This window comes from Engystomops pustulosus, chromosome 6 (genome assembly GCF_040894005.1).
Source record: "Engystomops pustulosus chromosome 6, aEngPut4.maternal, whole genome shotgun sequence".
Lineage (NCBI taxonomy): Eukaryota > Metazoa > Chordata > Amphibia > Anura > Leptodactylidae > Engystomops > Engystomops pustulosus.
Window position 1 is genome coordinate 52,023,242 of NC_092416.1, and position 71,455 is coordinate 52,094,696.

The 71,455-nt window shown below is 44.0% G+C and overlaps 3 protein-coding genes across 9 annotated transcripts in view; 2 read left to right on the top strand and 1 right to left on the bottom strand.

Moving 5' to 3' along the window:
- Positions 1 to 12,391: 12,391 nt before the first annotated feature.
- On the top strand, positions 12,392 to 48,254 carry LOC140135070 (L-amino-acid oxidase-like). Its single transcript, XM_072156088.1, has 7 exons — positions 12,392 to 12,466; positions 17,537 to 17,757; positions 18,025 to 18,134; positions 21,568 to 21,769; positions 22,283 to 22,348; positions 25,495 to 25,622; positions 47,166 to 48,254. Exons 1-7 carry the CDS (start codon positions 12,454 to 12,456, stop codon positions 47,947 to 47,949), a joined length of 1,524 nt encoding a protein of 507 aa, XP_072012189.1. The 5' UTR covers positions 12,392 to 12,453; the 3' UTR covers positions 47,950 to 48,254.
- An 11,524-nt stretch (positions 48,255 to 59,778) lies between these two features.
- Positions 59,779 to 60,540, bottom strand: LOC140065898 (olfactory receptor 4Q3-like). Its single transcript, XM_072113459.1, has one exon. The coding sequence runs from the start codon at positions 60,538 to 60,540 to the stop codon at positions 59,779 to 59,781; it is 762 nt and encodes a 253-aa protein (XP_071969560.1).
- Positions 60,541 to 68,226: 7,686 nt separating this feature from the next.
- Positions 68,227 to 71,455, top strand: part of LOC140135072 (uncharacterized) — a 14,682-nt gene continuing 11,453 nt past the window's right edge. For 2 of the 7 annotated variants that reach the window (XM_072156089.1, XM_072156094.1), the window contains exons 1-3: positions 68,227 to 68,351; positions 69,190 to 69,439; positions 70,133 to 70,259. In XM_072156089.1, the coding sequence (XP_072012190.1) occupies positions 69,383 to 69,439; positions 70,133 to 70,259 (184 nt within the window). In that variant the 5' untranslated portion in view covers positions 68,227 to 68,351; positions 69,190 to 69,382. Of the gene's footprint in view, positions 68,352 to 68,398; positions 68,979 to 69,135; positions 69,440 to 70,132; positions 70,260 to 71,455 lie in introns of those variants that run through there. The other 5 variants (XM_072156092.1, XM_072156090.1, XM_072156091.1 and 2 more) reach the window with 5 other exon arrangements.

A 71,455-nucleotide genomic window follows, 5' to 3' on the forward strand; every position in this document is an offset into this window, starting at 1 on the left:
TTCACCGAATTCCCTGTAGTAAGGGAAGATAATATTTTCTCCTCAATTTGCATCTGATTATCATTATCATCTTCATTACAATTTGGTTTTAGCTCTACATACATAGTCTTAGTGATAGAGGTATCAATCAACCGTAGTAACACTCCTCTGACGCATGGGATAAAACAACAACCACATGTGATGAGAATTGCAGCAACTACTGCCAGTGAAATGAAAAGACTTGACACTAGGTGGTTCCATTTGCCCAGCCATGTTTCCAACCAATTCAAAAAGGTGTTATCGATACCCAAATTTTCTGCCAATTCTTCCAATCATGTCTGATGAAGGCTCTTGTACAGAGCCAAAATGCATAGCATCTTATCCTTTTATATATTTTTAATCATCATTTTAAAAGTTTTTGTGTTTGGAACTTTTCACGCTGGTTCCTTGAAGATACGCTAAGCGCCAGGGTCACCTCGTGTCCTCTCCTTTGGGTTTCTCCACTATTAACTCTGGACCAGGATTTGTTGATTCCAGGAGACCATCGGTTGCAGCGACTGTGTTATACATGCGTTTCCACTCGTGTAATAAGGTGAGCAGCTACACTAACAATTCCTAACTTTCTCACGTTTGATAAACATATTTCAAGAGGTCAGCGCCTCCTGTTTTATTCTCTTCTTGCTATTTTCCAAAGACTGGATCAATCGGCAAACATCTGATGAGTTCAACCTAGCAAGTCCTTCTGCCAGATTTCAATATCATTCCAATAGTGACGTCAGTCTTTCCAAAGTTTTACTGATTGATCCGTCGGGCGATGTATGATTCGGTATAAATGTACAACAATATGTGCCAGACATTTTACAGACCCCTCTCCTTTCTGCAAACAACATGTCTAATACCATCCTATTCTGCCATGTCATCAATGAGGTAGCTGCAAGTTGTTCAGCTATCCCTTAAATTGTACTCCTTGTGTAATTTATAAACCTTTGCTGATTACAGTAAATAGAATTTTTCCAATCTACATTTTTATTTACCGTAACCCACCAGAAGAGAGCTAACTTTAACCCTGCAGCTATTTGATTTCTTGATTTTAAACTCATCAGGAACCCCTCTAGGAATTCTGATACTATCAATGTCTTTGTCTACGTAAATGGTCTACATTCAACTGACCTTTCTGTATTTCTTCTTAGGAGATTATCTGGAAGGGTATTAGCATCTGTCCAAACCCAATTTATCGGTAATGTAGGTCAAATCTTCATATCTCCACAGATCCACCATACATCTGTCCTGGCCATAGTTTTATTGATGAACCACTTAGCTTCATACCCATCTTAATCTTCATTTGCTGATATAGCTTGTCTACAAAAATCATTTGACAAGTCACCTACTTGTTTTCCTTTTCCCGTCCTCTGGAAACATGTGTAATCCCCTGGATATGCTATTACTAGTGGGGGTACCTGATCTGCTCTGGCTGGTGGGTATAATTTTGATAAAATAATACATAATTCATCAGTAGGCTCATATGTAGCCTGATAAAAAACTATGATACACTGCCATCCCTTCCGATCTCCTTCTGAGAGCTTGAATGGAACTATCCCTAAGTTTGGCCTAGCTGTGGCACAAACTATACAGTTAGATCTATTGTTTTGATCTGCCATATACTTCATCCAATTAAGCCATTCATTTCTTTCAGTATATCCTGTTTCTATAGCTATCTTTTCCTCATAGTTGACATCCTCCAACACTCCAAAGTTTGCATCAACTACTACGGATTCCTGGAGGATCTCCTTGACAACCACACTATCTGGAATAACTTTTAACCAGAAGGCCCCTTGTTGGACTCTCTTTCCAGGGATGTACAACCCTAAAATTTAGAGGCCTTCGTCCTCCTATAGAGGGCTGGTATATATTTACTACATGGGTGTCACATGAAAAGTAGGCCGGGCTACAATCCCACTTAGGGTTGGTTCTAGTGATTGTCATTCTATTAAGTAGGGGGTCTACATTAGGACTAACACAAGTCAAGGCCTCAGTGGGGGTATATCCCCATGAAACCCCAGTGTTCCAGGCTGCATCTTTCCAAGAATCACAATTCTCAGACCCAGGTCTAGTTACACAAATGTAACATACAGCCCCTCTGGACCCTGTAAGATGTTTTTGATTTATTTAACCCCTAGCTTTAGCAAATCTAACATTGTGATTACAACACACTATACCACAAAAATCAAAGTAAAAAGTAACTACTGGTGCTGAGGTTTTCAACCACATAACTGTTGTGGTCTCCTCCTGCTGGAACAGCAAGCTCAAAATCATTAATATCACTTGTAGTGAGATTATCCTCCTTCTTGGACACCACAGTTTTACAATGCCTGGCATGGATCTAGTTGGGCTTTCCTTCAAGTTTCACTGATGTGGCGGTGGTGAGAAGAACTTGGAAGGGTCCGTCGAACCTTGGTTCTAGTGGCTTTCTGGTATGTCTTTTGACCATCATCCAATCTCCTGGCTAAAGGGAATGGGTTCCCTCTAGGTTCTCTGGATCTGGACTAGAATCATACACTTGTTTATGCACAGATATAAGCTTATTCTGAAGACTCTGAACATAGCTGGTAAGAGTATCACATTGTAGTTGAAGAGTCTGCAGAAAGTACAGGCCTAGTCTTGGTGCTGAACTAAACAACACATGAAATGTTCAAATGGGGACAATTGTGTTTTCCTATTTGGCGTGTACCTGAGAACAAAGCTAAGGGAAGACACTCTGTCCGGGGTTTCTCTATCTCTGAGCTTGCTTTTTGGATTTTCAACTAGAGTGTGCCATTCAACCTTTCTACCTTTCCACTTGCTTGTGGGCTGTATGCAGGGGTGAACCAAGCCTTTCTGCTGCCTGAGGCGAGCCATAGAGAGACACCCCCCCCTTCACCCCATATATGTAATATATCTGGGAGTGTCAGGACAAGATCCATCATATTGATTTGGTGTTAAAATAAAGCAACGCAAAATGCATACAATGCATGTAGTATAAAATGCATACAGCGTGTCACCATGTAGTATAAAATGCATACAGCATATCACCATGTAATATAAAATGCAAACAGCGTCCCCCCATGTAGTATAAAATGTATACAGCGTACCCGCCATGTAGTATAAAATGCATTCAGCATAGCGCCATGTAGTATAAAATGCATACAGCGTACCGCCATGTAGTCTAAAATGCATACAACATACCGTCATGTAGTATAGAATGCATACAGCGTGCCGCCATGTAGTATAAAATGCATACGACGTACCGCCATGTAGTATAAAATGCATACACACACACACACACACACATATATATATATATATATATATATATATATACACATACACAAACACACATATGTATGCACAAATAAAGTTACTTTACCTTCTTTATGGTGCTGACAGGTATGCAGGGAGTGGGGGAGCCCGGTGGCCGGGCGCTCGGTGCTGGCCAGCGGGCAGTCCCATGGTGCCGGCCAGTGTGCAGACGGGAGCTCGGTGCCGGGCGGCCTGAAGATCGCCGCGTGCTGGCCAGGAGCTCGGTGCCAGGCGGGCGCTTGGGAGTTCGGTCCCAGCCGGAGCACGGGCAGGAGAATGGTGGCGGCCTGCAGGCGGTCACATGGGCGGCCTGGCGGCTCGGTTCCGGCAGGTAGGGGGGGTGGGCAGCCAGAGAGCGGTTAGAGCGTGGGCGGGAGAAGCTGGGGGGGGCGTGGAGACGTGAGCTCGGTGAGTGTCGGCCAGAAACTCGGTATCGGCCGACAGAAGGGGCGGGTGGCAGCTCGGTGCCATATAACATTTTGCATCACTTCTCCTGAAAAGTGTGTGCCTCTGTCTGATTCGATTACCTCTGGTAGGCCAAACCTGCAGAAGACTTCAGACATCAGTTTCTTTGCTGTGGCTCATGCAGTGGCCTTGGGCATGTGAAAGGCTTCCAGCCATCCTGAGAAGAGATACACACAAGGACATAGTCATACATACCAACATTTGGCAGTTGTATGAAATCAATCTGCAGTCGGTGAAACGGATAGAGAGGTCTCGGGGTGCGCTTCTGCGGGACTTTTACTATACTGCCTGGATTGTAAATCCAAAACAAAAAAAGTTTTCTACTATACAGATGGTAGAAAAGGTCATGTACTCATATACATTAACACATAAAGTGCCAGAGAGCTCAAGGTAATCTTCTCAAATATGAATACATAACAACACACAAAAACTAGAACAGAGGGGGATGAAATACAACATACAATCCATTGGAAATGAAATGAAGCTTTATTGGTTACAAAGTGTTTTAAAAAGTATAAAAGTTTCCAGGAGAGACAACAAATGAACAGACCAGGTAAAGGGTACACAGAGGAAAAGTAATATAATGTTATGTATGAGAAAGCACAGCATGAACAATAGTAGTATATGCTTTAGTATATGCAGGGCCGGATTATAGAAGGGGCTCCCTTTAAGGGCCCCCACCACTTTGCCCTTAATGGGGCCCCCACCAAATGTGGGCAATTTGGGTGGTTGCATGACCACCCAAATTGCCCACTGTGTATTTGGGACCGGGCTGTGTTTTTGCCGTTACGAGCGGTCGGCACGCATGGGGCATGCCCTGATTTCAGCTTATGGCAGAGACAGGGAACAATACATTCCCTGCTCTGCCATTAGACGGTGTGGGGAAACTCAAGATGGCGGCGCCCTTCTGCTTGCCATTCTGCTGGCGCCGGCGCAATGTCTGACGTCGCTGCACCGGTTTAGAGTGTGACGTCACTGCGCTTCCTGTCGGCTGGGCGCCGCCATCTTGGTACACCTCTGAGGGACAATTTGAGGGAAGACGATGAGATCGGCGCGCATGGGGGTAACGGAGGAAGGTGAAGTATAATTTCATTATTTTACCTTGGACTGTATATAGGTTTTATAGGGCAATTGTATATATTTAGTTAGTAGGATGTGTATATAATAATAATAGGGGGACTGTATATAGCTAGTTATTATATGGGGGGTGAATGGTTATTATGGGGGTATATAGTTATAATAGGGGACTGTATATAGCTAGTTATTATAGGGAGGTGTATATAGTTATTATGGGGGGTATCTAGTTATAATAGGGGGACTGTATATAGTTAGTTATTATAGGGGGTGTATATAATTATTATGGGTGTCTGTATATAGTTATTACAGGGAGTGTAAATAGTCATTATGGTTGTCTGTATATAATTATTGTAGGGGGTGTATATAGTTTTTATGGGTGTATGTATATAGTTATTATAGGAGGTTGTATATAGTTGTTATAGTGGAACTGTATATAGGTAATGTTGGGGGGGACTGTATATAGGTAATGTTGGGGGGACTGTAAATAGTTAATGCTGGGGGGACATATAGTGATTACTGGGGGGATGTATACAGTGAATACTGGGAAGCTGTATATAGTGATTTCTGGGGGGCTGTATATGGTGATTACTGGTGGGCTGTATATAGTGATTGCTGGGAGGCTGTATATAGTGATTGCTGGGAGGCTGTATATAGTCAATGCTGGGGGGCTGTATATAGTGAATGCTGGGGGGCTGTATATAGCGATTACTTGGGGCTGTATACAGTGATTGCTGGGGGTTGTAATAGTGATCACTTGGGGCTGTATACAGTGATTGCTGGGGGGTTGTATATAGTGATTACTTGGGGCTGTATACAGCGCTGCTGGGGGTTGTAAATAGTGATTACTTGGGGCTGTATACAGTGATTGCTGGGGGGCTGTATATAGTGATTACTGGGGCTGTATATAGTTATTGTTGGGGGGCTGTATATAGTGAATACTGGGAGCTGTATATAGTTATTACTGGAAAGGTTGTATATAGCGATTGCTCTACCCTGTCTAAACTACATTCAATGGGGGCCCCCAACAGATTTTGCACCCATTGGCCCCCACCAGCCTTAATCTGGCCCTAAGTATATTTAATCTAAATCCCAGACACAATAATCAAACGTGTACCAACACTTAATGGTGGAAAGTATAGTAATAGCATATGTACAATGCTATAAATAGATACCTGTGAAGGGGATGTGTTTCAGCCCCGGCGCGCAACCTGCTGGTCTTTCTCAAGGGGTGAGGTGTGCAGTGCGCATACCAGACACGGCGTTTAGAAAAAGGGGTTTTCCAACGGTCATCTTCTCCCTCAATTCCCCCATTTGAATCCACAAAATCAATTGGGATTAGTGTAGCTGGATTAAAAATTGTACATCTTTTCAGAGTGACATTTGGTGGCATCAATAAGGCACATTGCAATCTTAGCTGGTTAGCCATGGACAAGTGTTTTGGCTGAACTTGGTTGAGAATGCTATGCAAGTCATGTGGGGTGTAGATGGTGACTGGTTATCCAGTGTTATTTCAGATGCCTTGTTGAGTAATAGTGCAACTGCTGCTACTGCTCGTATGCATGGTGTCTACCGTCTGGCTACCGGATCTAGTCTGGCTGAATAGTAGACCACTGGCCAGTTTCGTTGCCCATGCTTTTGTGTTAGGACTCCTCTGGCATGTCCTTCCATTTCAGGACATTAAACAAAAACATTTTTGCATAATCGGTGGTACCCAGAGCAGGGGCTAACACAATCTCTAATCTGAGTGAGTAGTTGGAAAGACTGTGTAACCAAACAACTATACAGTGGCTGCATGAAGATGGAAGCAGAGCGAATCCAAGGTCTGCAATACGATACCAAACCCAGAAAAGTGCAGAGTTGTTGGACCCCTGCAGGTGGATTCAGTAATTCGATTGCTTTCTTTCTTTCATCAGTCAGATGGAGAGCTCCGGCTGAAATACAATGACCCAGAAATATGACTTTTTGTGGGGAAAACTGTAGTTTCTCTTTGGATGCTTTGCAACCTTTGCTTGCGAGATGTTTCAGCAACAAGACCATAGCTTAACAGCATACAGGCCTCGTTGGGGCACGAAGAAGTAGATCATCAACATATTGAAGTAGGACCACCTCAATATGTGGAGGACTCCAATCTTGCAAAATGAGTTGCAAGGCCGCAGTATACAGGGTGGGAGAGTTGTGAACTTCTTGTGGGAGCACCGACCAAGGATACTGTCGCCCCTCAAAGGTGAAAGCAAACAAATATGGACAATCTGGGTGCAAAGGTACTGAGAAAAATGCATTTTCAAGGTCAATCACTGTAAACCATTTGGTACGTAACTAGTTCCCCCTTTTTCTTTACTGGGAACAATGGGTTGTTGGCAACTGACTTAGGCCCCTTCCACACTAGCGAGTGTGATGCGATGAACTCGCATCACACTCGCAACGCAAGCTGCCGGGAACGCACGGCCCGAACCCTGCACCGCGGGAGTGAACTCAGCATGTCAGTTCACTCCCGCGGTGCAGGGTTCGGGCCGTGCGTTCCCGGCAGCTTGCGTTGCGAGTGTGATGCGAGTTCATCGCATCACACTCGCTAGTGTGGAAGGGGCCTTAGTGGGTTTTATTTCCCCAGAGGCAATGAGATCTTTACTATTTTCCCTTTCTCTTCCACCTGTGCTGCACTTAGTGGATATTGCTTAATCTGTGGGGGTTATGCACCTGATTTTAATTGGATCATTACTGGGGTTACTGACATATGGCATTTTGACAATAGTTCATCCTGTAATGTCTCATTGTCAGATATGGGGATATTGGGGTCAGGCATATGTAAAAATACTAGAACTGTACACAGTTGGTTATCTGGTATTCCAGCTTCTAAGCCCACTGTTCCATTAGGTTTGAGAACAATGGGGCACATTTACTAAGGGTCTGCACGACACATTTTCGTTGGGTTTCCCGACTATTTCCGATTTGCGCCGCATTTAAGTGGGGTTTTTGGCGCACGCAATCGGATTTTGGCACCGACTTGCATGCGACACAAATCAGGGGGCGTGGCCGTCGGACAGCCCGACTGATTCGGACTAAACACGAATTCAAACACGAATTTACAATTCAAATTGCGTTGCAAGATAATGCACTCACTAAATCGGGAAGAAGAAGGTGAACTCCGGTGGACCTCAGTGGGGAAGCAGGAAAATGGACGCATGATCTTGAAGAATCGTGCCGGACTTCATCCTCGTCGGAGAACGCACCTTGGGGATCTCGTCAGGACCGGGTAAGTAAATTTTCCCCAATGCGTGCCTGAATGGCCTGCAATAAATCCGAACCTAGAAAGTTAACTGGTGAATTTTCCCTGACTATCAGTCTGGTAAGGCAGGTTTGGTCTGCTAGTTTAAGGGACAATGGCTTGGATAAATTACATTCTTTGATTAATCCCTCAAATCCCTGGGTAAACATGGTATCATCAGAAATGTCAATGTGGGTTTAATGCCTGGATGTCATACCTGGAATGGCTGCATCACCTGGATTTCCTATTATATCTAGAGTTTGGTAACGGTGGCGGGAAGGGTAAGACCCTGTATCCCCCTCATCCTCCTATTGTAACCCTGGATCCCTCCTTTTTATCCTAGAGTTCCCTCAAATGGTAGGTGATCGGGTGACTTCCTGCTCAAGGGTGGAGGGTGGAGGGTGCAGGCTCAATACAGGGTCTTACCCTTCCGGTCACCATTAGTTTTTTCACTTCCATTTTTTACTCCCCACCTTCAAAAATCTATAACTTTTTTATTTTTCCACATAAAGAGCTGTGTGACAGCTTATTTTTTGCGTAACAAATTGCACTTCAAATTTAATATTCCATTCCGTTTTCTGGGAAGTGGGAAAAAAATTCCAAATGAAGTGAAAATAGTGAAAAACACATTTGCGACGTTTTCTTGTGGGTTTGAATTTTACAGCTTTCACTGTGCGCCACAAATGATATGTCTACTTTATTCTTTGGGTCGTTGCGATCATGGTAATAACAAATTTGTATAACTTTTTCATACTTCGGTTTACAGAGCTGTGAGTGGTGTCATTTTTTGCGACTTTTGATGGCGTTTTCATTGCTATAATTTTTTGGACTGTGCGATCTTTTGATCACTTTTTATTGATTTTTTAATATTTTTCAAAATGGCAAAAAAGTTGCATTTTCGACTTTGGGTTCTATTTTCCGCTACGGGGTAAAACGCAGTGAAAAACCGTTATTACATTTTGATAGATCGGACGATACCTAATGTGTTTATGATTTTTACTGTTTATTAATATCAGTTTTAGGGAAAGGGGGTGATTTGAATTTTTAGGTTTTTTATTGTAATTTTGTTTTTAAAACTTTTTTTATTTTTACTTTTACTATCTTTCAGACTTCCTAGAGTACTTTAACCCAAGGTTGTCTGATTGATCCCATCATATGCTGCCATACCACAGTATGGCAGTATATGGGGATTTTCCTAGTCATTTATCACAATGGGGCTCATTTACTAAGGATCCGAAATGCGCACTTTCCTTGGGTTTTCCGACCATTTCCGATTTGCGCCTAATTGCCCAGGCGCACACGATCGATTTTTGGCGCCGGCCGCAACAGAAATGGGGGGGGGGTGCCCGTCGGACAATGCACCGAGGAGAAGAAGGTGAACTCCAGCGGACCTCAGCGCAGCAGCGACACCTGGTGGATATCGGGCGCACGGACCTTAGTGAATCCCGGCAGACACAAATCAGCGTCGGACAATGCGCCGCGGGATCGTGACTGGACCGGGTAAGTAAATGTGCCCCAATGTGCTGATAGCATATTGTAATGAATGGGTTAAAACAAGACAGCCTCAGGCTTTGGAAGACCCAAGGCTGTCATGGCGACCGATCGCCGCTCCCCGATGACGTCGCCGGCAGCATTGTTACCGGCAATATGCAGCAAAGACTTACCGGCTATGGAGAGGGCTCGGCCCTGCAAGCCCTCTCCTCGCACCGGGACCCGGCTTGCGCCATACTAGTACGGCGCAAGTCGGAAGGGGTTATAGAGATGCTCGAGCAAATGATGTAAAGAATGATTCTGGGTAATAAGCACACCTTTATTCAGCCGCCCCAAGATATTTATACTTTTCAAAACAGCCGTGATTATTTGACTAATTCATTGTTCATAAAATATATGTGTACAGATCACACGCTTATTACGATACATACTGTATATACTGGCGTATAAGACTACTTTTTAACCCCTTAAAATAATGGCTACAGTGGGGGGTCGTCTTATACGCCGGATATACGGGGGCCGCACTGTGTGAGGTGTTTTTTTTCCCCGTCAGCGCGCAGAGAGCCGCTTCCTGGGACCGCCGCGCATGCGCGGCAGTCCGCCTCTCAGTCATTATAAGAGGCTTAGTACGCGCTGACGGGGCGGCGCGCTGTATGCTAATGCAGCCGCCCTGTCACAGCGGTCGGCGTCACAGAGCTGGGGGTCACAGGCGGCACTTACAGAAGCATGTCGGATCTTCATTAATATCGCAGCTTACATGATCACAGGCACTTGCTCTCTTGTTTGTTTTGCAAAGTTTTAAGCAGACTTTTTTTTCATTTGGGAGAGGGGTAGTCTTATACAGTGAGTATATACCAAATTCTATATTTTTAGGGCAGAAGTTGGGGGTCGTCTTATACGCCCAGTCGTCTTATACGCCGGCATATACGGTATGTGTTGACATTTGGTGTAACGATGTATTTCCGGGTTTTTGGCAGGCATTGGGGCTTATTTAGTAAGGGCGGCGGATAGTACTTTCGTCGGACTGTTCACGGTTTTTCGGGATTTGCGCAGCTAAGACAAGTATTTAACAGGGGGTCGAATTTTGGCGCAGCCGCACTGGCTTTCATGCGACAGAAATCGGGGGGCGGGACGATCCGACTGATTCGGACTAAGCGCAGGATTGAAGATTCAATTTGTGTCGCTAGACAATGCACTTACATACACCGGGAAGAAGAAGGTGAATTCTGTCGGACCTGAGTGGGGAAGCGACACATGCAGGATATCGGCACACGATCTTAGTGAATCGCACCACAGTGCATGATCGTCGGACACTCCGTACTTCCTGAACTCCGGCGGCCAGGTAAGTAAATGTGCTACATTATGTCTAATTATTTAATGCTACCTAAACCTTTATTGTTGACTTTAGAGGAATAGCTTGTCTTTGGCAAGCGTTACGTTTATCTATTTAATGTTACCCTAATCTTACCTTAATAACTTATTGTTATCTTTCAGTGCAGCAGTTCATCTTTATTGATACTGCCTAATCTGCCTAATACCATCTAATCTTTTACTGTTGGTTCTGCATGTTGATATTTCTAGGTGTGGTACACATTAAAAATCAGAATATGTAAGAGCGAAAAATTATATTTTTGATTTAAACTTCATTAACCCTATGTTATCCCTATTTTGGTATTTTATTACAAAAATGTGTATATCTTATAAACAATTCAGCTATGTAACATAAACCATGAACTATGGGTTTCGTCTACAGACACAACCGTGAGTGGGCAAAACTCATGGTTGGACCCAGACTCAATAATGCATTTATGTTGGGATTTCAAGAGGACAAATATTTCTGCCTTGACGAGAATGATCTATTCATCAGTATCATGCCAAGGTCTCAGGTTATGAACTATTCTTGTAGATAGGGGGCAGTATTATAGTTAAGAGGTGTTTGGACAAATATTTCTCGCTTGACAAGAATCATCTTTTCATCAGGATCATTCCAAGATCTCACTCAGTTTATGAACTATTCTTGTAGATAGGGGGCAGTATTATAGTTAAAGGGAACCTACCACCACAAATCTACCTTTTAAGGGCTAATCCTCACGTCCCCGCACTTTTTTGTTAACTTTTATTAGACTTGTATGCAAATTTTCTTATGAGGCTAATGGGGCGTGGAGTAGCCCCATCTGAGGTTACATGGCGCGGCTACTCCACGCCCCGGTAGCCTCTTTTCCCCTCCTCACCATCTTCGGCGCGCAGCTCCTCGTAGCTGCGCGCCCTCGTCCGACGATCCTGCCGTCTGCGCATGCAGCATCGTCGCCGAAGATGGTGAGTAGGAGGGGAAAAGAGGCTACCGGGGCGTGGAGTAGCCGCGCCATGTAACCTCAGATGCGGCTACTCCACACCCCAGTAGCCGCATAAGAAAATTTGCATACAAGTTTAATAAAAGTTAACAAAAAAGTGCGGGGATGTGAGGATTAGCCCTTAAAAGGGCTATCCTCACGTCCCATTGATCCACCTACCACCCGATCTACCTTTATAGGTAGATTTGTAGTGGTAGTTTCCCTTTAAGAAGTGTTTGGACAAATATTTCTGGCTTGACAAGAATGATCTCTTCTTCAGGATAATCCCAAAATGTTAGTTTAAACTAAAATGTAAACTAAGAATTTGTACCTGAGGCAATCTGTGTGATGCAACCCTTGATAAAATTGTGTGTCACTTCATAACTAGATGCATAGTACCTGGAACTAATTATTCAAAACAGCCGAGGTCCCTCCCACCTTCCTGAATTGCTGACTATATAAGAATCATTACCCAATGGACACTCACATTGGAACCCTACAGTAGAGGAAGAGATGGACATGTTTGGTATGTGGTATCTTTTCCTTTGTTACTTCTCTTTTGTATATCGCTAAATATCTTATAGGAGGGCAGGTAAGAAGAAAGAAACAATAGGCACTTGACCAATGACAAGAAAGTTTTGGATTGGGGTTGAAAAATTGGCAGTCATGTTTTATCCCAGGTAGCTACTTCTTATGGACGCCTCAGTGAACATAAAGAGGAATCATAAAGGGATTTTACTTCTCCAAGCGTTTAAAAAGTTAGACAGCAGAAAGAGTCTAAAAGAGGAGGCTGAAAATTTGTGCAACATGTAATTGTAGGTGAGCCCCTATATACGTGACGTTTTTCATCCGTATGCAGCACGTATGTAACCCATATTTTATACGTCCCCATAGACTTCTAGGGCATACAGAACTGAAATACGGGAAAAAATAGGACATGCTCTATATTTTTATATGGCCAGTATACGGTATGGTACGGAACTGTGTTAACAACGGCAATATAAATACAGAATTCACTGTTTTATGTGAAATCTCATTTGTTTACTTAAACAACTACATCCAAAGTCCTATGCAAGAAGAGCCACTTTTTGTCTGAGATAAGTTATTCTTAGAGGCTGCAGGGAGAGTGTCAATTCAGATTCCTCTATATATTCCTCTATAGAACTATAGAACTATCTGACATTGGATGAAGATCTCATTGTTTAAATCACAACCTACTCTGAGTTCCAAACTGGAGAAATAGGTAGTTAAATACTGCACATAAAAGGGAATAGCACCATTATCTGAAGCTCAAATTCAACCGAGTTTCATGTTTTTTTTAACTAGCTCAACAAACCACAAATTTAATGTGCTTTAAAAGGTTATAATCTCATAAACGAGCCCAACATAGGGTTGTCTGAAGTGATACTTTCACTACAGCCACCAAAAATGAATTATCTCAGGTGAATGGTCACTCTTCTCAGCTCATTTGCACATGACTTAAAGAAAATCTACCATTTGATTTGATGCATTATGAACCAAACATACCTTGAGAATGCTATAGCTACATAGATGCAGAATCATATATTGTTTAATCCCTTTGCTGAGCGGTTTTGATGAAAAAACTCAGGACCGTGGGAAAGCTGGATCCACATTACACACAAGCTTACTGAACACCCAAGACAGGATTAATCAACCTGAGCTGGATCATTCATACACAGGAACTGGGGGATGGTATAGCAATTGATTATTCTGCCTGGCAGGGGGAACAGTGATTGCATTATCCTCTGGTGCAGTGCATAACTAATGTGAGAGGAAAAGGCGAGCCCATGACAGAGCTTCAATATTATAATTTTATAATTGTTTTTTTAGCAAAACCACTCAGCACAGGGATTATCGGCTTTTTACGGTGGCCATTAAGGGTACTTCTTCTGACGCGTACGCCTTTCTTTTGCAGCGCGTCAGAAGAAGATTTCGGGACACCGGGTCTCGCTGGTGCCGGTGTCGGGCTGTGATCTTACAGCCCAGACCCGGCACTAACACCCGGGATCGGAGCATGACCGCGGCGTGCAAGTGTGTCCCCCGTGGATCGGACCCCCCGGTGTGCTTACCGGGGGATCCGTTCCCTCCTGCCGCAGCCCCGGGTTCCGACGAGTGACCCTGGGCTTCCTGCTCCTCTTCTCGCTGGGTTCTGCCTTCCTGGCAGCATGCTCAGTTACTTTCACTATACACTGCAATTACTTTCACTATACACTGCAATACAAGTGTATTGCAGTGTAAAGGCTTGAGCAAGCGATTGGACGATCGCTTGTTGAAGCCAAGAAGTAGAAAATGTGAAAAAGTTAAAAAAAAAAGATGAAATCATTTAATTACATAATTAAATAAAATAAAAGTCCCATAATCTCCCCAGTTACACATGAAATGCAAATAAAGTATATAAAACACAAATACACGTACATATTTGGTATCACCGCGTCCGTATCAATCTTTACAATAAATCTAAATCAATATTAAACCTGCTCGGTGAACGACGTAAAAAAGAAACTCGAAAAACTTCCCGTAATATATAATTTTTCATCAAACACCATCACAAAAAATGTTGGGCAAAAAATAAGCCCTCAACGAGGTCTGATAACAGAAAATTACAGAAGTTATAGCCCTAAAAATTTGTCAATAGTAAAAACAATGTGATATTCTCCAATATTGGTTTTGCTCAGGAAAATTGAGCAAAGATAAGAAAAACTATATAAATGATATAAATGAGGTATCACAGCAATCGTAGTGAACCAGAGAATAAAGATAAAATATTATTTTTATGTTACGGTGAGCGGGGGAAAAAAATGCTAACAATCCAAAATAAAAATTGATGATTTTGTTTGTGTCCCCCTTGAAATAGTTAATAAAATCTCATGAATAAGCTATAGACCCCCAAAATGAATTATCTATACATTGTATCTAATCCCATAAAAAATAAGCCCTCATATGTTTGCATTAACAAAAAAAATTAAAATGTATAGGTAGTACAATGTGACAATACAAATCTGTTGTGAATGGCGCCTCCATTCATTCTATACTCGTCCGTGCACCCGTACAGAAGTTTACCACCACATATGGGGTATCAGTAAACTCGGGAGGAATTGGGCATCAAACGTTGCAGTGCGTTTCATCATTTAATTTATTCTGAAACTGTCAGTTTGGCCTAAATGAATGTATTTTCCAAAAAAATTCCATCATTTCTAAATCGCAGGTCCATATTGTTTTAACCCGTGTGAAACACTTAAAGGGTTAATGGACTTAATAGAAATTGTTTTACATACGTTGAGGGGTGAACTTTCTATAGTGATTTATGTGGTTTTACTATTATTTATGCCTCTCAAAGTCACTTGAAAGCTGAGTTGTCCCTCAAAATGTGAGTTTTGGCAACTTTCATGAAAATGAGAAAAATCGCACCTAAAGTTCTGCACCTCATAACATCCTAGAAAAATGACCGGAAGCATAAAATATCATCCCAACATAAAGCAGATATTCTGTAAAAGTTAATTATCAAGCTTTTTGGGTAGTTTTACTTCCTGTCTGGAAAGCAAAACATTTCAAACTTGGAAAATGAAGAATTTCTACAAACTTTTGCCAAATTTTCACTTTTTTTCAGAACGAATCGCAAAACTTAGCACTTAAATTTTATAACTAACATGAAGTACAAAGTATCACGAGAAAACATTCTCAAAATCACCAGGAAATGTTAAAACGTTCCGAAGTTATAACCAATTATTGTGAGACATGTCAGATTTGAAAAATCAAGTCTGGTCATTGAGCTGAAAACTAGTGTTGGTGATAAGGGGTTAAACAAGATATGATCCTGCATCAGTGTAGCTACAGCATTCTCAAGGTATGATGTCTGGTTCATACTGCATCAAATCAAATGGTAGGTTTCCTTTAGGAGAGGATTTTTTTATACGTTAATGGGTGAGTTTTATCGTACCAGGAATACTGGAAAGGATATCTCTTACCCTACTTGAGGGTTCTGGTAGTTTAGTGGGGAAAAATCTGGTAATAAAGCCCCTTGAAGCTGGACAAATATATATTCAATGGCTTTAAAGTGAACCTGTCAACAGGAATGCAATTTTTTAGGTGATAGATTCCAAGACCTATGCTTTGTTGATTCAAAAATAAAATACCTTGGTCAGCATTCTAAAGCATTTCAGTACTTTATAAAACTTTATTTCAGATTTGCCTGGCTGCCTGCCAGCAGTGTGTAGTGAGTCCAGGTACTGAGGGTAGGGGCATAGCCTGTGCGTGCCTTTGTATCAGTCTCCTCAATTGAAAACCTGTGAAAACTGCTGATCTTGTAGTATTACTCAATCCCCAGCAAAGGAGAAACTAAAAAGTGAGAGGAAAGCGAGGGCTCGAGTGCAGCAATAGGCACTAGTGTTTGTTAGAACATATTGGAGACTCTCACTTTGGGGGTTATTTATAATTTGTTTTTCTAGGCTATTTTGGAGTAAAGAAAGTCTCAAAGGTTGAGGTTTTTTACTGTTAAAAAGTCTCACAGGGCTATTTCCACCTTTACATTAATCTGGTGTAAACACAGAACTGCTGCTAGTGCAACACCGTGCAATTCATGACTTTTGCAAGAAGTCTCATAGTTACTCCAGTGCTGCTGGTGTCTGTGCTGGGACTTGTCCATGCTCTGACATGCATGGCTCACATCTGGAACTAAACTGGGAGGAAAAAAAAAGCTATTGTCAAAATCACCTGGCAGCAGCTTATCTCTTAGACCCATAGTAGTGAAAAACTGAAATTCATGTTTCAAGGTCTTCATACACATTAAAGGGAACCTGTCACCAGGAGACCCATTTTTGGCACTCCTCCAGTCCCCGCAGAGCATAGTACATACACTGCCAAAGTGTTTTTGTATAAAAAAATAGGTTTAACAGAAAAAAAGATGTTATATTGTACCTTTCATTAGCATCTGCTGTGTGACTAGGCAGTTGCCTAATGGGAGGGGCTGGAAAGGAGCAGTTCCCCCCACCCTTGGGAAACATGTAACCTTTTCAAATATATGAATAACTCCCCACACTCTGGATTGGCTGTAGAGGAGCAGGGGGCGTCGCTAAGCCAAGTGATGGGTTTTTTCATATATTTGAAAAGGTCACATGGAGTAGCTGTTCCCCAAGGGGGGGGGGGCTGCTCCTTTCCAGACCATCCCACTTGGCAACTGCCTAGTCAAACAGCAGATGCTAATAAAAGGTACAATATAACATATCTTTTTTCCTGTAAAACCAATTTATACAAAAACACTTTGACAGTGTATGTACTATGCTTGTGGGGACTGGGGAGTGCTAAAAATGGGTCTCCTTGTGACAGGTTCCCTTTAAATGGAAGGCAAGTCCTGTCAACATCATTGGGTATTACCAATGCACTAAACAGCAGTTGTTATATAATATGGTTTATATTAAAAAATGTGTAGCCTTTTTATAAATATAATAGGAAAAAAATAAAAAAGTTGGTAAAGGTGTGCATAGCCTTTAAAACAAATGAACCAAACAAGTGACTACCCACATCATATGATACCATATGTGATAACCTGCATTATTGTGATGATATCCTTTTACCACAGTATTTCTTCCCCTGATACTTTGGATATCGGCTGCTAGCGCAAAGACTGAATTGAGCACTTTAGAAGAATGCCTTATGGACCCGGAATATGATGAGTTATTGAATATTGTCAAAAATGGATTACCCTCATCCAAGACACATAAACACTATCACATTGTGATTGTTGGTGCTGGAATTTCTGGACTCTCCGCAGCTAAAACATTGCGAGATGCTGGGTACATGGTAAGATGCCTATGAATAAACTCTCATAAACTGAATATTTAGGATTACATTTCTTACACTCCTCACTGACAGGTTATATTACCTAAATGATGTTGTGCCACAAAAAGTCATACTATGCGAAAAGGCCTTACAGTGTGCAGGAGCTAATAAAAGCTACTTTGAGACCAAGTCATGGCCCTCTGCTGTATACACTGGTCCCTATTATATACTATGTAATTGCTCTACAAAGCCAAAATGGTGCCAATATCATATGCATTGTGCTTTTAGGTAACTGTGCTGGAAGCTGACAACTGTCCTGGAGGTCGTATAAGGACTCATAGAGATCCAGAGGGCTGGTATGGAGAACTTGGACCCATGCGTATACCACTACCTCATAGGTAACAGAGTTGCAGATTCATTTGGAGATCAGTTATTAATAGTAACCTCTCCGTTGGTTTTTAATCTGAAAACGGCCATCTGCATGTGAAGTGCAAAGTGTCCCCTATGTGCTTCCCTGCATAGGACAAATCAAAAGAGTCCTTAGTAAACCATCTCAAGTCTATTGCAGCCCATTGCCATAAAATTACAGGAAGGTACAGAGCCGTCTACTTGGTAGACCATCTTATTAGAAAGTGTTTTCTTCCTATGATCTGTGGGGAACCTGGCAGAAGATGTTCAGATTTCCTGCAGCGCCTCCACAGGGGAAACTAAGCATTACACAGTGCCCATTCAAGACAGCAGCCCAGATTTATTAAAGCCCCTGCGCCAGTTTTCTGTCTTTGAACATTCTCTTCAGTGCAAACTGCTTGCACAGGTATTTAAGAAGAGTCCGCAACACATATGTGTCGCATGCATTCTGGTGCACAGTCAGACCATGCGCCAAATTTATCATGCAGAATCCGAAAGAAGTGTGTTGAACGCCCTATGTTAAAGGTGCACCAAAAAAAAGTTAGTGCAGTCAGAGCACTGTAGGGGGCTCCAGATTCAAAAAGAACGGTCGCCACAAATCCCGAATCTGGCGCCCTCTGCACACTATACACCTAGCAAAGTTTACACTGTTTTTGATAAATGTGGGGTAGATAGTATGTTGCCTGTGTAATTCAGGGAAGGATTTACTATTAGTGAGGAAAACTGAACTATGTGACACATTCACGAAGAACGGATCGCGGTCTTCATGAATGTATCGCACACTGCAAGTGCCCAAAGTGCATGAACTGTGTGCACCAGAATTTTTCCAAAAAATGTGCCATGCTCCACATTTCCGTCGGGCTTGCCGACATAAATATGACGGCTGATGCGAAAACACACTGCAATGCCCCTTTCTGTGCACGGTATTGTGTTGCAGCGTGTACACTGCAGCTGTGTCACAATACTAACACAATTACTTCATACATACAAGTGCAAGCACTTTGCACAAGTAATTACAGTTAGGGCCAGAAATATTTGGACAGTGACACAAGTTTTGTTATTTTAGCTGTTTACAAAAACATGTTCAGAAATACAATTATATATATAATATGGGCTGAAAGTGCACACTCCCAGCTGCAATATGAGAGTTTCCACATCCAAATCGGAGAAAGGGTTTAGGAATCATAGCTCTGTAATACATAGCCTCCTCTTTTTCAAGGGACCAAAAATAATTGGACAATGGACTTTAAGGGTGCAGTCACACGTTGCAGTAAAAACTGCATTGCAATTAGTTATTAGGTGGTTTTAGGTGCAGTTTTGTCAATTTCACAGGTGAAAGACATGAACTGAACGGGTGAATTTGATTTTGAGTGTGCGGTCACATGTCGCGTTTACCGCATGCGTTAAAAAACGCATTGCAATAGCTGGAGAGTGATTTGCCTAATTAAACAGCTGCTAACACCTCTGTTTACAAAATGCAACCGTTAACACATTGTTAACGCATGCGTTAACATCGCGGTTAACGCATGCGGTTGTTAACGCATTGTTAACGCATGCGTTAACATCGCGGTTAACGCATGCGTTTTGTAAACACAAGTGTTAAGAGGTGTTTAATTAGGCAAATCACTCTCCAGCTATTCCAATGCGTTTTTTAACGCATGCGGTAAACGCGACGTGTGACCGCACCCTGAAGGAGAAAGCTGTTCCACAAATGTCATTCACCTGTTGATTTGATGTCTTTTACATTTAATTGCGATGCAGTTTTAACTGCAACGTGTGACCGCACCCTAAGGGCTGCAATTAACTCTGAAGGCGTCTCCCTCGTTAACCTGTAATCAATGAAGTAGTTAAAAGGCCTGGGGTTGATTCCAGGTGTGTGGTTTTGCATTTGGAAGCTGTTGCTGTGACCAGACAACATGTGGTCAAAGGAACTCTCAATTGAGGTGAAGCAGAACATCCTGAAGCTGAAAAAAAAGATAAAATCCATCAGAGAGATAGCAGAAATGCTTGGAGTAGCAAAATCAACAGTCGGGTACATTCTGAGAAAAAAGGAATTGACTGGTGAGCTTGGGAACTCAAAAAGGCCTGGGCGTCCACGGATGACAACAGTGGTGGATGATCGCCGCATACTTTCTTTGGTGAAGAAGAACCCGTTCACAACATCAACTGAAGTCCAGAACACTCTCAGTGAAGTAGGTGTATCTGTCTCTAAGTCAACAGTAAAGAGAAGACTGCATGAAAGTAAATACAAAGGGTTCACATCTAGATGCAAACCATTCATCAATTCCAAAAATAGACAGGCCAGAGTTAAATTTGCCAAAAAACACCTCAAGAAGCCAGCTCCCTTCTGGAAAGTATTCTATGGACAGATGAGACAAAGACCAACCTGTACCAAAATGATGGGAAGAAAAAAGTTTGGAGGCACTTCAAGGCACACCACATCCTCTATAAAACATGGTGGAGGCAATGTGATGGCATGGGCATGCATGGCTTTCAATGGCACTGGGTCACTTGTGTTTATTGATGACATAACAGCAGACAAGAGTAGCCGGATGAATTCTGAAGTGTACCAGGATATACTTTCAGCCCAGATTCAGCTAAATGCTGCAAAGTTGATCGGACGGCGCTTCATAGTACAGATGGACAATGACCCCAAGCAGACAGCCAAAGCTACCCAGGAGTTCATGAGTGCAAAAAAGTGGAACATTCTGCAATGGCCAAGTCAATCACCAGATCTTAACCCAATTGAGCATGCATTTCACTTGCTCAAATCCAGACTTAAGACGGAAAGACCCACAAACAAGCAAGACCTGAAGGCTGCGGCTGTAAAGGCCTGGCAAAGCATTAAGAAGGAGGAAACCCAGCGTTTGGTGATGTTCATGGGTTCCAGACTTAAGGCAGTGATTGCCTCCAAAGGATTCGCAACAAAATATTGAAAATAAAAATATTTTGTTTGGGTTATGTTTATTTGTCCAATTACTTTTGAGCTCCTAAAATGCGGAGTGTTTGTAAAGAAATGTGTACAATTCCTACATTTTCTACCAGATATTTTTGTTCAACCCTTCAAATTAAACGTTACAATCTGCACTTGAATTCTGTTGTAGAGGTTTCATTTCAAATCCAATGTGGTGGCATGTAGAGCCCGACTCGCGAAAATTGTGTCACTGTCCAAATATTTCTGGCCCTAACTGTATGTGCAGTCTATGCCAGAATTCTGGTGCAGACTACATAGTATATCTGGGTCACTTCTAAATTGCTTTGACCAAGGAGCCATTTCCTAATAGGGTTTTTTAAAAAATCTTTTTCTGAACTCCACAATTACACATAGTCAGATTGGACAATGTTTGTTAGAGAACACCCATATACAGTAGTCCCAAGCTGTAAGGGCTCAACATGATGATGTTCTGTTCTTCCCCCTTTCAGGATTTTACGTGAATACATTAGACAGTTCGGTCTGAAGCTCAACCCTTTTATTTCATCAGATGATGACAATATTTTTTTTTACAACAATATCAGACAAGTGCAAAAGGATGTCGCGAAGAATCCAAATCTGTTTGGATTTAAGCTAACACCAGAAGAAGAAGGGAAATCTATAAATGAACTGTATTACCAGCTGTTAAACAAGGTATATACACCTTTTCTAATTGCGTTGCCCAATATGACAACATGTTCCCATTCATGGATCCATTTAGAGGTGCAATCAAGAGGTTTTCTAGACAAAAACTGTAGAACACACATCCATAGTATAGATCTTTGATATTTAATTGGTGTGGCATAACTACCAACAACCCTAGAGATCAGCGATTCTTAGCAACTGATAGTATAATGCAGCCCATTTCCTGAAAAAACGGTTTGGGACCCTCAGACTCCATCCTGTGGGTGTTTAGCAGCATGGTGGTGTCAAACACCTGTTAAAAAGGCGGATATTTTACTTTTGCTATGGGTTCTACTACCCTATATGCCCACCACTGTATTTATATATCCATCCTAGTCATGGTTGAAGACCTGCCTGCCCCTTTAATGCTCTTCTTAGTGATGTGCAGATCAATCAAGCCCCATATCCTCCATTGTATGCCACCAGCTTTAATAAGGGACACATCAGAAATGTTCCCAAACAAATACATTTTTTTCTTTTCAGGTTGTTGCAAGAGCAAATGGAAATTGTTCTGCATTGCTGGATGAATTTGATCAAGCCTCCAAACAGGTATCACAGTACAAGTCATTTATCACATGTATAGACACACTCCCATCATCTACCCAGTGTCTATGCAGACACATGTACTTCATGTGGGATCTGTGGATCCTCTGGACCACCACGGGAGGTGGTACTAGCCGACACCTGGGGCAGGAAAATAAAGGGGCACCTGGTCTCCACCAGAGCCCGCCGCAAAGCTGGATGGTCTTGCTGCAGCGGGATGCCACCAAGTCCTTCCACAGGTGCAACTAGCCTGCGATGGCAGCCAAGTTCGAGGTACCTTTGCAGGAGACAGTCTCGTTGTAAGGTTCAGGCACAGGGTCAGAGCAGGCGGCAGAGATGCAATGGCAAGTCCAATCTGGGGTCAGAAACAGGAGGTCCTGGCAGACAGTGCACGGCTGGCTGCCGGAGCAGGAATGGAGACAGGTAAAGTATTGAGGGGAGCCGGGGCCGCGGGGATGCACGGGTGGGCAGACAGCAGACCTGGCAGCGGGACAAAATAAGACATTTTTGAGAACCCGTCAGTTACCACCCAGATGACGGTATTCCCAGAGGAAGATCGAAGGTCCTTGACAAAGTCTATGGCCACGTGACTCCACGGGCAGCTGGGTCTGGAGACCAGCGGGTTTGAGGCGTGATGGCTTATTACAAGCACAGGAGGTGCAGGAACCCCCAAAATCCTGCACGTCTTGGACCAGACCACCAATAGTAACGGAAAATGAGGGCTACAGAGCGCTGCACCACCAGGATGCCCAGCCACACGAGAGCTAAGTCCCCAAGACAAAGTCTTCTTCCGAAGGGCAGGTGGGACATAAGTATTGCCCGGTAGGAGCTGCCGGAGGTCCACTGGAGAGGCCACAACCAGCCATTCAGGAGGGATGATATGCCGAGGAGCCGGTTCTTCCCCACTAACATCAGAGGCCCAAGAGAGAGCATCTGCCTTGATATTCTTCTCCACAGGACAAAAGTGGATCAATAGGACGAAGCGTGAGAAGAAAAGCGACCAACAGGCTTGCCTAGGGTTAAGATGTTGGGCTGTCTGGAGATACCAGAGGTTCTTATGATCCGTATACACGCAGACCAAGTATACCAGTTGAGAACAGGTGCATGAAGATGCAGCCACAAAAGACCCAGAAGGAGGGACGAGGTAGAGTGTGGCAGCACGTAGAAGGACAACCTCTCCTTATGCAGAGCACTGACTTGCAGGGAAATTAGCTCAGTGCGGTACTTGACCAGAAGATGACCAGAGGCTTCTCGAGAAGGACCACAGGGAGGTGGTGCCGGGAGACAAGAGCGGAATCCACAAAGTTCTCCACAGAACCGGAGTCCAAGAAAGCAGAGACCTGGATCTGGGTGCAGGTGCCAACGCTAAGGGGCACAGGAATAGTCAGGCGTGGAGCTTTGCTTACACCTAGGGACGCTTCTCCCAATAACCTTAGTCCCGATGAAGTGCTCTGGGCTGGCACAATACAGGAAGAGGTTCCCCAGACGTCGTCTGGAGCGCTCCTGGAGGGAGAGTCGGTTCTGTCCAGCTGCATATGTTCCTCGGCAGAAGATACAGGCGGAGGCTGGATCGACTTTTGGAAGGCAGGTGCCAAGCGAGGAAAACATCTAACCCTGAGTTGTGGGTGCTCGTAGCGTACTTCCTCAGTGCGCTCCTTAAACCGCACGTCAATCCGAGTGGCAAGTGTGATGAGACCACTCAGAGTAGACGGCAGGTCAGGAGCACCCAAAGCAGCTTTGACCTGAGCTGAGAGTCCTTTTTTAAAGGTGGCGATCAGGCCTGCATCGTTCCAGGCAAGTTCAGAGGCCATGGTGTGGAACTGAACTGCATACTCTCCCACAGACAAGTCGCCTTGACGCAGGTTCAGCAACGCAGAGGAGGCCCGTGTAGGTTCTTCGAACACAGACCGGAATTCCGCCAGAAATGCCGTCTGAGTAGCCATGACCGAATCGTCTGTGTCCCAAAGAGGGGTAGCCCAGGCCAGGGCCTTTCCGGAGAGGAGACTGATGATAAACGCCACCTTGTATCACTCCGTGATGAACTAAGTCGGCATGAGTTCAATGTGCAGATAACACTGGGTAACTAAGCCCCTGCACAACTTGGGGTCCCGCACACTGAGGGGCACAGGTCCACCCGCAACCCTGAACGTGGGTCGCAGGGGCACCCGTGACAGTACTGAGGTAAATTCAGAGTTGCTGAGGTAAAGCCTATACTGCAAAAGACCCAAATTGTCATGTTAACACCTATTCTATAATATTTTGGAAATAGTTTAACTTCCCTCTAGACAACCCAACTTGGGCTGGGTTCACATCACGTTTTTTGTAGAAGCTAAGCAGATACGTCGGGAACTCAACCAAAGTGTACGCTAAGAGTATACATTGACAAATAGCGGCAGACGGAGGCATGGTTGGGGCTCTGTCTGGCCACTAAACTGTGGGGCAGATTTATCAAGCAGTCTGAAAGTCAGAATATTTCCAATTGCCCATGACAACCAATCACAGCTCCCCTTTAAAATATTCATGAGCACTGGTGAAATGAAAGCTGAGCTGTGATTGGTTGCCATGGACAACTGGAAATATTCTGACTTTCAGACTGCTTGATAAATCTGCCCCATTATGTTTGCCATAAAAAAACAGGATGGAAAGACGTAGTAAGCTACATCTTTCCATCCTGCAGCCTCCCCCTGAGCGATATATATTGCGCAGGCAAAGGATGGCAATGGAGAGTGGATGCAGCATATTGCATCTCTCCCCGCAGCCTCTATACAAATGTGTCACTCAGCAGTAGGTAGGACCCGGTCACGTCACTGTCCATATTAGAACTGTGACATCACTGGGGGAACAATTGAAGGCTGCAGCCGATGTACACACCACCCCCTGCATTCAGAAGGGGGTCCGCAGGCGACATATACCACATGTCCTTATGACGTATGGTACAAAACGTGATGTGAACCCAGCCTTAGGCGAAAAGTTTTGTAGGACAACATTAGGTGCACAAGAACACTGGCACCACATAAGTTTCTTGAAGTGGCTATATGGCAGTGTCATGGGGTTATTTTTGGGTACTTCCCCTTGCTGGATGAAAGATTTCAGGTAATGTTATTCTGGATGGTATAGCAGTAACTTATTTGTTTTATGCTTCATTTACACAGTCTTTCCTGGTGGATGAAGGGCATCTAAGTGCAGAAGCTATAAGAATGGTGGGGCACTCATTGAATGATAATGGAAACTTCTTTACATCTTTCCTGGAATCAGGATTGACTCTCCTTACTAACACTGGGTAAAGTTAATAAGTTTGTTCATCAATGTTAGTAGACTCATGATTGTATTCCTCCAACCATGACCATATTGTTACCACTGTCAGGGTTGCCCATGCAAGATTTAATAAGTACTAGCTGTAGGTAGACGTTACCCGGGATAGTAAATAACTGCTCTTAGCTGTAACAAAATAGAATGGGATAATAAAAGACTGTCTCTGTCACTAACCATCTCGATCACTGTCTATGGCAATCCCTTTCAGTGACTGTCTGATTCTGGCAGTCCCTTTCAGTGCCTGTCTGTCTCTGGCAGTCCCTTTCAGTGCCTGTCTGTCTCTGGAAGTCCCTTTCAGAGACTGTCTGTCTCTGGCAGTCCCTTTCAGAGACTGTCTGTCTCTAGCAGTCCCTTTCAGTTACTGTCTGTCTATGGCACTCTCATTCCAGTGTTTGTTGGTCTCGGGGTACTCTCATTCCAGTGACTATCGGTCTCAGGCACTCTCATTCCAGTGGCTGTTGGTCTCTGGCACTCTCACTCTCATTCCCCATTACTCTACACCAACACAGAATAGTTCCCCTTATTGTGGTCCCACCAACAGGTTCCCTCTATACTGTCCCCCGCCAGCAACTCCATAGTGTGTTCACCCAGAAGCTCAACTTAATACTGTGCCCCCCAGCTGTTCCTTTTATATTGTGCCCGCCAGCTGCTCCCCTTCTCACTGTGCCCCCAGCAGCTCCCTTTCACACTGTGCCCCCTAGCAGCTCCCCATCATACTTCATACTGTCCCCTTCAAGCAGATCCCCTTCTCACTGTGCCCCCAAGCAGCTCCCCTTCATATTCCATACTGTGCCCCATCCAGGATCTCCTCTTTTTTACTGTGCACCCTCCAGCAACCCAACCCTTTTTATTGTGCCACTTTCAGATGCTCCCTCTTCTTACTGTGCCCCCTCCAGCAGTTACCTTTTCTTACTGTGCCCCCTCCAGTAGTTCCATTTTCCTACTGTAACTCCTCCAGCAGCTCTCCCTTCTGCCTGTGCCCCTTTCACAAGTTCCCCTTCTTACTGTGCCCCCTCCAGAAGTTCCTCCTTCATACTTACTGCTGGAAGACATTGTTCCACAGCCCAGCTGTGTCTCTGGACACTCGGAGAGGACTTTCTATACAGGAATAATGTGGTATATAGTCCATAACAACATAGTGGGTGCTCGATCCCCAGAAGAAACGTCATCCAAATTGTACGCAGCTGAAAAAAGTAGGAAGAGCACTGACCCCAAATTCTGTTTTATATTCTCTTCTGAATTCTGCTGAAGATTCTGCTGAATCTTAGGCCCAGGGGGGAATGACCGTCTTGACTTAAGTGAATTCTTGTAACTAAGTGTTTTACTTTCCTTTTGGTCAGTAGCTGATAAGATTCAGAAGAATTCAGAAGAGAATATACAACATAATTTTGGGTTAGTGCTCGTCCCACTTCTTTCAGCTGCATCCTACTACACCTATCCTAATGTAGATCAGAGCACATCACTACTACACCTATCCTACACTACAGTATAGAACATCACTACTACACCTATCTTACACTAGGCTATAGCACAGCAATACTACACATATCTTAAACTGGATTATAACACAACAATATTACACCTATCCAGTATATAAGGATAAAGCATACAACTATGCCTATTTTGTATATATATCTACAGCACAGTATTAATACTCTTGTCTTGTATATATGGGATACAGCCCTATCCTGTATATATGTACTACTATTAATGTATAGTAATACTACTATTACTATGCTGTATATACAGACACAGCATAGTACACTTACTCATATTCTGTATATGTGAGCTCAGTACTCCTACTCCTATCCTGTATATATGGATACAGCATAGTACTACTACTTTTATCCAGTATACCACAGCTACTACTCCTATCTTGTGTATAAATATTATCGAAATTTGCTCACCGAAATTTTGGTTTCCTGTAGTCCGTAGGCAGCACTGAATGGGTTAAGTCTCACGTCCTCCTATTGGACAGAAGATAACAATTGATTAGCAATAGAGATTGGCAGGCTGACTCCCTATAAAATACCCCTGAGCCAATGAACACACGTGTTTTTTTATGCAGCAATAAGTATTTTTTATTGGGGGGGGATCTTTGTGCTGCCTACGGACTACAGGAAACCAAAATTTCGGTGAGCAAATTTCGATATTCCTGGTCGTCCTACGGCAGCACTGAATGGGACTTGAAAAGCAGTAGAACATAAGGGGTGGGTTACTTCGAGGCAGCCGAACAAATTACACTCTTGCCGAAGGCCGAGCCTACCCCGGGCCCACATTGAGCCTATAGTGCCTGACGAAGGTTAAAGGACCCGACCATACTGCCGCCTTGCATATTTGATCCAAGGATATATGGGATATTTCCGCCCATGAAGCAGCCGTTGACCTCGTTGAATGTGCTTTCAAATTAAGAGGAGATGGAAGGCCTTCTAGATCATAACACATGGAAATTGAATCTTTAATCCATCTGGCTAGGGTAGACTTACTAGCCCGTTTTCCCTTATTAGGACCTCTGAACTGTAAGAACAGGGCTTCAGATTCCCTAAAAGCTTCTGCCCTCTGGAGATAGGCGAGAACTGATCTTTTTACGTCCAGGGTTTGAAGCTTCCCTTGCTCTTCTTCCGGGGCATCTGTACCCAGGACAGGAAGGAAGATCTCTTGATTTAAAGCCAATTGAGAAGGTATTTTTGGCAGAAAACCCGGCATTGTACGAAGAATTATGCAGTCTTCCATGACTCTCAGATACGGTTCCTTACAGGAGAAGGCTTGGATTTCACTAATCCTCCTTGCAGAACAAATGGCCACCAGAAAAACAGTCTTCCAGGAGAGAAGATGCAGAGGGATATCTGAGATTGGTTCGAATGGTTCTTGACATAAATGTTTTAAAACAATGGAAAGATCCCAAGACGGTAGAGGTGACATAACTGTAGGCTTTAACTTCTTCAGACCCCTGAAGAATCTCCTGACCAACAGGTTCTCAGAGAAGATTCCGCCTAAGGAAGAATTAATGGCGGTAAAATGGACTTTCAGTGTATTAAACTTCAGGCCCTTCTTTAAGCCATCCTGCAGAAATTGAAGGAGGGAAGGAACATGAGTAGAAGAAGCTCTTCTTGATAAGCACCATTGCTTATAGATTCCCCAGACACGTTGGTAGACTTTTAACGTCTTCGGTTTCCTAGAGGCCGCCAATGTGTCAATAACCTCATCCGAAAACCCCGACCTTCTTAGATTCCCCCTTTCAGCTTCCAGGCCACCAGATGGAGAGGTGCTGGGTTGGGGTGAATCAACCCGTTCTGGAGTAGCAAGTCCTTTCGGGGAGGGAGAAACCAGAATTCCCCTTTTGACAATGACAGGAGAAGAGGGAACCAGGTCCTTCTCGGCCAAAACGGAATCACGGCTATAACTGTCGTTTTCTCTCTCCTGATCTTCTGTAACACTCTCGGAATGAGAGGGAACGGTGGGAATATGTAAAGAAATTGGTCTGTCCAGTCGAATGAGAGTGCATCCACCACTACTGGGTTCTCCTGCTTGTACAGGGAGCAAAACTGGGGAAGCTGAGAGTTTGACCTCGACGCCATCAGGTCTATCTGAGGAAGACCCATTTTCTGGACAATTTGTTGGAACACTTGTTTGTTCAGAGACCACTCCGAAGGTCTGACTGGATTGCGGCTCAGCCAATCCGCCTGCACATTCAAAACTCCCCTGATATGAATCGCTGAGATGTTGTGAACCGTCTGCTCGGCCCAGGTCATCAGGAGGGAACACTCTCTGGCAAGGGACCGGCTCTTCGTGCCCCCCTGCTTGTTGATATAGAAGACAACTGCCAGGTTGTCTGATCGGACCAAAACTTCTTGCCCGAGTAGGAGACTGGAGAAGTGAAGAAGTGCCAGACGTACAGCTCTCATTTCTTTGAGGTTCGAAGGCAATTTGGACTCGGACCGTGTCCACCTCTTTTGAACCCACTGGCCTTCCAGAAGGGCGCCCCAGCCCCAATTGGATGCGTCTGACGTAAGGATCACTGGCTGAAGGAATTGGATGGATCTGCCTAATAGTGGGTTTCGGAACCACCAGATTAAGTCCTTGATAGCTTGGACTGAGACCGTCATTGGTTTGTCCAAGGACCGCAGACTCCTTGACCATTGGGAGAGAATGGACGCCTGGAGACCCCTCATATGGGTTTTTGCCCACGGGACTGCTTCTATAGCCGAGGTTATTCGACCTAGGACTGCCATGGCTTTCCTGATTGTTGTCCTGGGGTGCAGAATCAGATGCTTGATCGCTTTCTTCAGAGCGGTAATTCTGGCTGATGACAAAGAGAGCGTCATGTTGGAAGAGTTTATTATAAAACCTAGAAATTTCTGAGAGGTTGCAGGAACCAGAGACGACTTCTTTTTGTTGACCACAAACCCATGAACCTCCAGAGTCTTCAGGACTACTGCTAGATCGTGGTACATCAAGTGCTCCGTTTGAGCTATCAGAAGCCAGTCGTCTAGATCACCTGGATGCCTTGTAACCTGAGGGCTGCCGATAACACCACGGCGACCTTCGTAAAAACTCTGGGTGCTGAACTCAGACCGAAGGGTAGACACGTGAACTGGTAATGCAGTACTGTTTTGTCCTGTAGTATAGCGACCCGGAGAAACTTCCTGTGACTCTGAAGTACTGGAATATGCAGATACGCATCTTTCAGATCCACTGTCGTCATGAAGCAGTTCCTGGAGATTAAGGGTATGGTTGTCCTGATTGATTCCATCCTGAATCTCTTCTTCAGAATAAACTGGTTGAGGTAAGTAAGATCTATCACCAGCCTCCAAGATCCTCCTTGCTTTGGGACAGGAAATACTCTGGAATACACGCCTGAACCTCTCTGGGGATAAGGGACAGGCTCCAAGGCACCCTTTTGTATGAATTCTTGAAGAAGATGAGGAACAATCAGATCGCCAGATCGGTTGATGAAGAACCTGTCTGGAGGAAAGCTGGTTAGCTCCAGAGAATAACCTCTTTTCACAAGAGAATTGACCCATGCGTCTGAAGAAGTTTTGACCCATATATGGGAAAACTGGGAAAGCCTTGCTCCGACTTTGACAGGTCTGGCGTCATAATTCAGACTTCTTGGAGGGCTCCGAATGAGGTTTTTTATTCTGGACAAACCGATTCCTGAAACCCCTTTTGTCATCTCTTCTAAACTGTCTTCTGACTTGTGGAGATCTTTGCCTAGAACGAAAGGACTTAAAAGCTGTTCTTTTCTTAGGCCTAGGAAAAGAAGTGCCCTTGTCATCATTGATGACCTTCAGGATCTCTTCCAGCTGTGGACCAAACAGACTTGACGGCTGAAATGGTAGATTACAAAAATGGGTTTTAGCGGGGACATCTCCCGGCCAGAGCTTTATCCAGAGCGCACGCCTTATAGAATTTATGGAGGCCAGGCTGGCTGATGTTAGCTTGATTGTATCCACATGAGAGTCGCAAAGAAACTCTGCCGCTGATTTGAGAAGAGAAATATCCTCTACAATATCCTTCCTTGATACGCCATCCCTGACATCATTGGTAAGCTGGCTTAGCCAGATCCTCAATGCCCTCGCCACTGGAACAGAAGCCAGAGAGGTTTTACATATATTTGCAGAATGGGTATAGGCCCGCCTTATGAAGGAGTCCATCTTCCTATCAATAGGATCTTTCAGGAGGGTCGCCTCCTCAGCTGGAAAGAAGGAGTTAAGTGCTAACTTAGCCAGAGACATATTCACTTTAGGGAGAGACTCCCATTCAGCAGATAAAGCAGGATCCAATCTGTACACAGACTTAAATCTAACCCCAGGGTTGGGGTTTCTATCAGGTTTTCTCCAAGCAGCCTCCATCAGATTCTTCAAATCTGGATGGCTGGGCAAATATTTGGCTTTCTTCTTAGGGAAATAATAAAGAGCTTCTCTCTTAGAGAGATCTTCAGTGTCCTTATCTGACTCCACTGCTTCTTTCACGGCTTTTATAAGCCTGGAAACACCTTCTTTATTAAACAGATAGAAATCATCTGGAGAGGCTTCTGCCTCGTCCTCTGAGCTGACCTCCCCCTCAGACCTATACTCCTCATGGCTAGAGGGCCCTGGAGAGTCTGATGGTACAGGATAAGTCTCGCGAGACCGGACCTCCTACCTGCGCATGCGCAATGCCCGCGGCGCCCGTGTGACAGATCGTGCGCATGCACCAGAAAAGTGGCGCGACAGAATTTCTGTCGTACCCCCGCGCACGCGCAGACCGCCCCACCGTGACGCCGAGGCAATGCAACAAGCGCCATGACACCCGGCAAGCCCAACTCCACCCCTGGCAGGCGTGGTAAGGCAGGGGAAACAGAATACAGCGGGGAACACAGGGATACTTGCCTGAGGTGATAACAGCTGATATCAGCATACAGCAAGCCAGACATCCTGTGCTGTGCAGTGACCCTGTAACACACTCGGGTTATGCAGCAAGCTGCCATCGGGCAGCGGTCCCAAGGGAATGGAACACCCAAACCGTGGGACAGGGAGCCAACGCTCAACCAAACTTCTTGTTATCCACTTCCACAGAAGAAAAAAACACGTGTGTTCATTGGCTCAGGGGTATTTTATAGGGAGTCAGCCTGCCAATCTCTATTGCTAATCAATTGTTATCTTCTGTCCAATAGGAGGACGTGAGACTTAACCCATTCAGTGCTGCCGTAGGACGACCAGGAAATATATATATATATATATACTTCTCACCTGTATATTCATGTGGACAAAAATGTTGGTACCCCTTGTTTACTGAAAGAAACCCCCCCAGTGATCACAGAAATAACTTGAATCTGACAAAAGTAAAAATAAAAAAAAATTCTATGAAAATTAAGAAATGAAATGGTTCCCTTAAAGGTCATTTAAAACCAGGAACAAGGATTGTAAGCCAAGCACACTTACATGCTGGTGTGTGCCCCCTTTGGCAGGATCTGCTCTTCTTTAATCTTCCTATGCCCTTGTTTTAAAGAAAAAAAGGCTATGCAAATTTTGCAAATGAGTCTGAGGCGCTCCAGGCTCCCGTAACATCTACTGAATCTGGAGCCCCTCAGACTCATTTGCATAATTTTAAAAGCCTTTCTTTTTTAAAAACAAGGGCGTAGGAAGATTAAAGAAGAACAGATGCTGCCAGAAGGGGCATACACCAGCATGGAAGTGTGATTGGTTTACAATCCTTCATCCTGGTGGTAGATGTAATTTAACTTAACCCCTTCCCGACATTTGACGTAATAGTACTGCATGGCGGGAGGTGCGTTCCCGCAAAATGCAGTATTATTACGTCAAGCTTCTGGCGCCGGCTCCTGAACGGAGCCGGCGCCAGAAGCTGCGGGTGTCGGCTATATATTATAGCCGACACCTGCCTCTAACACCCGCGATCGGAGATTTCTCTGATCGCGGATGTTAACCCCTAACACGCCGCGGTCGCGCTGACCGCGGCGTGTCAGAGGCATTTATATCTAATATAAGTTGAATCCGACCCCCCCGCGCCGCTTACCGGGGGGGTCCGCTGCTCCGATCGCAGCCCCGGGACTGCCGGTGCCCGGGGCTGCGAGATCTTGATCCGGAAGCCGGGTCCGTGCCTCCTGTATTGCACTATGTAACCTGTAAAATAGCTTGAACAAGTGATCAGAAGATCACTTGTTCAAGCTTAGATGCCATTAACTGTAAAAAAAAGTTAAAACAATAAATAAAGGTTTTTTAAAATAAAAATAAATAATAAAAGAAAGTGAAAGTCCCCCCAAACACCACATTTCCCTGTACACAAGTAATGAAGTATAAAAAACACTAAATCACAAAAAAAACCCACTTTTTTGGTATCGCCGCGTCCGTAACAATCTGTACAATAAATCCTAATCATAATTGGACCCTCCAGGTGAACGTGGTAAAAAAAAAAACCCCAAAAACTTGCCAAAAATTAAAACCTTTTATCAAATTGCTTTACAAAAAATGTTCTAAAAAGTGATCCGAAAAAGTTACAAGCGCCAAAATGATACCACTGAAAAGAACAACTTGTCACGCAAAAAATAAGCTCACAACCAGCTCCGTAAACCAAAAAATACTATAATTATGCCGCTATAAAAATGGCAATACTAAAACAAATGCAATTTTTTCTATTCTAGTTTTCCTTCAATAAAATTGGACAAATATAAATAAAACTATATAAATGAGGTATCACCGTAATCGTAGTGATCCGTAGAATAAAGATAATATATTATTGTTATGCTACAGTGAACACCCCCCCAAAAAAATGCTAAAAATCCAAAACAAGAATTGATGATTTTATTTTCCTCCACACGAAAAAAGTTAATAAAATTGCTTCGATAAGCTAAACACCCTCTAAAATAAAGGTTTTTTTACAGTGCATCTCGTCTCGCAAAAAATAACCCCTTATTTGTCTAAATTGCTTAAAAAATAAAGATTGTATAGCCTATTCCCAACGCGCGTTGTAATAGAACGGTGCGGCGGGTAGTGACTTGCCAACACAATTCAGACACATTGATCGGGGCAAGATGGCGGCTGATCCTGAAAGCCATCCATCCTGCCCCATGGAACAGAATGGTTACGTCCCCCCGCATTCCCCCCCAGTTCATGATCGGTGCTATTGGCTCATCAATGCAGACCAGCCAATAGCAGCGAATTTACTTATGACGTCAGTAATACCGGTCACTATGTCTGTAGACACGGTGATCAGGGCAGGGTGGCGGCTGTTCCTGACAGCCACCAATTGTGCCTTGTGGTTCAGAAGGGTTTTGTAGCCCCCCTCTGTCCATGTTTGCTGCTATTGGCTGGTCGATTTGGTCCAGCCAAAAGCAGCAATATTCGTCACAATGGGCATCGCTAGGGTGAATAAGAGAAACACTTGGCGATAATTTCCCTACGAAAAACGAAGATATGGTACAAAAGCGCTGGCCGTGCACATTGTTCAGATGATGCTGTACAACTCTTACGAGCTGTTCCAATGTGCAGGTCCTGCCATATCATTTCTCCATTTTCAAGAGGAAGATATTAGGAAACTAATATTGGGAAAAGAAGGACGGGGCCCCAGTATCTCTGGTTTAGATGTTCCTGTATTTTGCCAGGACAGCATTTTCCCGGTGAATTCGGCTGCTTCTAATGGTAGGACTCAATAAAGAGTCTGTTCCAAAAGAGGAGTTAGGATGGACACTATATACTACTAAGAGACCTGCGACACCTCCAGAGTGACAAAAGTTTAGTTGGTCCATTGGTATATTCCACCTCCTTATACGCAACACATTCACAATTGACACCCAACCTGTTGTGAATTAATTTAGGTAAAATGAATAATTGTAACAACTGCTCCCTATACCCCTCGATTATCTCATAAGGGGCGCCACATAACGGGCACTGAACTTTCCAGAAATAATTGCAATTTGCATCTTGGACTCCATTACACATCGTATTTGGAAACCACCTGTATGTTCAAAATGCTCATTTCACTACGTGTATTACACTACACCACATATTACACCTTGCTATATTCCCCAAGGGGTGTACATTCAACAATTAGGGTCACTTTTCGGGTTTTCCTCTGCTTTGGTACCACTACGGCTCTCCAAATGCATCCTGACACATGTGAAGGATTTCTGTAAAATTTGGCCTCTAAAAGACAAACACCCCTCTTTTCCTCTACTGTGCGCCCATAAAGCATTTTATATGCACATGTGGGGTACTTCTACACTCGGGAGAAATAGTTTTACACCTTTTTCGGGGATATTTAATATATTATCCCTTGTGGCTTACAAAAATTAGGAGTAAAGTGACATTTATAGGAAAATTTTCACCTTTTTAATGTTCAGGGCCTAATTGGATCATTCACCTGTAGGGGCAAATACATATATAACACATTGCAAAATTCTCTAAGGGGTGTGCATTCAAAAATTAGGGTCACTTTTCGGATTCTTATCTGTTTTATACCACTAGGGTTCTCCAAATGCATGTCAAACATTTCTTTCAAATTTGGCTTCTAAAAGGCAAACATTCCCCTTTCCTTTTACTGTGCGCCCATAAAACATTTTATATACACATGTGGGGTACTTCTACACTCGAGAGAAATAGCTTTACACATTTTGGGGGTTATTACATTTTTTTTATCCATTGTGGCTATAAAAAATTAGGGGTACAATGACCTTTATAAGAAAATGTTCACCTTTGTTCTATTTAAGCCCTAATTAAATCAAACACCTTTATGGACAAATACTCATATTACACCTTGCTAAATTCTCTAAGGGGTGTGCTTTCCAAAATGGTGACACTTGTTGGGGTTCCCCTCTGTTTTGGTACCACTACGGCTCTCTAAATGCATCCTGACACATGTAAAGGATGTTTGTCAAATTTGGCTTCTAAAAGTCCAACGCCCCTCTTTCCCTTCTGAGCTTCACTGCGTACCCATACAACATTTTATTTGCATGTGTGGGGCAATTTTATACTCGGGAGAAATGCTAGTACACATTTTTTGGGGTTGTTTCATCTTTAATGCCGTATGGGATACAAAAATTAGCCGTAAGAGTGACTTTTTTGGGAAAATGTTCATCTTTTTCCTTTTAGGGACCTAATTGAAGCAAAGACCTGTGGGGGAAAATACACATATTACACCTTGCTAAATTCTCCAAAGGGTGCACTTTCCAAAATGGTGACACTTGTTGGGGGTCCCCTCTGTTTTGGTACCACTAGGGCTCTCCAAATGCATCCTGACACTTGTAAAGGATGATTAGCAAATCTGGCTTCTAAAAGGCCAAAGCCCCTCTTTCCCTTCTGAGCCCTACTGTGTACCCATACAACACTTTATATGCAAAAGTGGTGCAGTTCTGTGCTTAGGAGAAATAGTTTTACACATTTATGGGGTTGTTTCATCTTTTATCCCTTGTGGCGTACAAAAATTTGGGGTAAAAGTGACTTTTTTGAGAACATTTTCACCTTTTTTTCCTTTTGGGGACTAATTGAATCAAACACCTGTTGGGGAAAATACACAAATTACACCTTGCTAAACTCTCCAAGGGGTTTACTTTCCAGAATGGTGTCTCTTGTTGGGGCTTTCCTCTGTTTTGGTACCACTATGGCTCTCCAAATGCATCCTGACACATGAAAACTTTTTCAGCCATATTTGCCCTGCAAAAACGAAACAACGCTCTTTCCATTCCAAGTGCCCCCCTGTGCCCGTACAGCAGGGTACAGTGACAAAATGGGTATTGGCATACTCAGGAGGAATTGCCCTCAACATTGTAAAATGCATTTTCCTTTTTAACCCATTGTGAAGGTGCAAATTTTAGTGTTCAATGAATCTATAGTAAGATAAAATTACATTTCTGTAATTTCACTTTCATTTATCTTTCACCCTCATGAAACGCTCATAGGGTTAACAAAATTCCCAAAGGTTGTTTTGAATATTTTGAGGGGTGTAGTTTCTAAAATGGTGTCATTTGTGGGGGTTTTCTATCATGTAGGCCTTATAAAGTCACTTCTAACTAAACTGACCCTCCAAAAGTAGGTTTTGATGATTTTCGTGAAAATCTGAAAAATTGCACCTAAAGTTATAAGCCTCCTAGCATCCTAAAAAAAGGAAAAGATGTTTGAAAAATGATGCCAAGTTAAAGCAGACATATGGAAATTGTTAGTTATCAAGTTATTTTAGTGATATGACCAACTTTCCAAAAAGTAGAAAATTTTTAATTTTGAAAACATTGTTTTTTTCAAAATTTTGGGCAAATTTCCATTTATTTCATAAATAAATACTAAATATATTGATTAAATTTCTCGACCAACATGAAGTACATTGTGTCACAAAAAAACAATCTCAAAATCAACTGGATATGTTAAAGCGTTCCAAAGTTATAACCTCTTAAATGGCCCGTGTCAGGAAGGTGAAAAGTGGCTTCAGCGTTAAGGGGTTAAAGGACATCTGTCATTAGGTCTCTGTCACTAGTCCTGTCACCTCTACCTGTTGGAGCAGCTGACAAGGATCCCATCCCAGCCTTTATCTAGTTATTTCATACATTATTCATTGTAAATTCATCTATTTTTATCATGTAAATGAGGCTGGTCACATGGTCAGAGGCAGTGATGTCACCCCTGTTCCCCCTCCACTCTCCTCCCCCTGCTCATGTCTGTGTGTAATGTATAGTAAAGCATGGCTAGTGTGTGTATGTCATCTGCTGACATACTGCATCCTCCTAATATACAGGTGAGAGACACAGACATCAGCTACACATGAATCTGACATGTTCTGCTGTAACATGGCTGCCTGGAGCTGTTGTATCTCTCCTATACACACACACATGCACACACAGGCTGCAGGGGGTGTGGCCACCAGCACCAGGAAGCACATCATTATACAGCCTCACAACATTATACAGGCTGTCAGTCATGCACTGGGGGTGTGTCTGTGCCTCCCACTCATGAATAAGGTTACAGCTTGAATATGCTAATGCTTCATTGGACATTTCACAGGTCATTTGCATACAGCTTTAGGACCTCATTGCTTAGGTTTACAGGCATGTAGAGGGACAATGAAGGGATAGAGGTGCAACATCCCCTACCGGGGCCTAGCCCTTGAGGTGAGGCCTGGAGACAGCCGGGGCCCGCGGTACCGGAGTGGCTGGCGGTTGCGGCCTAAGCACGCTATTGTCACGGTGCTTGGTACGGGGGAACCGGAGGGCTGTCCTACAGCCTGGCAGGTCTCCAGCAGGGTGGTGTTGGCAAGAAATGATGAGGGAGAGGCTGCTATAGCGGATCTCCCTGGGGCAACCCCTTAATGTCCCGAGTGTGAGTCTCTGGGTGATGGACAGGGTGCCGGTGATGAAGGCAGCCGTATTAGCAGGGACCAGACGGAGACAGAAGTTGAAGAAAACAACTTACAGTTCTTTATTTGAACCGGCAGGAACCGCAGCAACGTGCCTTTAACAGGTAGATGGAGTGCTGAGATGCTTTTGGAGGGAGCCTCAGGAGATAGTTCACCAGCCTGGATGTAGAGGGCAGGCTGGGAGGCAGCTGTGTCCTGGTAGGAAGCTTCAGCTTGTCCTGTAGGGCTTCAGGTATCACCTTTAAAGGTAAGATGATACCCCTTTTCCTCACTACACTAACTCTAGTCTTAGACTCCACTCTTCAGAGGCAGGGGCTAGGCTCTTCCTGCTCTGGTATGGGCTAGACAGAGATTGCTCACTCACTCACTGATCTCTAGGATTCTCCTACACTAGAATCTCTCTGAGTGTTCACTCAGATCTGAGACCTACTAGAATCTCCAGAACATTCCTGGCCAGGGGTTTTATTACCTCCCTTTGGTCAGGTGGTGGCTGCTCCTCCAATCACATCTCAGCTTACAAAGCACAGGATGTAACACAGATCATTGGACAATAGCATCTTGCATCATACAAAATACTTAACTTCTGCCTTGCCAGGCAGGATTCACCACTGCAATATCCCCTATGTCCTATAAGGACCATGTAGTGTGATGTGGGTACATGCAGGTGGGACGTATTCGCAAACACTCCATCGCCATTGCATCGGCGAGGGTGTTGCATACCCCGGGGGCAATTGAAAGAGCCGCCCTCGGCTCGACTACAGATGGTTTGGGGCACAGAGGGGGCTAAGGGCACTTCTGGGAAGTGCAGGCTGTGTGAGGTGTAGGGACAAACCGCCCATGGTCCTGGAGACAGGCACCTGGGTTGGTGTCGGACTAAGACAAAAACATGTAGCTGTATGACAGTTGGTCGCTGACGCCATTAAACCGAACTGTACAGTAGGAAAGGTGTGGTGTCATGTACTGTAATCCACTCCTTGCACCAAGGCCTGTATATTTGTTATATTAACACTTCTTCCCTGGCGGCAATTATATAATGTGTGTATATGCATTACATTGGCATATGTGACACGAGTACCTCCTGACTGGCATCCTTACCCATGGGTGGCATCCAGGTGCTAACTCTGTAACACCCCCGGTCCCCGTAGGACCCGCAGTTTACGGACTACCCCCATGTGGGATCAGGTAGTGGTCAGTGTTTTACATAGAGACGGTCTGACACAGCCACACTACAACCTGAAAAGCCTATGAAAGGGTTAATGCAGACTACTGGCATATATCTTGACAGTGTGCAAACAGGTCAACTCACATTGGCTTAGCAGCCCAATGGGTACACATCTTGAATGTTACAAACGTTACAGAGGTAGATAGGCTACTCAGGGTAGCAAGATAGTAAATGTCTCTTTTCCTGCAAAGAAAAGGCATAAAGAGTGCAAGCAGAATGTCCATACCTAAAAAGGAAGGCATTAAGTGCAAAATGACAATAAATAAAGTAGCAACTTTCCCCTGGTAGTATCTGGCAAAAGTCTCACAGAAGGTCTCTAATGACAAAGTCCATCTTCTGGGTACAGCCCTTGATGTGGGGGAAAAGTGCACTAAGAAGAAGCAAAGGGTCTCCTCTTTGTGTAGAGGGACAGAGTCCTTTGAAGAAATTCACTGCTGTGGCAGAGGAAGGGGTGCTATCATAGCACAAGACAGTAATCAGTTCAAGGTATGTCTCTTGACTGAGATAAATAGGGATGAGAGTCTCAGGAAAGTCTCTGGCTCTTTAGGGAAAATGGAGATAAATACACATATATACACATGGTACAGTACCTGAAGTGGGCTACAGCCCTTCAGGGGTTACTCTGCATCGCTGGGTTCAGCAGAGACAGGATCCAGCTCCAGCAGGGAATCCTGTGGATCCTCAGCGGGAGTAGGTGCCGGCTGGGGACACCCGGTGGCAGTAGCAGGTACTGCAGGTGCAGCAACATCCTCCGGACCTTCAGGGGGAGGAGCGCTGTCGCCCGGGGTGTCGGCTGTTCCAGCCGGGGGCTCAACTGAGCCAGGGACCACGGAGGGGTCCAGAAGAAAATAAACAGGGACCTGCGGCAGCGCCGTAGCCCCTTCCAGCTCCGGTTCTTCTGGGGCCGGGTCATCACCCCATTGGTAACCGGCAAGCGGAGAAGTGGGCCTCGTTGGAACCTCCGGACAAGGTTCACTAGCCGGAATGTCATCTCCCACAGAAGAGCCGCGGGACCTGGCAATGCTCCCGGCAGGGGAGACGGTGGGGGTGGCGCCCTGGATCATGCCCGGCCCATGGATGGCAATGGGACCCGTACTCACGATTACCGTGGATGGGGCATTCACGTGGGTCACCGCCCGGGGACTCGCAGCCGAGGAAGAAGAAGTGTTCGGGGACTCCAGCCACTCGTCGTCCTCATACAGCTCGTCGTACGATGGGTAGCGGTCCTCATCGGAGTCCGGGATCCGGATCACACCAGCCGCCCATGGTCCTCGGGGCCCCTCCTGCAGGGAGAACTTGATGCACTCTCCTGGCTTCAGATTGTGCAGTCTCTCTGGCAAGTCAGGCCTCTTGACAGACCGGCGGGGAATAAATACCTCCCGTCCGGTGTAGTCCTGGGTGGCGAAGCCATAGCCACGTTGCTTATCGAAGAACCGGACCATGCCGGTGGTGCGGTTCTTTTCCACCCAAGCTCCAGCTGTAGACCGGCCGGCCATATACCGTTGGGCCTCCTTCTCTCGGCGTCGCTGTTCCGAGACAGCGTCTCGGAGTCGCCGGCGGACGGCCTCACCTCGGCCTTGAGGCTGCGGAGGTGCCGGTGCTGGGGCTCGTGGCTCCGGTGCAGGCTCGGATCTCCTTGGGCGACAGGTAGGTGCCGGAGGATCAGGAACTGCCGGAGGATCAGGAACCATCACAGCGGGGCTGGCCGAACAGCGGGAATGGTAGGCCTCGGAGCAGGTGGAGCGGCAGCAATAGGCCCAGGCGTTGGCTCGACAGGAGTCGGGGCCTCCCCACATGGCGCCTCCACGTGGGTCCGCGGTACCAGCATGGTAGCCGGGAGAGGCACGAGGAACCGCCCGGGTGGTACCTGGTGCTGCGTCACCGTTTGGAAACACGTCCTGGTGACGAAGGCCCGGGTCAGTCCTCGGTGCAGCCGATGTCCAGCGGAGGGTCTCCGGACCGGCTGGGCAGAGACCACGACCATAGTCTCCAGTATTTCGTAGAACTCCGGCTGCTCCACAGGGGGGAATGGCGGAGGACCCCACATGGTGCTGACCTCACTCTCCAAGATCAGCACAAGTTCTGGCGCCTCTCTGAGGCGGGGCAGGAAGTCCGCCTCGAGCCAGTGGGAGGAGTCCAAGTCCTTCCCGCCAAGAGCTGTGGCGGGCTCTAATTTTTCCTGCGCCACAGGAGGCGGGGTTCGCGCCATTCGCGCGTGGGCGGAGTTTGGTGAGTCATCTGGGTTTCCCGCCAGTGAAGGTTTTGGCGGGCTTGAATTATTTGCTGCGCCACAGTTTCTGAGGTAAAAATCTTCAGGCGCGGCAGCGCCGGATGTAGCAGAGCTGGTACAGTTCTTGCAGGGATTAACCTCTTGAGTGCTGGAGCAGCACGTGGCAGCATTAACACAGTTCAATCCAGAAACACACAATTACTTGGGCCTAAACCCGGATGGCAGCAGGGTTAGGCAGCACAGTCTTTTCAATAAAGGAAAGTCTTTAATGCCGTAATAAGGCACAGAAGTATCAATCCTGTTCGTGACGCCACTTGCAACATCCCCCACCGGGGCCTAGCCCTTGAGGTGAGGCCTGGAGACAGCCGGGGCCCGCGGTACCGGAGTGGCTGGCGGTTGCGGCCTAAGCACGCTATTGTCACGGTGCTTGGTACGGGGGAACCGGAGGGCTGTCCTACAGCAGGGTGGTGTTGGCAAGAAATGATGAGGGAGAGGCTGCTATAGCGGATCTCCCTGGGGCAACCCCTTAATGTCCCGAGTGTGAGTCTCTGGGTGATGGACAGGGTGCCGGTGATGAAGGCAGCCGTATTAGCAGGGACCAGACGGAGACAGAAGTTGAAGAAAACAACTTACAGTTCTTTATTTGAACCGGCAGGAACCGCAGCAACGTGCCTTTAACAGATAGATGGAGTGCTGAGATGCTTTTGGAGGGAGCCTCAGGAGATAGTTCACCAGCCTGGATGTAGAGGGCAGGCTGGGAGGCAGCTGTGTCCTGGTAGGAAGCTTCAGCTTGTCCTGTAGGGCTTCAGGTATCACCTTTAAAGGTAAGATGATACCCCTTTTCCTCACTACACTAACTCTAGTCTTAGACTCCACTCTTCAGAGGCAGGGGCTAGGCTCTTCCTGCTCTGGTATGGGCTAGACAGAGATTGCTCACTCACTCACTGATCTCTAGGATTCTCCTACACTAGAATCTCTCTGAGTGTTCTCTCAGATCTGAGACCTACTAGAATCTCCAGAACATTCCTGGCCAGGGGTTTTATTACCTCCCTTTGGTCAGGTGGTGGCTGCTCCTCCAATCACATCTCAGCTTACAAAGCACAGGATGTAACACAGATCATTGGTCAATAGCATCTTGCATCATACAAAATACTTAACTTCTGCCTTGCCAGGCAGGATTCACCACTGCAATATCCCCTATGTCCTATAAGGACCATGTAGTGTGATGTGGGTACATGCAGGTGGGACGTATTCGCAAACACTCCTTCGCCATTGCATCGGCGAGGGTGTTGCAGAGGCAATGCTCTCTAATGGCAGTTTATGAAAATATATTTAGTTTAGGGGGGTTATTTTGCATGACGGGTTCTCTTTAATATTTTGTTGCACATCCTTTTAAGGCAATCTCTGCAATCAAACAATTTCTGTAACTGTCAATGATACTTCTGCGGGTATTTTGACCAAACAGGTATTTTTGCCCACTCCTTATGGGCAAACTGCTCCAGTTGTATGGGGTTTGAAGGGTGCTTTTTCCAGACGGCATGTTTCAGCTCCTTTCAAAGTCGCTCAATAGGATTTAGGTCATGGCTTATAGGAGGCCACTTCACAATAGTCCAATGTTTTCCTCTTAACCATTTTTGTGTTTTATGTTTTTTAGCTGTGTGTTTTGGGTCATTATCCATTTGCAAGACCCATGACCTGCAACTGAGACTAAGCTTTCTGGCGCTGGGCAGAACATTTCTCTCTAGAATCTCTTGATAACCTTGAGATTTCATTGTAACCTGCACAGATTCAAGACACCCTGTGCCTGATTCAGCAAAGAAGCCCCTGAACATAATAACAGGGTCTCCTCCATATTTCACATTAGGTACAGTGTTCTTTTCAAGATATGTTACATTCTTCCATCTGTGATAATAGAGCTAATGTGCCTTGCCTAAAAGCTACATTTTAGTTTGATTTGTCCATAGGCAGGGGCGGACTGGGAATTTAAAGTGACCCTGGAAAAAAATTTAAAAGTGGCCCCATTCTGTGGGTGCGGTCAAAGCAGGTAGGTGTGGCCATGTGGGAGGAGTTACTAAACTCCCCACAAACTGTTTATAGATGGTCTAAATTAACATGTACAACGCTGAGAAAGAGACTCATGCTGCCTCCATTATACAGGAATAGCACTTCTTTTTTTTTTTTTAAAGCAAACACAAATTAATACTGACTTATAAATATACAAAAAAAACGACTAAAATACCTTCTCTGATAAACAAGAATATAACGACTATAATACTGCCCCTTACGTACAAGAATATATTACAGTAATACTGCTCCCTATGTATAAGAATATAAATACTATAATACTGCCCCCTATGTACAAGAATATAACTACTATAATACTGCCCCCTATGTACAAGAATATAACTACTATAATACTGCTCCCTATGTACAAGAATATAACTACTATAATACTGCTCACTATGTACAAGAATATAACTACTATAATATTTCCCCTATGTACAAGAATATAACTACTATAATACTGCCCCTATGAACAAGAATATAACTACTATAATACTGCCCCCTATGTACAAGAATATAACTACTATAATACTGCCCCCTATGTACAAGAATATAACTACTATTACTACTAATACAACCAATAGGCAGTCCCATGTATACAGCCAGCCAGTCCCCCAGTATACAGCCAGCCAGTCCCCCCACCCCCAGTATAAAGCCAGCCCCTTCATATACAGCCAGCCAGCCCCCAATTATACAGCCAGCCAGCCCCCCCAGTATATTGCCAGTCAGTCCCCCCAGTATATAGCTAGCCAGTCCCCCCAGTATACATCCAGCTCCCTTGTCTATTGACAGCCAGTCCCCCCAGTATACAGGCAGACAGCTCCCAGTATACAGCAAGACAGCTCCCAGTTTATAGACCGCTCCTCCCCACTATACAGTCAGACAGCCTCCCCCCAGTATACAGCCAGCCCCCTGGTATATAGCCAGCCTCCCCCAGTATATAGCCTGCCCCACCCAGTATACAGCCAGCCTGCCCCCCACCCCCTGTATATAGCCAGCCTGCCCCCCACCCCTGTATACAGCCAGCCTATGCCCCCTGTTTACAGCCAGCCTTGCCCCCCAGTATACAGCCCTCCTGCCCCCCCCCCCCATATACAGCTAGCCCCTGACCCTGTATACAGCCCACCAGCCCCTGCCCCCCTCTGTATAGAGCCAGCCTGCCCCCTCTGTATACAGCCAGCCTGCCCCCCTGTAGTATACAGCCAGCCTGCCCCCCTGTAGTATACAGCCAGCCTGCCCCCCTCTGTATACAGCTAGCCCGCCCCCCTCTGTATACAGCCATCTGCCCGACCTGTATATAGTCAGCCAGTGCCCTGCCCAGCACATAAAAATAAAACATGTACTCACCCTTCCGAAGCTCTCCCGAAGCTCCGCTGATGTAGTCCGGCCAGAGGTGACAGCTCTGTGCGCCGCCGGCGTCGCACAGACTATGACATCGGCAATCGACTGACAGCATAGTGTTTGAACCGCCGGTGCATACGGAGCTGTCACCACCAGACGGACTAGATCAGTGGAGCTTCGGAAGGGTGAGGACATGTTTTTTTATTTTTCGACTGGCCCCACCTGCCCAGGACCGGCCCCAAATTAGTTGGTCCACTGGGATTTCCCCCGGTGGGCTGAATGGCCAGTCTGCCCCTGTCCATAGGACATTCTCCCAGAAGCTTTGTGGCTTGTGAAAATAAAGTTTTGCAAATTCCAGTCTTGATTTTTAAGATTTGTTTTCAGCAATAGTGACTTCCTTGGTCGTCTCCCATTAAGTGTACTTTGGCTTAAGCAACAACAGAGTGTGAACTGACACTGATGTTCCTCGAGCTTGAAGTTCACCTTTAATCTCCTGATCAAACTGCTTGGAGCTTATAGCTTTTACCTATACCTATAATTTTTTCTTAGCTTCTGAGACAACTCTTTCCTTTGCTTCCTCTGGTCCATGTTGAGTGTGGTACTCACCATTTCACCAAACAGCACAGGTAGTAGCTGTAGCCCTATATACAGGGCAGTGAGTAGCTGTAGCCCTTTATACAGCACAGTGAGTAGCTGTAACCCTATATACAGTGCAGTGAGTAGCTGTAGCCCTATATACAGCACAGTGAGTAGCTGTAACCCTATATACAGTGCAGTGAGTAGCTGTAGCCCTATATACAGCACAGTGAGTAGTTGTAGCCCTTTATACAGCACAGTGAGTGAGTAGTTGTAGCCTTTTATACAGCACAGTGAGCAGCTGTAGCCCTATATACAGCACAGTGAGGAGCTGTAGCCCTTTATACAGCACAGTGAGTAGTTGTAGCCCTTTATACAGCACAGTGAGTAGCTGTAGCCCTATATATAGCACAGTGAATAGCTATAGTCCAATATACAGCACAGTGAGTAGCTGTAGCCCTTTATATAGTACAATGAGTAGCTGTAGCCCTATACACAGACCACTGAACCTGTGAGGCTAATTAGTGGACACACCTTGAGGAACCATCTCCCTTTTCTCACATTTTTTTCAGGGAACCATCATTTCTGTCCAGGTCCATTTAAGAAGTTTTATTTGTTTAAAAATTCAGTTGATGCATATGGACTGGTGGTTTAGTGTTCCAAATTGTCCTATACAGTTACTGTTTGTGACCGCTTAAAAAAAACAAAATGTTTAAAAATACATTGGTCTATGGTTCTCAGCGCCTGTTTGATGCTGATGGTGAAGCACAAGCAATGACGTTACGCATTATCCACTATGAAGCTGGAGTAGTACACCCTAGCTTCACAGCACAAGTGCTGCAAGTACACAGCATGTACTATGAAGCCGGAGTAGTAAACCCTGACTATATGGACACTGTATATAAGAATATTGTTACACCTGGCTGGGGGATGACTTGGATGGGGTTTGCCTCCTCTTCCTATGCTGAACCCCTAGCTTTATTATTGTGCACTAAATATTGCTATGTTTCTATCATGTTGGAGTAGCAAGGTGACCAAGAACTGGTTTCCCAACCTCCGCCTTGTTCTGTCTGCACTTATGTTGTTGCTTTGGACCTAGGAATCAGAACACATTTATTGCATGTTGGTAATGTTGTTAGTCCAAAAATGTTTAAAGTACCAAAATAGATATTTAAAGTATATGTAGTTGAATCCGTAGAACAAACATTTTAAGTATCTTCTACTTATTTTCTCACCAGTTTAGATGAAATCACTGGAGGCTTCGACCAGTTACCCTTAGAATTTGCCAGACGTCTACCAAATGCCATCAGTCTAAATTCCACTGTAGTCAAAATTATACAGAGCCACAAATCAGTGGTTGTCCAGTACAGGAAGAACAACTCATCCTCTCTCACCAACATATCTGCTGACTATGTCATCATCACCTCCACCGCCAAGGCTACCAGGCGTATAAACTTCAGTCCTCCACTGAGTAATGAGAAGTACAATGCTCTGAGTTTTATTCACTATACAAGTGCCACAAAGATTCTTCTGAGCTGTAATGAGAGATTCTGGGAGAAGGATGGAATAGTTGGTGGAAGAAGTGCTACTGATCGACCATCTCGTAACATCTACTACCCAAGTCATAACTTCACCAATGGCAGAGGTGTGCTCCTGGCATCATACACTTTAGAAGATGATTCCTTGTTCTTTCTATCACTCAGCGATGAAGAATGTGTTAATATTGTCCTAGAAGATTTGTCCATCATCCATAAAAGACCAAAGGAGGAGTTGAAAAACCTCTGTCCAAAGTATGTAGTGAAGAAGTGGAGTCTGGATCCCTATTCAATGGGAGCACTTGCCTATTTCACACCGTATCAATTTGGAGATATGTTTAAAGATTTATCCAGACCAGAAGGAAGACTATACTTTGCTGGGGAGCACACAACTTTTCCTCATAGCTGGATGGACCCAGCTGCAAAGAGTGGTGTGAGAGCAGCAAGTGAGATCCACCGAGACTGCAATAAGTTTCTCCATAAATAATTAATTTGGGTTGATTGTATAAATGCATGGCTACTATCAGAAGTAGATGTGATGGTATATTCTTCCTGCCTGCCTCTGCCCTAATCTGTAATTTAATAATCCTGGAACCTAACCTAACTTGTTCTAAACCTTATTTTAGCAATATGTAAATTAACTGCAGAGGCTACTGATTTTTAAAATTACAGATTAGGGCAGAGGCAGGTGGAAGGAATCCAGCATCAGATATATTTCTCATGGTAGACTCCTCATGGTAGGTTTCCTTAAAGGGCTTACCTGAAACACATCAGCAGTTCATTCCTACGATGGTCATGAATACGTTTTAATATACAGAAATAAAATGATTTTCTTTTAAACTATAATGCGAGGATTACTTTCTCAATACAAATAATATTGTGGACAAAAGTTTAATTTTCTACCAGAGAATCTTCCCACACACAGGGTAGAGGAGGCATATAGTAACTTGTGACAATCTACTCCTCTGAGTACAGGACTTCATGGTGACTTCTCCTGTCCATGGCTTCTCACCAGGGGTGAACCTAGCCTCTCTGCTGCCTGAGGCAAACTATAGAAAGACACCCCCCCCCCCACCTCCTCAGTCCAATCATTATACATTATGTTAAAGTTTCACCATATTCTGCCACTGGTCCCTTTTCATACTGGTCCATGTAGTTGTGTAAGGTGTTATTTTTCCCAGAACACTTTGATATTTCATTTACTGCTGTACAACATCTTCATAACTTTTAATTAAATGGCAAAAAAACATTGACCCACTGGTTATTCTGGCTGTGTACGGGGGCGCTGCACATTCATCCCCAAAACCCGCTACATTGCCTGGCTTAGTTTAACCTCTGCATCTCTCACTAAAGGAAGGGTATCTTTGCCGACGGGTATCCCCTGATGAGCCCAGGGAGGGTGAAACAGATCCTGTCGGGATTTGGGTGCTTAACCCTATGACTATGATCTGTTGCTATAGGGATTGGGTTGTCATCCCTATTTTTGACATTTGCTCTTACATCACTGGGACTAAACCTGCGTAATAGGTCATTATTAGGTCAAAGTTAGGCATCTAGGGCTTGATAGACTTCGGAAATAGGGTGTTCTAGGGTGAGTGACTCAGTCAAATTGACCACTATCAACAACAACAGTTTTCTATCACCCTGTTTGCTTCTGTCCCATGCAGCTCGTATGGATGTAGTATGTTCATACTCACTGGACTGTCACACTGACACGTTTCTTTCTGCTGACAAACAACAACCAATATCCATATACATCCAAATGAAGGAACGTGCACGGTTAATCTGTGCGTTAACGTGTGACTGCCCAAATAAAGTTAAGCCCAAACCACCGGGAGCACAGGCCCCTTTAACCCTGAACCAATATTCGCTGCTAATAAACACACAGAGACTTGTATTCAAGTTGAAATAACCCAAATATCCGCCAGCTGTGGCAATCGTAACGCCGAAAATTCTTTAAACAAAGGGAGGGCGGGTGGGAAACACGATCCAGAAAGAGGGTGAGTGGCAGCTGCAGCTCCTATTTAAGCTATGCTCACTTCCTGTACCACCCACGACACAGGCCCGTCCCTAGTCACATAGCCCCCACCACCATGGCATACGCAGGAAATCAGAAAGGAAGAGAAAAACCCACGGGGCCTTATTCCTGTACTTAAGACACCCTTTGTGCAGTCATTAGCCCAACGGTTAAAAGCCTCCAGGCTTGCAAATCGCTAGCCTAAAAGGTGAGCCCTCCACCAGGTTCTCTATTGCACAATTGTTGCTCTGTACACCTATAGGAGATCACTAGGCCCTTACACGCTTATGGTTTTCTTTTTCTAGATGGGCACTACATGCAGAAGATTTGGCTTAAATCATCAGTACTCTATTTTGCATTGTTTTATCTTTAATATGATAGTAAAAGCTACATTTTAAAAATCACTCATTTGTATCTTTTCCAATCATTCATAGTGATTTCAGGTCATATTCATTGACTGCTTTCTATACTAAATGGCAAAAAAGCAGCGATCAGACTTTTGGACTTATTTTCTTTACATACATCTCAATTGGGACATGGGGACATCGAACATGTTTTGGATTTTGAGTAATACACGTCTAGTTCTGTACTTTGATGTTAGATCATTTGTGCATAGCAACATGAAGCAAAATTTGCAATCTCAACTCTGTGACATACAGTATATCCACCTCAGTTCTGCTGAATATAGTACAGCTAACATGAACATGTGTGCCTGGCAGCAGCACCCCATAAAATCCATTGCAAATAAGTTGTGCTTTTTATTCAGAGAATAAAGTTGCATCATTCTCTGAATACAGAGCATGTCTTATTTGCACCAGATTTTAAGGACTGCTGCCTTTCTTTACCTATTACAAAGATTTACATTGGGAAACCTAGGGGGGCGCTGTCTCACTTTCTTTATTAAGTAAAGAAAGGATTTCTGCTGCACACTAAATTGGGTGGACTATACAGGTGCTCTGGAGAGGGTCCCAATCCCTTGAAGTATAAGAAATTTGTAAACTCCAGACACACTGTTGTGTTGCAAATTTTGATTTTGAAAGGCCTTTCTCCAGAAGCGGCTGGGACCGCCATTCCTACTCTGTGCCACATTGCTATATGCAAGCCTTACCCCTTCACTCCTATGCAAACTAAGTCTGATGAAGGTCAATTGCCTGACCGAAACATCACATTGGAAGTTTGTATAATGAAAAACAAAATTTGCAACACAACAGTGTGACTGGAGTTTACAAATTTCTTTCACTTTCTTTATTGGACATGTGTAAGAGATGTGCATATATAGCATCAGCTCTCTTGCATTTGTCCACCACAGCCTTGCTAGAAATGTTCATGGTGGATGGATGTAGCAGTTGACGCTCTGTCTGGACATGAAAGTGTCTTGTATTTTGCACAGATGAGTTGGATGAGGCTCAGTGCGTAGGATCCAGTGGGAGCGCAACATTAAGCAACGTATTGCAGCCATTCTCAGTGGCTCCTCGGCCTTCTCCAGAGCTGGTCTGCTTGAGTGTGTGGGGCTCCTCTCTTCAAGAGAAGCGGTGGGGTCGGGCACAAAGGGACACGTACAGGGACACCTCATGCTAGGTGGCTGTGCTGTGTAACAAGTAGTGTGCATTCCGACTGCTGCGCTGCGTGCACAGCCCAGTAACAGCCATTGCACAGCTCCACACTGTTACTCTCTTCAGCCTGTGGCCCCCTCCTCCTGCTGGCCAACTCCTAGTCAGAACATGCCGCAGTCACTCATGGTTATTTTAATGCAACATGTTCTGACATGATTATTTCGCTGCTTTTTTACTGACGCCGCCCCCCCGCCCCCATTTCCACCAGGGGACAAGCAGCCCGAGGTGAGATTCTCAACTCACTTCATGGCAGGTGTGCTCCTGCTTCTCACTGCTATTCTAAGCCAGATGTCTTCATTAATGTGCAGCACATACACCACACTGTGCAACTAAAAATTCAACAAAAAAAAGATAAAAGATAAAAAAAAACTGTTCTCCTTAATAGTATATACCCGTCACAGCACAACTAACCCCACTGTGCCCACCACATAAATCATATATACACCTCAACTGACCACCCTGTTCCCCCATATCATATAAAAAACCCTCACACCACAACTGACCACACTGTGTCCCTCATATTATATAAAAGCCCCTCACACAATACCAAATAACAAATTCAAATCATGTTTATTTATAATGAAATCTTGGTACTGCCCCCCCTCACAGCCACAGCCTCACAGCCTCCCTCACATGACATATGAATACACATGATGTCATATAAGTCCTTTACGTAAAGCTGATGATAAATCTGGAATGTGCAACTAATGATAATAACAAAGCAAGACACTCAGATGTCATTCACCGTTTGGGCCTCAACCTAATAAGGGAATGCCACAACTCTCAACTCTTGCAGTCCAGTAATTTCAATATATTTAAGGGATTATGTCAAATATATTTATCAAATATAGCAATTAAGTAGTGGGATCTTCCTATGCGGCGCCAAACTCTGGAAGTTCAAGGGTTGCATCATCTGACTTCTCAAAGCATTAATTATCTCCCCTTGGAGTCTGCTAAGCTTGGGCCACACTGGACTTGTACTGTTCAGCATCTTCAGCTGTTGCTTTAAACCCCTACGCGCACCTGATTGTTATAGTATGTCCCTGCAGGAAGATACTTCCCTCACGGGGACGTTCTATAAAGTCCTGCTTTTGGCACCGGCTCAGGAACGTAGCCGGCACCAGAAGCAGCGGCTATCAGCTGTATATTATAGCTGACCCCGCGCGCTAACACCCATGATCGGAGCCGGGTGTTGCTTGACCGTGGCATGTAAGGTTCTTCCCCCTATGGATCGGAACCCCCAGCACCACTTACCGGGTGATCCGATCCACTTCTGGGCACCCCCGAGGTCTGCCAAGTGTCCAGGGCTGTCCGATCTTCCCGGAAGGGGTCTGAATGCAAACTGTCTACAATGCTCTACAATGAATAAGTATTGCAGAGCAGTCTAAGTCAGATTATCGCTTGTTCAAGTTCAAGTATGTATAAGTAAAAAAAAAAGTTAAAAACACTACACACTAAAATAAATAAAAAATAAATAAATAAAAATATAACCCCTAAAATGTCACTTTCCCATAAAAACCCATAATGGAGTATAAAAATCCCAAACGCACAAAAACCTCTCACATATTTGGTATTGCCGCGTCTGTAACAATCAGTATAATAAAACAGAATTGTCACTGGACCTGCACGGTAAACGCTTGGGAAAAAAACGCAAAAAACTTTCAGAAAAAAGGTAATTTTTAATTGATATCTTTTAAAAAATGCTCTAAAAAGTGATGTTACACACTCTAAAATAAGACTAAAAAGAACAACTCTTCTCGCAAAAAATAAGCCCCTAACCAGATTTGTCAGCCGAAAAATAAAAAAGTTATGCATATGAAAAAATGCTGATGCTAAAATTAACAATTTCTCCAAGTTAGTTTTTATTCAGTAAAATTGAATAAAATACACAACCCCCCCCCCCCTCATATTTGGTATCGGTGTGTCTGTGACAATCTGCATAATAAAACAGAATTGTATGCTAGCCCCGCCGCTTCATGTTTGCAGCGGCATACATCAAGAGGCAGGGCCTGGCGTAGAAAGGAAACGCAGCCGGCGACTTTTCACATATGAAAAGTCGCCTGCAGCAGCGAGTGCGCCTGTGCGACCCACCCTTCATGCCCCAATGGCGTGAAGGTGGCGGATTCGGGCAAATAATCACAAGTGCTAGCAGCGGCATATTCGCAGCGGCATACATCAAGAGCGGAAGCAGGGCCTGGCGTAGAAAGCATACGCAGCCGGCCACTTTTCACATATGAAAAGTCACCGGCGGCAGCGAGTACGCCTGCGCGGGTACAGTAACGCCCCGCACATCCCCCCTACCTGCCACCCTCCCTCTGCTCAGTGCCCAACTAGCGTGAAGGTGGTGGATTGGGGCAAATAATCGCAAGTGCTAGCAATGAGCACTGATGAATGTGCCCCATAGAAAGAGAGATGAGACAGATGAGAGATGAGATGTATGAGATGCCTATTACACAGAGGCATTGCCTATTACATTGTCAGCTCTGCTACATCTCTGTTCTCACAGATATGTGCCTGCCTCCCCCTTCCCCTGGATCACTTATCTCCTTGTAGTTTGCAGCTTCTCTCTGCTCACAATGTGCTGGCAGGAAGTGAACTGGTGAATGTCTGTGAGCTCCGTGCAGGGGATGTGGCTACAGCCTCAGAGCAGAAAAAGATAGAAATCTCATCTCCAGGCTGTCACATAGGAATCCAAGATGGCGCATGACCCTAAATCAGAAGTTAAAGGGTCGTAAAGGACTGATAGAGACAGGTTGGACTTCTGTGAAATGCTGCATTTTTTAAATAACAGTGAATTAGAGAATGTGTTATTTTGTTCTTCTGATAACATATAAGAAACTTGTCTTTTTATGGGAAAACCCCTTTAAAGAACCTTCTCACTCTTTCCTAGGTGAAGACAATGAGCAGATGTGGTGACATGCTTATATTAGCTGTAGCCACATCCCTTGACATACCCTAGGTAGCTCTAGAGCAGTGATTTTCAACCTGTGTGCCGCGGGGAAAGTTCCCTGAACTATGGTGCCCCGATGTAGGAGCTACAGAAGATGGGCGGAGTGAAGGTACGCGGAAGAAGACATCAAGGGTAAGTATATAAGGTTATTATTTGTATAGGGAAGGCAGCTAGGGTCTTTTTTTATTAGTAAAGGGAGGTTGGGGCTTTTTATTAGTTAAGGGTGGCCTCTAGAGCCTTTTAATTAGTAAAGGGGGGCCTCTAGGGCCTTTTAATTAGTAAAGGGGGGCCTCTAGGGCCTTTAAATTAGTAAAGGGGGGCCGCTAGGGTCTTTTAATTAGTAAAGGGAGGCCGCTAGGGGCTCTTAATTAGTAAAGGGAGGCCGCTAGGGGCTCTTAATTAGTAAAGGGAGGCCACTAGGGGCTCTTAATTAGTAAAGGGAGGCCGCTAGGGGCTCTTAATTAGTAAAGGGAGGCCGCTAGGGGCTTTTAATTAGTAAAGGGAGGCTGCTAGGGTCTTTTAATTAGTAAAGGGAGGCCGCTAGGGGCTCTTAATTAGTAAAGGGAGGCCACTAGGGGCTCTTAATTAGTAAAGGGAGGCCACTAGGGGCTCTTAATTAGTAAAGGGAGGCCACCAGGGGTTCTTAATTAGTAAAGGGAGGCCACTAGGGGCTCTTAATTAGTAAAGGGAGGCCACTAGGGGTTCTTAATTAGTAAAGGGAGGCCGCTAGGGGCTCTTAATTAGTAAAGGGAGGTCGCTAGGGTCTTTTAATTAGTAAAGGGAGGCCGCTAGGGTCTTTTAATTAGTAAAGGGAGGCCGCTAGAGGTTTTTATTAGTAAAGGGAGGGCGCTAGAGGTTTTTATTAGTAAAGGGATGCCGCTAGGGGTTTTTTATTAGTAAAGGGAGGCCTTTTATGACTGTTTTAGTGTCATTTTGTGCTATTTTGATTGGTGGTGTGCCCCAGGATTTTCTAAGTATAAAAAGTGTGCCGCGGCTCAAAAAAGGTTGAAAATCACTGCTCTAGAGAACATCCTACCTTCGATCAGATCACTGGCCTTGATGAGTTCCCCATGGGAGGTTATAGGATCAGGGTTCTGGTCGCATCAGGCCCGTCTGAATATGTAGATTCTGTTGAGACCAAACATGACCTACTACCTATGCTCCCATTAAGAGTTTTGCAAATCGTATATCGTACGATATCATATATCTGTATATGTACGTTTGCCTCGTTGCCATGATCCCAGATATGTGTTTGACCTCTGGCTAAAATGTACCATAATTCCATAGCTGGAAAGTGGAGTTATTGGATTTATTACTCATTGTCTCTTTGTAAAAAGTGGATGGAACTCTCTGAAAACGGTTGTTGCCACCATGTCTGCTATTTGCGCCCCCCCCCCCCCCCATGGAGTAAAGGACACTCTTCAGCTTGTCTTCCTGACTTAATTACGTTATTAACCCCTTATCACCGACACTAGTTTTCAGCTCAATGACCAGGCTCGATTTTTCAAATCTGCCCTGTCTCACGATAATTGGTTATAACTTCGGAACGCTTTAACATATCCTGGTGATTTTGAGAATGTTTTCTCGTGATACATTGTACTTCATGTTAGTTATAAAATTTAAGTGATAAGTTTTGCGTTTCGTTCTGAAAAAAAGTGAAAATTTGGCAAAAGTTTGTAAAAATTCTTCATTTTCCAAGCTTGAAATGTTCTGGTTTCCAGACAAGATGTAAAACTACCCAAAAAGTTTGATAATTAACATTTACAGAATATCTGCTTTATGTTGGGATGATATTTTATGCTTCCGGTCATTTTTCTAGGATGTTATGAGGTGCAGAACTTTAGGTGCGATTTTTCTTATTTTCATGAAAATTGCCAAAACTCACATTTTGAGGGACAACTCAGCTTTCAAGTGACTTTGAGAGGACTAAATAATAGTAAAACCCCATAACTTACCCCACTATATAAAGTTCACCCCCTCAACATATGTAAAACAACTTCTATTAAGTCTATTAACCCTTTAAGTGTTTCTCATGGGTTAAAAAATATGGACCTGCGATTTAGAAACGATAGAATTTTTTTGGAAAATACATTCATTTAGGCCAAAACTGACATTTTCAGAATAAATTAAATTAAATGATGAAACGCACTGCAACGCTTGATGCCCAATTCCTCCCGAGTTTACTGATACCCCATATGTGGTGGTAAACTGCTGTACGGGCGCACGGCCGAGTATAGAATGAATGGAGGCGCCATTCACAGCAGATTTGTATTGTCACATTGTACGACCTATACATTTTTTTTTTTTTGGGAATGCGAACATATGAGGGCTCATTATGTACGGGATGAGATACAATGTATAGATAATTTATTTTGGGAGTCTAAAGCTTATTCATGAGATTTTATTAACTATTTCAAGGGGGACACAAATAAAATCATCAATTTTAATTTTGGATTGTTAGCATTTTTTTCCACCCGCTCACCGTAACGTAAAAATAATATTTTATCTTTATTCTCTTTATTTTTTTTTTTAAACTTTTTTTACATTTTCTACTTCTTGGCTTGAATAAGCGATCATCCGATCGCTTATTCAAGCCTTTACACTGCAATACACTTGTATTGCAGTGTATAGTGTAAGTAACTGAGCATGCCGCGCATGCTCAGTTACACACAGCCGGGTCCTGCCAGGAGGCGGAACCCGGCACAGAGAGGAGCCGGGTTCACTCGTCGGAACCCGGGGCTGAGGCAGAAGGGATCGGATCCCCCGGTAAGCTCACCGGGGGGGTCTGATCCACGGGGGACACACTTGCACGCCGCGGTCATGCTTGACCCCGGCGTGTAAGAGGTTAAACACCCGGGATCGGAGTTTTTCCGATCCCGGGTGTTAGTGCCGGGTCTGGGCTGTGATATCACAGCCCGACACCGGCACCAGCGAGACCCGGTGTCCCGAAATCTTCTTCTGACGCGCCGCCGTAGAAAGGCGTACGCGTCAGAAGAAGTACCCTTAATGACCGCCGTAAAAAGCTGACACGGCGGTCATTAAGGGGTTAAGATAAGACTGGATAAAGTGAGTGACATGTACTGGCACTGTTGAACATAATGCCCCATACCCTTGGCTGAATGGTCAATATTTTCGCCCACACTCATTTTGCCCCCGCTCAATTTGCTCCTGCTCATTATGCCCCTGTTGTTTTTATAGTTGTACAGGTTTAAAAGTTAATAAAAACTATACTGCTGCTGTGCCCCAGTGAGTGGCAGCTGTCTTCTCTCCTGACCGCTGCCATACAGTAAGGCACCCAGCACTGAATACGCAATGACGTCATTGCACTGCTGGTGCTGAAATGCTGGCGTGCATTGTGGCAGAACAGGAACTGCATTACTCCCTGCTCTGCCATGGCACAAGCTCAAAGGGGCCCAGAGCTCTGCGGCGGCTCTTGTGCTGCTCCAGTGGCCCGTGGCTTTCACAGAACTGAGATGGCCACGGGCCCCTCCCTTCCAGCGGACCAGGTTGTGGTCGCACACACTGAGATTGTCACACCCCTGGTGTCAGGCTATGTCACATTGCTGACTAGGAGACCCTATTCTCAAGTCATCCATATCACATCTACACGTAATTTGATTTAAGTTTTTTCCCACTTACACATAACTGGAATATCACATGTTTATAACAGTAGTGACATGGGCTATGGGGAGTAAGATGTACGTTGGTCAGCAAAAGAAGGCATACTTTAGAAAAAATATTTAATTGGATTTATTGGGGCTTATTTACTAAGGGTCCACGAACACAATTCTGAGTTTTTTCCGATGTTTTCGGGATTTGCGCCGCTGGGACAGGTATTTAACTGTGGATTTTGTTGCGTGCGTTGGGATTGTGGCCCGGCTGCGCTGGTGGACGATCTTAGTGAATTTAGTGAACTTTCATGAACTCCGCAGGGCCGGGTAAGTAAATGTGTCCCATTATGCTTATGTAAAACAGTCAAGGACAGTAATGTACTAACGTATAATTTGGCAATTTTGGGCACAATGTTGCATTTTAATATATTGAAGGAATTCATGGTAAACTCAGACACTATGTAACACTATGAGGAGCATTCCTAGTTCCTATGCTAAATCTATTAAACAACAAGGTGGAAACAGTCTGTTAGTGTATAACTCAGAATTTCACTTTTATATATACATAAAAAAAGCATATAAAAAGCAACATAAATATATATAATATTATAATATTAATGGTACATATACAATATTATATTACTGGGTAATTGATATAAAGTTTTCTGGCTAATTTGTTTCTTATTTCTTAAAAACAATTGTGTTGGTTTTACTTTATTTTGAACCTGAATTTTTCACCTGCATAATGCACTGGAATATTCTATTACATAACTGTAACGTAATACACATAGACATAAAGTAGAAACATATTTTACTATGTGGTTTTAATTAGTAAAACATATATCAAGCTTGTGTTCTTCTAAAAACTGGAGATCAAGTTTTGAAAAAATGAGAGATGCATATTATAATGTGTTGATCTGGTTACTAAACTAAACATGAAGGCAATTGCATCCTGATTCGTGGGCTCTTTGAATTTTCCTCCTAGTCCCCTCCGTTCCTTAGATATGAGCCCCGGGATCTGACTATTAAGAGTGCTGTATCGTCAGATAGAATGAGCTGCAGCACGGATGGTGGGGTGTGACTATGCTAAAATCCCTTGACACCATCCAATCAGCGTCAGAGGGTGTCAGAGAAGAGATTCCTTTCTTAAGGGCTGAGTATGCACCGAGCGGTGGTTGCGTGCTCCCAGCTTCATGTGTCTGCACTGCCAGGTGCAAGAAGCTGCTGGTCTCTGCACAGCACACGGAAGATCACGCGAGATCACGCTGTGTTCCAAGCTAAAGCCGGGAGATGATGCCGGGAGCGTGCAGCCGCTGCTCGGCGCGTACTCAGCCCGTAAGAAAGGAATCTCTTCTCTGACTCTGATTGGATGGTGTCAGGGTATTTTAGCATAGTCACACCCCACCACCCGTGCTGCTGCAGCTCCTCCTCTCTGCGATACAGCACTCGTAACAGTCAGATCCCGGGGCTCATATCACAAATGGAGGGGCTTAAGAGGAAAATTCAAAGTGCCCCGAATCAGGATGCAAGTGTCTACATGATGGTATGTTCAGTTTAGGATGGTTGGGGTGGTGAAAGGTTTAAGTGGTGCCGTCGAACCCGACCATGGCACCTTACAGAACTGCACGTGCATCTTAGCCTGATCATCATCGTATTGTATTATACTGTAGCCATCAATCCCATCTCTGCACAATGCAACTGATGGTCTCTAAAACAAGGAACATCTGTTAATTGAACATCATTGCAAGTCACTACCTCATGAAGAGGATGAGGTAGTCATCAAGAATGTGACGTGCACCTCAAATATGCCTACATATGCCTCTTATAATCTTATAATAAGTAAATTGGATTCTTAAAGGTTGTCTGACATCAGACAGGCTTCAAAATGCCACCATAAGGCTGACCTATGTCTCTAGGGAAGTTCTGATGTTTACTTCATGCTTCAAAAACAATTGCTGGCCCTCCAGAGACCCAATGGTTACTCCAGGTTGTAACACAAAAATGGTTCCAGCAGACGGAAACAAACTTGGGGGCTACACTGATCTGTTTCATAGGGAATGGTGAAGGGACATTGCACACCCATAATTGGATTTTCTTGTTTATTGAAAGAACAAAGATCAGATTTTCATTGTCTCCTGAAAAGTTTTTTGACCAAAAATGACCTAATGGCAGCTTTAACTTCTTTATTTCTCAGTGTATATATAATTGGATTCAGTAAGGGTGTTAGAACTGTATAAAATATTGACACCATTTTATCAGCTGCATAAGAGACAGATGGCCTCAAGTAGATGAACACACAAGGTCCAAAGAAGAGGGTGACCACAATGAGATGAGAAGCGCATGTGGAGAACGCTTTGCCCATCCCTTCATCAGATTTGGTCTTCACTATGGTGTTGATGATCCCCATGTAGGAGATGAGCAAGACAATAAAACACAGTGCAGATATCATGCCACTGTTAGCCACAAACACTATCTCAATGATAAAGATATCGGAGCAGGATAATACAGACAGAGGATGGATGTCACAGAAGAAATGGTCGATTCTGTTTGAGCCACAGAACTTTAGCTGACAAGTTAATATTATCTGAATGATGGAGTGAAAGAAGCTTATGGCCCAGCACACAACTTCCAGCCAGTAACAAAAAGTCTTGTTCATGATACTAGAATACCGTAGCGGGTTGCATATGGCCACATAGCGATCGTAGGCCATGACGGTAAGAAGGATGCACTCAGTTCCAGCAAAGAAGTGTAAGAAGAAGAGCTGCGTCATACAACTGCTGAGGGAGATTGTGTTCCTTTTTGTTAAAAAGTCAATCAGCATTTTTGGGACAGTCACGGTTGCGTAGCACAGATCTACTAGAGATAACTTGCTGAGAAAATAATACATGGCTGAGTGGAGGCGGGACTCAAAATATACTGTTACCATGATGAGAAGATTGCCAAAAAGTATGAGAACATAGACAACCAACAAGAGGATAAACAGGGCAATACTCAATTTAGGAAAAGTGTCTAAACCTAGAAGAGTGAACTCCTCCACATTGTGCTGGTCCGTAATGTTAAACATTTTTTGATGATTTTGTTTCCTAAATGTCCAAAAAGAAAGTTAACAGATTTTTGTAGATGTTTTAAAAATCATATTAACAAGCATCTTATATTAAATATTTACGGATCTCTATGAAATACATATATGGCTGCTAATCTGAGGTGTTAATTTTGTGCTGTTTGACTCCTCATGAGAGCAGGTTTCACCAGGGTTTAAAACCTTCACAATTCACAAATCTAGCCAAAAAGTTGTTTTACTGTTTTGGGTTGACAAGTTCACAGTGGATGGAGAATTCAATTAGTAACAAGGGACCATCTGTAAGTTGGGTGTTCTTAAAGGGGTTTTCCAATGAATCTAAGTCACACAGTATAGGACCAATCTTGCTGATCAGTGGGGGTGTCAGTGATGAGACCCCCACAGATCCCGAAAACAAGGGGTCCAATGGGGTCCCAGTTACCTCAGTCTGACCACTCGTTGCTCACGCATGACCGTTCAGCTCTATTCATCTGTATGGAAGTGACGGAGATTGTAGAGCGTGGTGCTCATCACTGAGACCCCCACCGATCAGCAAGTTAGGCCCTATCCTGTGGATAGAGCCTAACTTGGAATCGGGGGAAACCCCTTTAAGTCAGGGACTGTCTGTAGTGGCACTTTTAAGGGCCGTTGCACATCACAATACTTTTTTCTAGTGTATAATTGGATGTGTGGCATATGCTTTGTCGGACTGGGCCCCTTATGGCCCACCAGTAACATTTGTTTCTTGGGACCCACCACCGTACAGCTACATGTACAGTTTGCAGCAAAATCTATTGATATAATTATGAGGAAACATAGGATGGATGTATGCTGAGTGTCTGTATGAAGAAATGTGAGGTTACCCTGTAAAGCACTACTAATGCAAGGCATGTTGGCTCACCTAGAACAGGGTCCCACCGGTGGATCCACCTGTTCACCTGTGGGCCAGTCCAAACCTGGGCTTATATATATTACTCTGTAAGCTTGAGCATCGTCTTACTAGTCACAAGCTATGTTTCTGTTAATTGCAGACAATTTTGCATTATTTTATAAACATCTTCAGGAAACTTTTTGGAGTTTTACATTTTTTTTTCACATCTACCTGCCAGATGGAGAGTGCGCCCTAATAATATTATTATGTTTATTGTTTATTCATTAATGTACAGCATCATTGATTTTATGATGTTGTAAATTCATAAAAGGGTTCACATACCTGTTCATGCTTTAATCAAAGGTAAGTACAAAATACACAAAATTTGAATAAACTAGTACAAGCGGAAAGAGGACCCTCCCCATGAGAACTCATAATCTATATAGGAGGTTAATGGAAGTGAGGAAGCATAGCACTGCGATTATTGCGTGTTGTAGCCAATTCTAAGGAGGTGGGTTTTCAAGTTACGCTTTAAGGTTTTCAAGGTGGGGGACAGTGTGATATGTTTTGGTAGAGAGTCACAGAGAATGAGGGATGCACATGAGAAGTTCTAGAGAAGGTTGTGAGAAGAGCGTATAGTTGGGGTGTGAAGCAGGAGGTCCCTAATATCATGTGAGATGGTACTGGACAGTCAAGTCACAGATATAATGAGAGGACAGATTGTGGATGGCTTTGTAACTCACATTCAGTATTTTAAACTGAATTTGTTGGGAAGCGGAATTAGTTGGATTGGAATGATTTTAGAGAGTAAGCGCAGACATCACAGAAAAGATTGTTGCAGTAGTCCAAGCAGGAGATGATGAGGGCATGCATTGGCTGTTTATTACACTCTAGGTCAGAGTAGGTTGTGAGAGATATTCTTGAGATGGCCAGCAGTTGGTTGGGGTGAGTGCCTCCTTCATATTGAAGGATTAAAGAATAAGGCAAAGCTTACACTTTTGGGAATGCAGAGAATGTGAATCCATTACTTGTGATTGGTAGGACTGATGGGAGTGATGTGTTAGATGGCGGAAAGTTTATGATCCATTTTGCTCATGTGGAGTTCCAGAAAGGTGGAGGAGAATGAGGGGGATATGGCTGAATGACACTGTGAAACTGTGGCAAGCAGAGAGGTTGTTTGGGCCACATCATATAAATCGCGCGGCGCACAGCGCAGGGTCTGACTGAGCACCGGAGCGTCCCTTCAGTGCAGAAATTTGCATGGCATGTGGCATGGACCCTTCTTAAAAACATGTGCAAGCAGTTTGCACTAGAAAGTGCAAAGTCCGACAGAAAACTGGCGCAATGCCCTTAGTGAATGTGCCCCATAGAGTTCTTCTGGCCAGAGCTGGGGATAGAGAAAAGTTCATGGGACACGAGACAAAAACAGAGATGGAACAAGCTAACGAAGTGGAAAGGTATGAGGACGGCCAGATCAATGATCAATGATGGGGTTTGTGGCAAGAGAGAATGGTAAAAAGTGTTCAATGTAGGGAACAAATTAAATAGGAGGAGAACAGAATCAAGAAGGAGAACAGAGTACAGTTGTTTGGCCTCGGCAGAGTCATTAAAGACTTTAGAGATAAGGTCAGAAAACAGATTGTAACTTGTCAAGGAGCAAGTTAAAGGACAGGTAGGAGAATAGTATCAGCTGGACCATACATTTTATGGTTAATTGAGTACAGTAACAATAATATAGTCAGTAATAATCATATCAGTCAACTTGTAATTATTAAAGAGGCAGGATTGCGTTATCAACATTCAGTGCATTTGATTGTTAAGTATAACATGGCACGAAAAAAAAAATCTGGTTTGGCCCATAATGCAGAAGGGTAGAAACCAAGAAGTCAGGGAGACATGGAAGGCAAAGGCCTGTTTGTATCTTAATGTACGTCCCTGTGTGTATTTACGCATAGGTAAAACGTCCAGCGCCCCGAACTTACATTAACTATACAACCTATTTTATCCCAGGATTACCTGGGGAGTGGGGCATGACACGGACACAAGAGTGTAATGAGATAAAATGCTAATTTTATTGACATGTATATAAAGCATAAGTACAAGATTTAAAAAACATTGAATTCATATGGGGTTACAGTAGTGATGCAGACTAAACACCGGCACCCCGGCAAACTCAGAAGCAAAAGTAACATATGTTATACAATGGGACTAGGTAGTATGCAAGTATTCATTGTCATTATCATCACAATAAACATCCATAACAGTTAATGGCGCAGCAGACAATGCTCGCTACAGATAGGGGCAAGTGTTAAAACCAATAGTATAAATTGTGTGCTGTCAAACTAGCCCTTACCAGTCAAATAGGGTAAAAAACGCTCCGGTGTCCTGGGATGCCTGTGTGCCCATAATGGACCACCTTAATTAATAGAACAAGGGGGGTAAGAATGACTAGGCATGGGAAGGGGGTTGAGGGTATTGACAGGGAAGGGACGTGAGAAAGGAGACACCTCAATCATCAATGCCTTGCTTAGGACATGGAGCCATCAGTGTTCAGCCACTCTTCCATGGCAGGCAAGGACTGGAAAGTAATCCAGGGACTCCAGATTTCATAAACGAACTCATATTTCCCATCATGAGAGCTTCTTCTCATTGTAACTTTGAGGGCTTGTCAGGGGATCTCCATAGGTGGGGGATTATCTGCCTCGCTCTCATAAGGAAATGGCCAAGTAGACCCTAAATAGGTCTAGAGAATTTAGTACCCGGATACATAGATAGTAGAACCAACTCAGGTGAGGATTGAATTCCCGGATACACAGTTTGAAGATCTTCTTTAAAAGCCTTTGGACAGGAGACTGCTCTCATCCTATGAGGACCATATTGCCTTCAGCATCATCAGAGGCTTCAGGGAACATTCTGTGTAGCTTAGCTGTGGTTCTGTACCATTGGGTCAGTATTTTGTAATTAAGTTCTTGAAGGTGACAGGAAATAGACACCATATAGGTTATAATATGCGCTTTCTGACACTGTTTTGCTGAATGAATAATACATTTTAAACCCAGCTCTTCTTGTAATAATGTATTTTCTAATAGTTTCTAACTATTATAAAATTATGTTATATAGTTAGTAACTCCAAGTGTTAGATACAATGGTAGGTCATGTGGTACCACACAGGCTGCAATATAGTATCCATAGAAGTATGTTGTGTCTACTTTATCTGAAGACTTACATATGGGCATGAGGTTAAAATTATATTGGATGTGTTACATCATTGACAAATGCTGAACACATGTAACCTACTAGAAAACTGGGCACCACAGCACTGAATATCCTCAGGTATATAAAATCTCCTTTCTAGAATAACCTCTTTTCTGTTACATCTCACCGATTAACCAATAAAAAAAAATGACCTCCAAAATCATGTGCAAATGAACTGCGAAGTGTCACCTTTTGCATGAGAAGAGTCACTTTTAGAGGCTGAAGGTAATGAAACTTTAGATGCTTATAGCTTAGGCTCTAGAGTACCTAGAATCATGCTTTTAGAGATAAGAATTATTGACTAAAGTTTAATATTTTGACATACAAAGAGAGATAAGAATCTCAGCTATCAAAACCGAAGATACATGCAGTTAAGGTCACAGGGGATGGGTTTTATCACACTGGCCCATTGGTGGATTTTCAACCCAGTGAAATTCCCAGTAATTCCCCTCTGGCAGAGGAAAATTATTAGAATGGGTGCAGCTTTTAAAAATTAAAACTTACCATATTTAACACCTCTGAAGGTAAATTGTGCCCAACCCTCATAAAACAAGACTGCCAAAAATTTAGAGACAATAGATAAATAAATGCCCTATAGATGGGATTTTAATTCATCCGCCTGGTTTTCTAGGTACTATAGAGCCACATAGGCATTTAAAGTGACACTTCCCCTTCAGCCTCTTCAGCTCATTTGCATATGACTTTGAAAATGGTCGTCAGGTGAGAATTCACATTAAAAAAATGCTACAAAGAACATTTCATACCCGACTTTCGGGTCCTAATAGTTTAATGAGGTACAAGCTGGTGACAGCATCTTTAATATGAATTCACGGGCAACTAGTGGAGGGTGAAGGCGTCATTGACGCAGATGGACAAATAGATGAGCTTGGCTTCTGCATTCAGGATAAACTAGAGAAGGGAGAGTCTAGTGAGGAGAAGGTAATATTAAAAATAGTGTAGCTCAGTACATAGATCACATCTAAACTGTAGTGAGAAAAAAGGTTCAGCTGTAAAATAATGTAGATTGTATGATACTATTTTTTTTATTACGGTCCATTTTAAGGAAATATTTTTTGTAGCCACATAAATATTCCATACCTGTTCTTCCAGTAATAGTGAATGTCTAGACTGTTAGACTATACAACATGCTGTACATCAGCTTTTGAGGAGTTGAAGAGGTAGATTGTGCTGTTTCCTGTAATTCATAGTCTCTTCATAATAGGTCTTTTAGCTTGGGAAACATTCCCTTGATGCTAATTTCCTGGTTGAGATTTAAAATAATATCTCATATGATAAGATGCATTTCCCTGATGGATTCTTGTCCTGTTAGTCATTAGCTTTATTAAAAGAAAAATAACTAAAAGAATAGGCTACAAAAACACAAAAATAAAGGGTTTTCAAGATGGGGTAGTAAAAAATCAGATCCCCAAAATAAATTAGAACTACCGGTATATATATATGTTTTGTTGGTTCGTATTTAGCTCAGTGGATAGTGGCGCCACCTTAAAGGGGTTTTCCCACGAACAAAAGTTAGGCCCACAGGATAGGGCCTAACTAGCTGATCACTGGGGATCTCAGTGATGAGACCCCCACGGATCTCGAAAACGAGGGGTCCGATGGGGTTCCACATACCTCCGTCAGACCCCTTGTCGCTCCAACAGAGTAATGGAGCAGACGGCCGTGCATGACATGTCTGCTCCATTAATCTCTTTGGAGTCAACGGAAATTGTCGAACACAGCGCTCACTGATCTCCGTCAGTTCCACAGAGATTAATGGAGCAGACATGCATGGCCGTCTCCTCCATTAGTCTCATGGAGCGGCGAGGGGTCCGACAGAGGTACATGGGACTAACTTTTGTTTGTGGAAAAACCCCTTTAAAGCTTTGGGGTCCTGGATTTTAAGTCATTTACAATTTTTTTCTGGACTTTGCATGTTTATTCCAGATTTGCTTGGCTTTTCTGAAGCTTTCCTTCCCATATCTCCGCCATTCCATTGTAACTTTGTAGTGGAAGTAAAAAAAAATCTATAAATGTATTATGCCTACATAATATTGCCGCTGATAACAGTATAGTTTTTGTGCTGTGTGATCTTTATCTCCTGCACATGGTGCCCCTTCACCTTGATTCTTGGTGGAGCATACCTTAATATATCTTTAATAATAATAATCTTTATTTATATAGAACCACCATATTTTGCTTAATATCTTTGTGTTGAAAGGAAAGTTGTACTAAGTCTAGAAGAATATGGTTTCTCTCTGAGTTATGAGTCCGCATGTGCCGCAGGAGATAGAACTTGACATTAAATAACAATCTGATCCATGAGAATAAGGGAAACCGCCTTTACTCTACTAGAGCAACGAGGGGTCCGACTGAGGTACTTGGGACCCCATCGGACCCTTCATTTTTGTGATCTGTGGGGTCCATCACTAAATTCTGCTATGATCACAGGTAGCAATCTCAGCATTGTATCGGCATGTCAATCAGGTGGGGGGTTATCTGATGGTAAATGTCCTTTAAGAATCTTGTCTTTGTGGGAATACCCCTTTAACCCCTTACCGACATGTGACGTAATAGTACGTGACATGCCGGGTGCATGGAGAGGGCTCACGGGCTCCCCGCGACGTCATCGGGAGCGCCGATCTGTCGCCATGACAGCCTCGGGTCTTCCGAAGATCTGAGGCTGCCTCGTTTTAACCCTTTCTGATCGCACATTGTAATGGATGAGGAAAATGCTCATGTACTGCCACACTGTAGAATGGTTTTTAATTTTTGTAAATGTATGAAAACATCATAAAACCTATACAAATAGGTTTCATAGGTAATCGTACCAACCTAAAGAATAAAGTAGATATGTCATTTGGGGCATACAGCGAAATCCGTAAAATGCAAACCCACAAGAAAACAGCGCAAATGCTTTTTTTCACCAATTTCACAGCATTTAGAATTTTTTCCCGCTTCCCAGTACACGCCATGGAATATTCAATAACACCATTTTGAAGTGCAATTTGTTACACAGAAAACAAGCCATCACATATATGGATATGAAGTACCCCATTAAGTAAATTTACACTATAAAATACTTTTTTGAACAATTTTAGATGTCTGTACATTTTGTTACAGAATGTCTAGAGAAACTATGTATGCATATATATATGCTGCAGTACATCTCTCCTTATAAGAGCTTCTATGATCTCCTCTCCCCCTGCTGCAGGCTCCATAGATTATTTAGTAGCATGGGATCAATACTGAGTGACATACGGTAGCTAGTGCACAGCCGTCTACCCATTATTCTAGAAAGAGTGAACTCTGTCTCTCTCTGTTCACCGCGAACATGCACAAAGTCTCTGAAGTCATTTTGCTCAACTGTTAATAAAGTTGTCATATTGAAGCGCGCGGCACGCCGGGATTTGTAGTCTTCAGCGTGTCTACCGCTTGTGTACCCTACTAGTGCCCGTGTTTCCTGGAGCGGGTGCTTCACACCTGGAGCCCCTGGGGTGTCCGGTGTCACGGAGGGGTAAGTGGCTTCCCGTATTGGGGACAAGTTCTTTTGGACGTTTCCATGCATTGGAGTTGTAATGGGCTTATACTACTGGAGCTAGCTGGAAGGTCACCCCGGGACCAGCAGTGCTCATGTGGGAGAACTCTACGAACTTGTACATTAAATCCACTTAAAGTGATGCAGCCTATAAATCCTTCTGCGTTGTCCTCCAATCACAGCCAAAGCTGCTATCCGGTCATCTGGGCTTCTATTCGCTGCTGCTCTTAAGCAAATAGGAATTTTGTGATGCAGTTTTACGTCTGGACAGAAATTATACAAATGTATATTCCCAAAATTGCCACCTCTATAAATGGGTCTGTCCCATGATGGACATTTTTATGCCACATTTTGTGTTGTTCTTTCTTTGTAGCCCATGATTTAACATGGCCGCTGCTTATGCCTGGCCTCCTCTCCATGTAATGATGTAATGGGCCATGTAACCAGGTGGGATAGGTGTAGTCCTAGACCTATGTATGAAGAAGGTAGGGAATGTTAATTGAAAAATCCCATATATACTTCCTAACCCATTCCTGACTAATGTTGCAAGCATTGGAATAGGAGATCCAGGCAGCCCCTGGGTTACTTACAAGATAGGTTCTGCAGGTTTGTTCTTAAGTTGAATTTGTATGTAAGTCGGAACTATATATTTTATCATTGTAACTCCTGACAATTTTTTTTTTTTTTGGTCTCTGTGACAATTGGATTGTAAAAATGTTGGATTGTCATAAGAACAAGGATTAACAATAAATCTTTTTTACAGACACCATTGATTACTGTGAGCACATACTCACATACTTGTACATCTATTCTCTAGGACTCTGCACTGTGCTGTTCCTCTTATTCATCTTGGAAATTCTAAATGAATTCTCAATAGGAGTAACCATTCCTATTTTCAATGCTGTTTATCCTCACTCTGATAGTGGTAGAACTAGGGTACAGAAGAGTGCCCTCCAGACGGAACCCAATGAATTGATTTTTATCAACTGCAGATTCTTGACCAATGCAAAATGGAGATAAAACTGGAAAATGGAGAACTCCCAAAGAAAGAAGAAAAAAATTTAAGGGTAAGTGGTGTACGGTTATGGTACTTTGGTGAAACCTTCAATCCACAGATGATTGTGCGATCACACCCGTGTTTCAAAACGCATTTCTCCAGCTGGAGAGAGATTTGCCCAATGAAACAGATGTTAACTAGCTATTAAACGCATTAAGTTAACATAAAGTTTACACAATCGTTAACATTTGCGGTTTGTAAATGCAAGTGTTAACCACTGTCTAATTAGGCACATCTCTCTTCAGCTGTTGCAATGCGTTTTTAAAAGTGTGACTGCGCCCTAAGAGAGCCAGAATTCTTGCTCGTTGTTAGGGCATCAAATACTTATTGCATCAATGAAATGCTAATTAATTATTTTAAAATCTTATAATGTGATTTTTCTGGATCTTTTTTTAAACCATCTGTCTTACAGTTGAGGTCTACCTACGATAAAATAATTGACCTCTCCATTCTTTGGGTTTATTCACTTGACCGTCTGAGGGGACGTACATGCGGCCGCAAATTTGTGGCCCCATATACATCTCCACAGACGGCAATGGCCGCCCCCGGCAGCGGTACAATGCCACACATCGGGCTGGGATAAAATACTCATTTCACTTTTGTGGTTCCCCCTTTGACTGGGAAGTCAGTGAAATTGTATAATTGCATTAGCAGCATTTATGGTTATGTCTTCAATCTAAACACGTTGTTCCTGTCGTTTCAGAACTCTGTGGGGTTTAAGGAAGTTACAATGTGCTTCTCTGAAGAGGAATGGAGCCGCGTAAACCCTTGGCAAAGGGAACTGTACAACAATGTGATGATTGACATTCACACAGCTTTGCTCTCATTAGGTAGTTTTGTCATGGATGGACGTAAATCGCAAGATAGCCCTGCCGCCCCTTTGCTGCATTTGGAGTCTAAGGCATCTTGATATATTCAGCAGGTGGCTGTGCCGCATTTTATTTCCATGCTAGTTGCTGGCTGCAGCGAGTGTGTGCCGATGCGGGCAGGGCCGCATCTGCCATGAGGCGAGATGAAAATCTCGCTTCAGGCGGCAGATGCCCGATCCTTGATTAGAGCGGCACCCTGGGCGTCTGTAATGTGGGTGATTCGGGCACTCATTGCCGCCCGAATCACCCACCATGAAATTAATCGCGTCTGTTTCTTTAAGAACCCAGACGCAATTACTATACAGAGCGGAGATGGGACGGGGGGCGTGGTGTGTATGTACGCTGTGACCTGACAGTGTGCACTGCATGTATCTCCAGCCTGCTGACAGGTTCTCCTGTCCTTCCGGCCTCCATGTGCAGCTAACAGGAGTGAGGAGCCATGAGTGATGCTCCCGCTCTCAGGACCTTGTGCAGGGAGAGCGGAGGACAGGAGGAGCAGCAGCAGACTGCAGTTGGAGGAGCCCAAGAATGGCCGAGCCTCAGGACCTGAAGAGTCATTGGATCCAGCTACACACGTGCAGGCCGGGTGTCGGGTGTCACAGGTTTGCAGGCAGAGGTCTCTGACATGCTGACTGTAACCCCTGCTGTGCCAGAGAGCAGTAAAGAACAGAGCTCAGGTACTGACCAGAAGCAGAGGGGCTGGATGTGCTCCAATATCAGGTTGTTAACCCTTGGTGTGTGCATGGAGGCAAAACATCCCCAAAGATTTTATAAACTCTTTACCTCAACTCTTTGTTTACCTATTGATTTTTGCTCAGCTTTGTATAGATAGGCTGAGGATACTGGTAATTACTATATACTTCACTTGCATCAACTAGTCCTTCATCTGCCACTGCTTATTTCACCTGCACAGAATGAACTAATTCAGCTACAAATGGTATTCTTCATAGACTGACCTACTCTGGTATCCGCTATTGTATATTCCAGCTGTATAGCAACTATATTATGCCCCATGTGCAGAAAGTGAACTCATTCTCTACCAAATACTGTATATTCCACCTGCATAGACAAAACTAATTCTTTATCAGATACGAATAGTATTTTCCATTCTTAGCGACTGAACTAATCTGGTGCCTACTGTATATTCTATTGGTATA

Coding starts and splice junctions, on each gene's coding strand:
- LOC140135070 (XM_072156088.1), top strand. Junction 21,770..22,282: donor ATTACCAGCTGTTAAACAAG/GTATATACACCT, acceptor TTTTCTTTTCAG/GTTGTTGCAAGAGCAAATGG. Junction 22,349..25,494: donor TTGATCAAGCCTCCAAACAG/GTATCACAGTAC, acceptor TCATTTACACAG/TCTTTCCTGGTGGATGAAGG.
- LOC140065898 (XM_072113459.1), bottom strand. CDS start 60,540: ATGTATTATTTTCTCAGCAAGTTATCTCTAGTAGATCTGTGCTACGCA.